The 72,089-nt window shown below is 34.4% G+C and overlaps 2 protein-coding genes across 6 annotated transcripts; one reads left to right on the forward strand and one right to left on the reverse strand.

Annotated features, from left to right (window-relative positions):
* The first annotated feature begins 3,571 nt into the window (after positions 1-3,571).
* CDS4 (cytidinediphosphate diacylglycerol synthase 4) lies at positions 3,572-34,899 on the forward strand. Of its 5 annotated transcripts, none has more exons than XR_002603278.2 (8): positions 3,574-4,078; positions 5,289-5,590; positions 18,122-18,312; positions 23,854-23,978; positions 26,584-26,717; positions 27,355-27,470; positions 28,830-29,113; positions 34,660-34,899. XR_002603278.2 is itself a non-coding variant. In XM_022301764.2 (7 exons), exons 1-7 carry the CDS (start codon positions 3,776-3,778, stop codon positions 28,919-28,921), a joined length of 1,263 nt encoding a protein of 420 aa, XP_022157456.1. In that variant the 5' UTR covers positions 3,574-3,775; the 3' UTR covers positions 28,922-29,356. The 5 variants fall into 5 exon arrangements, 2 of the variants coding, with proteins under 2 accessions (XP_022157458.1, XP_022157456.1); XR_015792253.1 differs by lacking the exon at positions 34,660-34,899 and adding an exon at positions 32,007-33,469; XR_015792252.1 differs by lacking the exon at positions 34,660-34,899 and adding an exon at positions 31,827-31,965.
* Positions 34,900-58,597: 23,698 nt separating this feature from the next.
* Positions 58,598-61,285, reverse strand: LOC111024148 (scarecrow-like protein 6). The gene has a single exon (XM_022301761.2). It carries the CDS (start codon positions 60,942-60,944, stop codon positions 58,845-58,847), a length of 2,100 nt encoding a protein of 699 aa, XP_022157453.2. The 5' UTR covers positions 60,945-61,285; the 3' UTR covers positions 58,598-58,844.
* Positions 61,286-72,089: the final 10,804 nt, after the last annotated feature.

The raw sequence follows: 72,089 nt of genomic DNA on the forward strand, positions 1-72,089 counted from the left end.
AAGCCAACGATGAGCGGAAAAATGCTTTTCCATGTGATTAGTTGAGTGAACGTTCAAGATGGTATCATGATGTGAAAATATAATGAAGCTTGGTCGAGAAAGAAATAACTTCGCCTAAGGTCTAATGAAGCCACAAGGGGTGCGAAAAATAGTATTAAGGCTAAAGTTGCTCGTAAGGACGGCTATGATTGAGCTAAGTTCATGGCACCGCATGATCAAAAAAATACGACCGTGAAATCTAGCACTTTTTTTTTTGGGATTTTAGTAAACACTCATTTCGAGTGGAGGCTAGCAAGAACATTTCCAAAGTCAACATTCCAAGTTAAGTCGACGCTGTTGGAGACAGTATGAGTTTGGTTGAACAAATTCCATGATTTTCGCTCCAAATTCCTCATGTTTTGATGGCAAGTTGGTAACCACACCAGCTCCTATAAATTCAAGGGCTTTCTCAGCAGTGGATCATCTTAGTTCATCACGTTTTTCAGTTTAGAATTACCTTCGTTCCTCATTCTTTTTAGTTCTAGGTTTTATAATTCTTAGTTTATCAAATTAAATTCATTTAAGTCTTATTCTGATTCTTTTTACACTTCATCTCTGTTGTACTTCATTTATTTCATCTCTAAACTAGGGGTGTACACGGGTTGGGTTAAGGGAGTTTTTTGGACCAACCGAATTTTTGGGTTGGTTGATTTTGCTACCCGAGAGATTTGAACAAATTATCCAACCTGACCCAACTCAACCCTTAGATTTTCGGGTTGCTGAAATGAGAAAAACAAAATAGAGAAGTGAAACTGAAAGAGACAAAAACAGACAAGGAAAGGGAAAAAGAGAAGTTTAAAATTTTTTTTCCAGAAATAATCAATTTGTTCTTGCTAGTTCATGAGAGAACAATATCAGAGGGATAATACCTAATAATAGAGTATTCAAAAAGAAGAAAAACTTCATTTTTCCATTAAAACAAATACCAAGGTGGTAAATTAATGGGGCGGCGGAGACGAACTGCGGCCTAATGTGGTGGTGGAAGGAGTGGCTAGATGAAGCAGAAGAGATGAATGGCTAGACTCGACAATAGCGAAGAGAGGTGGTTGCATGCAACAACGATGGAGAGTGGCAGAGACGAGTGGCTAGCTACGGTGGAGAGCGGTGGAGAAGAGTGGTCGGCATGAGAAGAAGGCTAACTGTGGAAGGGGCTGCACCGGGTGAGAAAGACAAGGGGCGGGCGGCGTGAGAATAAGGGGGGAGAGAAAAGAGAGAAAGAAAAGGGACTGGGGGCATGAGAACTCAAAAGAAAGGGGAAGAGAAAAAACCCAAGATTATAAAGTATATATTAATATTACTTTTTTTTAATTTAAGAAATAGTCGGTTCGGTTTGGGTTGAATCGATCAAAAATTTTTTAATCCCGTAAACCGAACCGATTTTTCGGTTAAGCAAAAATTCAACCCAACCCAAACCGCTTCTTTTTAAACCCAACCCAACCCTTACGGTTTGGGTTGGATTTGTTGGGTTGTCGATTTTTTTGAACACCCCTACTTTAAATACTTTCTAGCGAGTTTTATCTCCCTTCAAGCTCGAAAGAGAAAAATGTTAAGCTAGGGCTCATTGTTACTTTTGTTAAGAAATCAATGACAAAAATTTCTTGTATTTCTATGAGTACTTTATACACTTTAATTATGAACTAAATTAATTTTTCAACCTCTCTGTGAAATGCCTTAGGAAAATGAATTAAAATACAACACGAGAGAAAAGTTACAGGTAGTGCCTGACGCTACTGGTTAACTCCTCAACATATTTTCTCAAGTGATTTCTTAAATTGGCCGCAAATAAGTTTGCTAAACTAAAGCCCTAATATTGAACGAGTTAGATTAAGTGTTTAATAGGGAGTTGATATGGGATGTAATTTAGACATAAGCATAAAATATGATCCGAAACATAGCTCCTCTGACCCATAAAAGAAGAGAAGTTGGTAGTAATTTCTAGCTTATAATCACGCATAGACATATGACTAATGGTTGCCCTAGACTCTAAAGTAGCCAAAAGCAATTTGCAATAAGAATAGAATTCAGTTTCCAGTAAAAATCAGAAAAATGTTTGACACATTTTTCATAATTGTGTTGTTTCTTTCAAAACTAAAGCATAAAGCATATAGGTTGTATTTAATCAGTAGCTTGATAGTTTTAAATCCAAACCATGACTTCATCAACTATTTTTACCAATAAACCTAATTGCAATTTGAAACTCTTCACAATATCTTTTTTGAATCAAAGTCTCTATAGATATGAACTCAGAATACAATTTTCTTATATTACTTGTAGCAGTATGCACTTACACACAACCTCTTTTCCAATTAAGGTAGAGATGCAACATCCATACTAGTATGGATCTGTTGCTAGAGAGGGAACTTGCAGATTTTGAGAGTGGGTCTACCCATCGCTAGAGAGAGAACTTGCAGATTTTTAGAGTGGGTCTACCCATCGCTAGAGAGGGCAAAACCGGTCGGTACAAAAGAAAAGGAAACATATTCTTATCCCTCTCATTGTATCTTCATAGAATCACCAAATACCTTACAACATAATACATTGTCATCTCTTTCAATGCAGTGCAACTCATCTCATAAAATTAAAACTGAAAAGAAAAAGCTTCGACAACAAAAGTGCAAAACCGTCACTCATCACCTACGAATTTTGTGAGGAACAAATTTTTTTTGGAAAGATAAAGAAGGAGATAGAGGAAAGAGGGAAGAATCACAAATTTTATGATGAAGAAACTTTTTAGAAAGAGAAGAAGAGAGAGACGAGAAATAGGAGGGAAATTAAAAATTGATTTTCGTAGTTTCCAAGAAAAGAGAAGGGTAGTTGGTGTCTTTTGACATTCTTGCTAACAATAGCAAAATGATATAAATTTTAGGGTCCGTTGGGTATGCAATCTAAATTTTTGTTTTTTGTTTTTAGATTTATACATGTTTCACATATTTATTTTTGAAAATTGTTTTTCGATTACGAGATCTATACAGTTAAAATTCTGAAAACATTATTTTTATATTTTAAGTATTTTCAGATTTTGAATTGAAACTTTCAAATACAGAATTACATCAACAAAGATAAAAACTTTTGATAAATATATTATATAATGTTATAAATTCATTTTATTTTTGTTAAAATAAAAAAATGTAAAATATAAAATATCGGTAACAATTGTACTAAATTTATAATATGATAATAAATCAATTAATATTATTTTAGATTTAACTAAATATTTAGTTCTATAAATTGTTAAAACTTTCATAAAAGCGAGACTAAGCAATAAAATATCTCGTATTTTTTCTTCTGCCTCGGGTTGTCTCACGATCCGCTTGGTCAGCAGCACGGCAAGAGTACCTTGACTAACCTCAAGTCCAACGACTAACAAACAGAAGTAATAGAAATGAGTAGATTCATAATGAATTCCTCGAATTATCAATAGTTTAGAAATATACTATAATTTTTCTACCAAACATATTTGAGAATAAAAAAAGAAAAAAAAACTCTGTTTCGATTTGAATCCCTTATTTCTTACCAAGTTGGGCAGAAGAGCCCCAAAAAACAAAAATCCCAAATTTTCAAGTCAAAATGGAATATTTCCCAAGTATTTTCTAGTTGTTCATTTCAGCTTGGTTCATCCTCACCTTCCAAAACCTGCACCTCCACCGTCGTCCCTTCACAGAATCAACAGCACTGGGAACGGAGAGTCGCAATCGCATGCGTTGTGTTTCTCCTCTCCAAGAAGTTTTCGAACTACATGCAAGAATTTCTCAGCTGTAAGATTCCGCTCATGACTACGAAGGCATCATTTCTGGATTTCGATTTTTCCAAGGTCACTCCGGTGTCTCTGTCTTCTCCCTGCGCCTGTCCTTCCCGTCCTTCGTCTTGTAAGCCATTGCCTCTACCTCGATTCTCTCTCAGACTCAATCCATTGCATCTTGCCTTTCATGGTCCCAAGGGCTTACTAAGAATTAACAAGGGGAGCGGTTCGTTGAGACGCCGCATTGTGGCTGTGGCACATGCCGCGCCCGACCGCCTTGATGGGAACGAGTCTGAAGAGGTACGTTAGAGACAGTAATTTTGGTTATATACATTGCTGCTTTCTGTCTCGGTATGGGGTGGTTGGTGGAAGAGGATGAAAGAAAGGAACTCAGGTTGATTTGTTTGTTTTTTGTTCTTTTGCCAATTTGGAATGGGTCGAAGGGGAGGAGTCAATTGGGTGAATTTTGAAGACTTGGGTGCTAGTTTAACTAGGAGGATGGGGTAGCTTACATGGTGTGGATCAATGTTTTAAAAGGCTAAAGGTGGCCTCGAGGCTTTTTCTCTTGAAAAGGCGAGGCGTAAGCCTCAAGGCGGTATGAGGCGTAAGCCTCAATTTTAATTAAAAGAATTAAACAAATCCTAAATTTGTGTGGTCAAGTATTACCAAACATAATAGTTATATAAAATTATCAAAATATCCACCTGTTACTTGTCACTCAAAAAAAATTCTAAAAAAACATCATAACATCAATATTATTATCACCAATAGAACTTACTTATTCTATAAATTGTTATATAAATTATTGTCTTCAATATTTTTAAAGTCTAGGTAGTAAAAGTAGTAATAGATCGAATTGTTACAACTCCTGCTTAGGATTCCATACAAAAAAAACCTTGATATTTTTTAAGAATTGGAAAAATTAATAGTATTCTTGTAATCATTACAAGAGGCGTATACTTTAAGCCTCAGTGCGTTTTCAAAGAGGCGTAAGCCTCTTCTATGCGAGGCGTAAGTCTCTTATAGTCCAAAGAAGGCATAAGACTTGAGGCTAAAAGTTAGAGCCTTGCCTCGAGGCGGGCCTCAAGGCGTATGCCTCAAAAGCCTTTTAAAACATTGGTGTGGATTAGATGCACACATGGTGGGTAGGGGTTTTGGATTACAAGTTTTTTTGTTTCAATGTGGGAAATTGAAACTTAATTGAAGTTAGAGTTCAGAAATCAATGGTAACAATTCGTGGGTAATCGTTATAGTATTATTCAATTTGGAGAGATTGAAGGATTACTAATAATTTTTCTGCCGCAGCTCAGTTGAAACGGGAATTCATTCTAAGCTGTAAATTACTACACTTGGGGAATAAAAAGGTTTATGAATTTGGCCTTTTTTAAGCTACAGTATTAAACACATACACATAGCCCCCTTAAACTACCGGTTTTGTACTTGGCCAAGTTTATGTTGTGACCATTTCTTGTACTATCAAATTAATTAACTGAAAATGACTATCTTGTAGGAAGTTGAGGGAGGTCAAAAGTTATCATTTCAAGAGGATCCAATCTCAGAACAACAACATAAAAAAAATCAATTGACGAAACGCATTGTTTTTGGGCTTGGAATTGGAATAACTGTTGGCATTGTCGTATTGGCTGGAGGATGGGTGTTCACTGTGGCTGTTGCTGCATGTATTTTTGTTGGAGCACGTGAGTATTTTGAATTGGTCAGGAGCCATGGGATCACTGCAGGAATGACACCCCCACCTCGATATGTTTCACGGATTTGCTCAGTTATTTGTGCTCTCATGCCCATTCTTAGCTTGTACGACCAGTCTCAATCTCAATATTATTACTTTTTTGCAACTATGGTAAATTTTCATAGGAATAGAATTATTAATTGCTTAACGCTTTCATTATGAATCATTAACTCATCTTTTCGGTCTTTTCTTTTGCTTCCATCATTCTATTATTGTAATTTCATATTTGAAGCCAAAAGATAGTTGTATTGAGGAAAATTGCAATAGTAATCACATTGACTTGCCTCTTATAAACTTTACTTTTGGGTAGTCATCATTATTTGATTTTAATATTGTCTAATGGTGCAATTTAGATGATTACGACCTTACTTGAACAAGATTTGTTATGTAGGAAATACTACTATGTCCTTGAGAATAGTAGTCTAGATGATCTTACTAATCTACTACCTCAGCTCCCTTGTGAGTAATCTGAACTGCAAATGTTGTAAATTTGTAGCAGAACTATCCTTATTCGATGATAAAATTAGGTATTATGAATAGTTGCATGTCAAGATGGCTTTAGTTATATGGCTTGCAATTTTTTGAGCTCTTTGGCTGATAGATTTATATTCGCCCTTAATTCCCCGCTCCTATTCGAGGGTAGCTGGTTAATGATTACGATTCTTCATATTAAAGAATAACGAGATTCTTGGTTGATGGATTCATTTGTTGGAATGAGAGTTATAACTTAGGGCTCAGTTTATGCGAAATAATAAGTCAGCTCTTGATTGAGTTAGGCTTCAATGTCAAGTTCTAACCAACTCTTGGTTTCTTTAATGAGAAAACAAAACCAACCTTAGGCTTCAGTTTATGTGAAATAACTGAGTTAGGCTTCTGTTATCAACCTTACAAGAGTTTTAGCCAACTATTATAACAAGAGACATTGTTCATGTATATGCTCTAGCTTGAGAGAGTGTTATGGTATGTCTATTGATGTAAACAGGAGTTTTTTAGTCTCTTGCCCTTTACTGTAATTTTATACTCAATTAGTTTGTGGCTCCCATGTACAAACATTTACTTTTAGTGTATGGCATATTCTCTCATCTCTCATATTATGGAAGAAAGTTCATAGTCTAGTTTAAGCTGTGGGTGGACTTTGGTGGTGAATAGGATAATTTTAGACAAGTGGAAGATAATGCTTAGGATAGTTGGCAGAGGGAATGTTGCTCCCTTTTGGAAGTGAAGAGAGCTTTGGTATTACAGATTAACTGGAAAGTTTAGGCGGCCTTTTGTTGGGTTATTTTTATATGCCCTTGTATTTTATTTCATTTCTCCCAATGAAGCTCGGTTTTTCATAAAAAGAAGGGGAAAGTTAAGGCGGCATGTAGGTCATGTGAAAAGGTACAGGGAATTGTGGTGGCAAGGGCTAGCGGATTACTCGAGGAAGTTAGGGTGTCTCTCTCTATCTCTCTCTCTCTCTCTCTTTTATTAAAAAAGTAAAATACGAACTTTTCATTGAAATGATGAAAAGGAACAAAAGTTGTTCCAAGATACAAACTCCCGAAGGAATGAGAAAGAAAAATAAAGGGAAGAGAAGAACAAAAGGTAGGAAGTTGAAAGATTTAATAGCATGAACTATGATAAAACAAATTAAACATTATAAAGGATTGGTAGGAAAACGACTATGATGGAGTTGATAAAAAAAGTTACATTTAAAGTTTGGTCCTTGAAATTGAGCGTATATGTCGATTTAGCCCTGAACATTAAAAAAGGAATTCAATTTTGTGTGAAATAGGTCAATTAAGGTTTACATGGTGCGCTGCGGCAACTAAAACATGCTAGGTGAGCTAACTTTAGAAGGACGGGCTAATACGGTAAGTTTAGGGCTTAGAGAACTGGGTGAATTATCTAGAAATTTCTAGCCCCTTTATCGTGTGGTGTAGTCTCAAAATGAGAGAAGAGAAGTTTTATTCTAATGCTTGAGAGGATACAAAGAGAGCTTTCTATTTATAGACAAATAGGCTACACTAAAGGCTTGTAAGCTAACAAGGTAAACTAACTAAACAACTAGCCCATAACAAACTTATTGTATAGTTAGTTACATCATCGTGCCTTCTTGAAATTGTTATGGTGTTGTCATGTAATCATTAAATCGATAAAGTTAATGGTAGAGATCTATTAAGCAAAAGAGATTCTAGCATGCTGCAGTTTCCGTGTTGAAGAGTCCTATTAAGCAAAAAGAAGTTTTTTTGTCCCCTTCTTTTATCCAAGTTGCTTTAGATTTCACAATAAGAAGAAGAGACTATGGAGGAGAGGGTTGCTTAAATTTGATTTAGGAAAAATTATGATAAGGTTTGATTCAGAAATTTTGCTGCCTATTCTTGAAAGAAAAAAGTTTTGGCAATAAATGAGTAATTTGGAGCACTGCATTCAACACCATGTTTTTTTTCCGTTTTCTAAATGGAAGACCAAGATGTAAAAAAAAGTTTCAAGAGGATTGAGACATGCTGATTTGCTTTCTCCTTTTCTCTTTGGATTGGTGGGAGATGTTCTTAGTAGATTGATTAAAGGATCTTAATTCTCTCTTTTAAGGAAGGCCAATCTCCCTCTTTAAAGGTTTTTGTTTGCAACAACGAAAAGAAAACAACTGGCAAAGAAGACGCTTGATTGTCAAAGAGGACATTTTGAGCTCTAAAGATCAAGGGGTTCCGCCTTATTTTGAAGCTGTTGGAATTACTTTAGTCCCAATCTTACAAAATCATTGAAGATCGTCTGTTTTTGTGTAGTGGTGCAGTTCGGATTCACTAGATCTTAAGATCTAGTTTTCAGATACTTTTTTAATAAAATTCATTAGAATTGCTTAGCTTTCCCTTGGCCATCGCTGTAAGGTATTTTCGAAGAGCTTCCTGTGAAAATCAAGAGTTCTTGTTCTGGAGAGGAGTTTGTTTGGTGCAATGGTTCTCGAGCTTCGTTGGTATTGGTTTTGAGAGTCTCGGCCATTGGTGTTTATTTTTTCTGTTGGCTTGAAGGTGGAGGCTTCTGTGAAGTTTTTTAATTCGTCATCCAGAGATTCTTGCTCGTTGCTTTTGGTTATGTTCTTTTTAGCTCCTCAGTCTGCGGCTTGGCGGATGTTTTGGTTTCTTTTCAGCAGGCGGTCTTCTTTGTTTTGCATACTTTGTATTTGAAAGCTTAGCAGGCCTCTGTTTTTTTTAGTTTTTTGTTATTTTTTTGGCTTTTGTCTTTTTGGTGTTGTTTGATAGTTTGTAGTTGGTGGTCTTAGTCTTTGGTTTTCGGTTCCTTGGAGGTTAATTTAATTTAATTTTTTCTCAAACATTTGTCTTCCTCTTCATATAACCAATGAAAAACATTTGTCTTCCTTTTCATATAACCAATGAAAAATTTGTTTCTTGTTTAAAAAAAAAAGTAGATTGATTAAAAAGGTGTGGAGGAAGAAGTGTTGGGAAAGTTTTAAAGTTGGAAAGAGAGGGTTCATGTCTCTCATCTTCAATTCATGGACAATACAATTTTTTTTTCTTTGTGAAGATATAAAATTGGAAACATGTTTAAAGCTTTGGGAATGTTTGAAGGTAAACATAGAGAAACAAGTGTTATGTGGTATAAATATGGAGGAAATGTCATCTTTCTAGAACCCCTTTATTGTCCTAATTGTGGTTGGTACAAGTTCCCACGAAGGTCAAATTATTTGCATGGGGGAATTAACACTTTGGACTAGATTCAAAGGCAATTTTCCTCCGTGTTTGGGGCTGCAGTGGTGCATTCTGTATAGGAGAGGAGAGCGTTTGAGGATTTGGTTCATATCCTTTGAAGATTCCAGTTTGCTGCCTTTATTTGTGACCTGTTTTCTGAGATTGTATTCCAGTTTGCTGCCTTTATTTGCGACCTGTTTTCTGAGATCGTTGGAGTATGCTTGGTTCATAACAATGATTGTGGTCTCATCATGGAGGAGGTTCGGCTTCGTCCTCCTTTTCAGGATTAGAGTCGTGCTCTTTGAATCACTAGGTTTTTTGCTGTTTTATGGAGTATTGAATGGAGAGAAAATAGAGAATTACTCGAGGTCTAATGTTTCTCTAGGCATCTGTAACAAAGAATTTTTGTACTTATCCTTTAGGTTTTGTTCATTCTGATTGGAGCCATTTTTCATCTTGTTAGACTTTTTGTTTGGCTCCTTTTATGGGCTGTTGTTTTTGTAAGCCCTTTTTTACTTTCATTTTTTTCTCTAGAAAAAGTAAATAAGGAGGTTAGTTGAATTAAAAAGAATGGTTATTCTTTTTGGGTGTATACTGGAAGAATTACCCATGACCTATTTAGGTATGCCTCTAGGGATAATCCTAGGAGACATGGTTTTTGTAGAATTGTAGAGGAGAGGTTGTAAAGGAAATTTTGATATTGGAAAATTCTCTGTTTATATAAAAGAGGTTGTTTTATTAGACCATATAGTGTTGGGAAGTTTTCCCACGTATTTTGTGACAATTTGGATTATGAGAATGGTGGTAGGGGATTTAGAAAGAAGAAAATGTGATCTTTAACGGGAATATGGGATGGGGATAAGGTGGGTAATGTGAGTCACCTTGTTAGATTGGAGGCATCTATCCAAATTACAAAGGGTGGATTTGCAGTTGCTAATTTAAGAAAAAGGAATATAGCTTTGTTGGTAAAGTTGCTTTGGAGATTCCAAAAGGAACTGTTAGAGTATATATATAATAATATAAAATATACTAATATAAACATGATAGTTTTCCTTTGAGAGTACTTATCGGGATAAGAATGAGTTTTTTTTTTCAAAAATCATAGATGGTCGGCAAGTATGATGGTCTTAATGATGATCCTGCACGTATTTCGACAGCATCATGGTTGTTACAGTCGGCGCTTTGCGTTGATGATACTGGGGTGGGCTTCCTTGATATTAAGGTAGCAAAGTGGTCGGGAATTGGCTGAGGAAGAGGAAGAACCTGAACTTTTATTATCTCTAGCTGTTGGAACAGGGGCGGTTGAAGAAAGTCGTCTGGAGATTCGAATGCCTGCCACAAATCCAATATAACACCTATGGGTACATAAGACATGTATTGAATCGATTCTTTGTCGCGGACCGACCATAGAACCCTGTTCAATAAGTAGAACACATTAGTTGTCCGCTCTCGGGTTGGGCAGTAAGGGTCGGAGAAGGGCAATCACTCATTCTTAAAACCAACTGATGTAATTACCAGCCCATTAGTTTTATTAGTTATTAGTTAAAGGCTGAAGTTAGTTGGTTAGCTGTTATTAGTTAGTTGGTTGGCTGTTTATTAGTTAGTTCTTGTTAAATGCAGTAACCCTTTTCTATAAAAGGGGTTGCTGTCTTCCTTTGTTAGGTGGTTTTTTCAATCAATGAAATCTCTCTCATTTGGTTTACATCAAATTGGTATCAGAGTACCGAAAATCCTTGGGCTTTTCAAGAATGGCAGGGAAAGGGAAAAAGAATGCTCCGATTGGGGGAGATTCTTCGTTGCCGAAAAAGAGGCAGAAACCGCTGTCGTCCCATCCCCACGATCCACAACCACTCGATTAATGATGGTTGAAGGGGCGGTTGAAAACGTCCAAAGGAATGTGGTAGAGATTTGGAAACTTCTACATGACACGATTGGATGACATGATCTTGCATCAAAATTTCGGTAGAATGAATCAAGAAGTGCAGAATAGAGAACAAGCAAACAAAAATGATCAAGATTATATACAACCAGCTCCAAGATTGTTGCAAGAACCGATCCAAGCTCCAAGAATGCTGCAAGAAACGATTCCAGTGCCAAGAAGGCCTCAAGATTTTCATGGTTTCCAAGCTAATCACCCTAGAAACCTCCCTGCCCATCACCAAAGAGAAATTTTGGTAGACTTTTCTCAGATTGAGGGACTTTTCTCAGATTGAGGCAATTGAACAAGAAGACGAATTTTTTCTTAAGTTTGAAAATTATTTTGAGGAGGAAGATGAGGTTGATAAAGAATTGATAGGAAGATATGGTGATTCTACTTTTTCTTTGGCTACATTGTTCTTTGAAGTTGAAATGCAAAATGTCAACGGACACAATTCTTTAATTTCTCAAGAAGGCTTCCAGATAGAACAAGAAAATGAGAAGGAGAAAGATGAGGAATGTAGAGACTAAGGTTGGAGAGAATCTAATGTTATGTATTCTCGTTATTAAATTCTATATATATAGACAAATATAGAAGGTTGACCTAATCCTATAAGGAGAAGGTAAAAGACAAATTAATATTAATACAAGAATGTAAAATATACTAATATATACTCTAACACACCCCCTCAAGTTGGTGCATATATGTTAATCATGCCCAACTTGTTAGACAAATAATCTATTCGTGCTCCATTCAACTTGTGTTCTGTGATTTTTGATATGGATCACCTCAGAAGTTACGATTGATTTCTTCTCAGCCATAACAAACAAACGAACTTATTTGAACAAAACGACAGAACCAGACCAAACCAAATCTGAAGGAGAAAAGAGAATCGAACCAAACCAATTGAACAGAGCCAAGTGAACCAAATCAATTGAATTGAAACAAACAAACTGGACCAGAACCGGTATAAATCAACCAAACCGAACTGGAATGTGATGAACCGGACCGAACCGAACTTGAACTGGATGAACCAAACCACTTGAAACCAAACCGGTTGAATTGGACCGCTTGAACCAGATCGGGTGTTTTCTAGAACCAGAAACCCTAAGTGCTACCCCATGACAACCAGAGGGGCGAAGGCGATTGGCGGTGACGGAAGCTCACGGCAACTGGCGGCGACGAAGGTGCGAAGAACGGCGAGACGAAACCCACGAATAGCAATTGGAAAACAGCAGCGTTGGCAGCAAACGGCGGCGACCAGCGGCAGTGGTCAGCGGCGACCGGCGGTGGCGGTGGTGGTCGTAGTGTTGGATAGCAATAAACAAAACCCTAAGGGACAAAACCCTAATGGGCACAAAACCCTAATGGGCATCAAAACCCTAATGGGCATCAAAACCCTAATGGGCATCAAAACCCTAATGGGTACAAAACCCTAATGGGCAAGAAACCTAGAGCTCTGATACCATGTAGAGACTAAGGTTGGAGAGAATCCAATGTTATGTATTCTCATTATTAAATTCTATATATATAGACAAATATAGAAGGTTGACCTAATCCTATAAGGAGAAGGTAAAAGACAAATTAATATTAATACAAGAATATAAAATATACTAATATATACTCTAACAAGGAACAAACTACAAACTTTTTCTACCATGATAGGCCTCAAGAAAGCAAGAACGAAGGGTTCTTGGTTCAAGATTCTGATTTTGAAGAATTTTTGTGTGGGTTTGTAGATTATTTCGATGATATGAAGAAGATTCTCACAGGAGTGTAGAGATTGAAGGAGATGAAAGAAGCCTTGAAGCAAGAATATACCACAAAGTCTTTCCTTCACAGAAGACTTCAAGAATGTAGATATGAGAAGGAGTATTTTTGTTTGGATGAGTTAAAGAGCGCATTTTCGGTTGGAGTATTTTTGAACCACAAGAAAAGGCAAATTTCCATTTTTAAGATTGTTCACAGCCTTCTAACTCCACTGGATTTAAACTCGAGGACGAGTTTTCTTTTAAGAGGGAAGGAAACTGATGTAATTACCAGCCCATTAGTTTTATTAGTTATTAGTTAAAGGCTGAAGTTAGTTGGTTAGCTGTTATTAGTTAGTTGGTTGGCTGTTTATTAGTTAGTTCTTGTTAAATGCAGTAACCCTTTTCTATGAAAGGGGTTGCTGTCTTCCTTTGTTGGGTAGCTTTTTCAATCAATGAAATTTCTCTCATTTGGTTTACATCTCCAGCATTCTGCCTGAAAGAGTGGGAGATGCGATGAAAGAGGAGATCGAATTATATAGTTTCGAACTACTCTACTCTTTCTGATCAAGACGGCCTGAGTTGAGGCTATTGGATCTTGATCTCTTAACTGACTTAGTTTGGGCATAGTAGGTCGAAAGGTTTGAGTCACAGGAAACCTAAAAGTTCTTTCGCTCTTGACAAGATTTCCTTCTTTAATAGCGGTATCACTACCAATGACAACAATCCCTACATTCTCATTCTCAAGATTTAAGGCTATTCCTTTTACACCGTTGGTAAATTCCACCATTTCCCCAGCTTGATCAGTTGCTGAAATCTCGAGAAAAGCTTGATAAATGAGATGGAGTTCCACAGACTAGAAAGATGCTATTTGGATGAATAAACCACCACTCAACCCAAAAACTTAAGCTAATGGGTTGGGTAAATTTAATTGATTTATAAGTATCTCAACACTCCCTCTAACTTGTGGGCTTGGATAATTGACAAGGCCCAACAGGTGGAAATCAATATAAATGGGGAGGAAACAATAATGCAGGGGTTCAAACACAAGACCTCCCGTTCTGATACCATGTTAAGGATGAATAAACCACCCTCAACCCAAAAGCTTAAGCTAATGGGTTGGGTAAATTTAATTCATTTATAAGTATCTCAACAGGAACCATTGGAGTTGGCCAGTTGGGGAATAATGATTAGACATATTCATGGACAAGAAGAGGGGGGCTGGTTTACAAAATGCCTTTGAAGATGCTGCAGTCTTGGGGTCATGTTTCAACACTTAGACTGTTATTTGAAATATACATCAATTTTATTATTATTATTATTATGTTTTATGAGAAATCGAGCTTTCATTGAGAAAAAATGGAAGATTCAGACACTGCAAAAAGATTCAGAAATATAAATCAAATTTAAGGTGGGTTCAGGTGCAAGGGTAAGGTTTTGGAAAGATATTTGCCTGAAGGATTATATTATTTGGTTGATTAACCAACATTTAATGGCAGAGTTTCTGAATCTTTTTGCTGTGTCTGTAGGGGAGATGTGGAAAAGTGAAACAAAATCCTGGAAAACCTTGACTAGAAGAAACCTACTAGATGTGATGGCCAATGAGTTTGTGGATTTTTTTAGACCTCCTATCAATCAGTTGTACGTGAGAATGAGGGGCAGAAAAAGTGGGGACTAAGTTAGTTCCTATTTTTATGGTTCAATTGTGTTTTTTGAAGGAGGCGGAAGTGGCAGAATTTTCGGAGCTACTTGCACTACTTTCAAATTTCTCTATATCTACCAATTATGACGAAAGATTTTGGTCGCTCAAACCTTCAGGCATGTTTTCAGTAAGCTCTTTGAATTCATCATATCTTTCAAATTGCTCCACCTCAAAAAGGAGCTTTTCAGCTATCTAGAAGTCTAAATGCCCTAGAAAATCAGTGTGTTTGTATGGATTTTGATTAATGGCAAAGTAAATACTGCCAGCATTCTTCAGAAAGCTGGTTTTGCTTTTCAACCATCTTGGTGTGTCCTTTGTATGTACAGTGGAGAAAATCAGGAGCACCTTTTCTTTTGGTGTCCTTTCACAATGACTCGCTGGGGACTATTATTTCAACAATTTTCCATTAGTTGGGAGTTTGACAGGAGTGTTCCTAAGAACATTTTGCAGCTGCTGTAAGGTCCTTTATATTCTTCATAAATTTGGCTCTTAAAACAAATAGTATCCTTATCTTTTGCCAGTATCAAAATTGGTCTACTATGCACTGCCTCTGAACTTGTAGGCCACAAGCCTCACCATTCATTCTGGTGTATTCGTATAATCAAAGAAATTTGAAGAACATTTTTTTCCCCTAGACCATAATTGAGTCTTTCGTGATTTCCTCGTGGAACCTCTATATCGTTTCTAAGCTGGAATGATGCAGCACCTCACAAGGTTTTTTTAAGAAATGATTCAATGCCCTTTCATTAAAAGGCTGAAACCTATTTATAGAGGTTTCAAGCTTAAGAATTACATGAGTAACTATTGTTACTGTGCAGTAAAAGTAAAGCTACTAAAATAAAAGCTATATCAGTAGCTAATAATCGATAAAAGCTATGAAGAGCTACTTAACTACATCAATTTTCCCAACCCCAAAATGAAACTCGTCCTCGAGTTGAAAAGTAGTGGAGTTAGAAGGCAGTGAACAATCCGCAAACTAGAAACTCGCTTCTTCTTGTGGTTCAAAAATACTCCAATCGAAAATGTCTTTTTTAACTCATCAAAAAAACGATAAAGTGACCAAATTGAATTAAATCCCAAGAAATTTTGATGCAATAATTTGTTGAGACAAAAGTGTTCCAAATTATCAACATTCTTTTCCTCGGGATCCTTCGGAAAACTACCCACTTTCTTCTTCTTGTATTTACATTCTTGAAGTCTACTTGGAAGGAAGAGCTTTCTTGCATTTTCTTGTAGCCGATGTTCTTGAAGTTCAATTGGAGAATCTTCATCTCCTTCATCAAAATAATCAGCAAAACTCAAAAGAAATTCATCCTCTATGTTATTTGAACTTATCCAAGGGAGTTTTCTTTGGAAAAAATCAGAAGCCAGTAAAAGATTCTCCCTCTTCATTGGTTCATCTTGACAATTCTTGTGAAATTCTTGACCCAAACATCTCAATAAAGATTCTTGTTGATTCTTTTGCCCGTTAACATATTGCATTTCCACTTCAAAGAACAATGTAACCAAAGAAAAAGTAGAATCATCATCTGTTCCTATCAATTCTTCATCAACCTCTTCTTCCCCATCAAAATAATTGTCAAACTTAAGAAAAAACTCATCCTCTTGTTCAATTGCCACAACCTGAGAAGAGTTTTGGATTCCACAATTTCTGAAATCAACATCGAAGGCAGCAACTTGAGGCAAAATTGAGTTACCTCTTGCATCCTCTGAAATTTTTGTTGGTCTTATGAAATCATTTGAAGTGTCTTCACTCTTTTGGTGGCAAAATCTTCCCATCTTGGTTAAGGTATCACTTGGGGTTTTTTCTCTAGTTGGGAGTTTTGTAAAAGAAAGAAAGAAAAATTCCATGGCTGTTGTTTGGAGTTTGGTGGCAAAATACCTTAGTCTTGTATGAAACTAATTTGTTAAAATTCGTACAAACTCCAACATTGTTGCTTGAACCTTCTTGATACCTTCTTGCTGTACAAACTCCAAGATTTTGGTTGAAGTCTTGCCGGACAGCTCTCGGTTCTTGGAGCATTCTTGGTTCAAGAACATAATCTTGGTACCTTCTAGGCTGCACAAGGTGCTGTTCTTGGAGGTTTCTTGGTCTCCGATTGACTTCTTGGACTCTTCTTGGTGGAGTATGGTACCTCTCTGGTAGGTAATTAGTCCTTTGATCCTCCATCCACATTTCTTGATCCAATCTTGTAGCATTTTGAGGAGGAGTTCTAACCATAGCTTGCTGTACACTCATTGCTTCGAGCTTGTCATGGATGATCTCCAAAATTTGTTTAATCTCGCCGACATCCTGCTGGATGGTTTTCACCTCTCCTTCAACCGATAGCAAGCGTGCGGTTGATGATCGTGGCGAGAGAATGGAGGCTTGCTCCACTTCTTTGTTGACGAGAGAAGAGTCACCAATGTTGATCGACTTCTTTCCCGCCATACAACCCAGAAAATCGGGATGCTCTGATACCAATTTGATGTAGCACCTCACAAGGTTTTTTTAAGAAATGATTCAATGCCCTTTCATTAAAAGGCTGAAACCTATTTATAGAGGTTTCAAGCTTAAGAATTACATGAGTAACTATTGTTACTGTGCGGTAAAAGTAAAGCTACTAAAATAAAAGCTATATCAGTAGCTAATAATCGAGAAAAGCTATGAAGAGCTACTTAACTACATCATGGAATCACTTTTGGCTTATACATTAAATACTGGATTGCTGATCGGGAATCAATCAAGCTTATGCGAAGCTTCCTTGCAGCCAATGCCTGGATCACGTCTGCATGACATAGTGGCAGTGTTGATCACGGTCTCCAATTCCAGATGTAATTGGATATGAATGAAGTGTGCTGCTCAGGCTTTTACTAACATTTTTATAGCTTCAAAGCTAGCTGAAAAAGATGACAACAGTGGCTTTAGCTGTATATTACAGAATTCAGCATAGTCATATCTAATATCAATTTATCTTCACCTTTTTTAATTGGAAAATATATTTTCCTTATTTTCAATTACGTTGTGTTGTAAAGAAATGCTTTAACTAATCCGTGCTGTATAGAAAAATCTGCTGATATTTGAAGATAGAAGAGAAGATTCCCTGCAGTGTGATTGAAAGTTACTTTCTAACATCTCTTAGGGTTGCTTTAACCAAGGAATTACCAATTACTCAAGATCCATAATCTTTTTGTTTGTTAGTTTTTCATTTGCCATTTGTGGACTTCTAGTCCTGTTAATATGCTTATCCATTATTGTTACTAATATTTTTTTTATTTGTTATGCGCATAATTCCATGTTTAGAATTTTCTTCATGCTATTCTTGAGGAAAGAGAGAATAAATTTCTTCATGCTGCTAATTAGCCAATGCTGGTTCATCATGATAATGGGAAGGTTATGACTTTGAACTGGATTGTGTTTTCACAGTTCAAAACAGTTAATGAAGATATTTTAGTAGGAGGTTGATTTGGTGTGTGTTTGAAAATTTGTTACGGGCATAATTTCCATCTGTACAGTTTCAATGTACACTAAATTCTTATCAGTGTTTCTTATCTTCATGCAGGTACTTTGGTCAGCTTGATGTGGCTATCACATTTTCTTCCTTCATTCTTGCAATAACATTACTTCTACAAAGAGGGAGCCCCCGTTTTGCTCAGCTGAGCAGTGCAATATTTGGGCTTTTTTACTGTGGTTATCTTCCTTGTTTCTGGGTCAAACTTCGTTGTGGTTTGGCAGTTCCAGCCGTAAACACAAGTCAGTCATTTTTGCTCATACATTTTTAGGCTTTGAATTATAAAAATGTGTTAGATCACATGCACACCATATTCAATATTAGTTGTTGTCAGCAAGTAATGAGAAAGCACTTTGATGGAGCTAGGCGAAAGAATATGTACTTGTTTGCTTTTTAATGAAAAGATATATGGTTCGTAGATTTTTTTTTTTCTTTTCTTCTTTTTTTTTTTTTGATAAGAAACAAGACACTGCTTTCATTCAAAAAACGTGACGGTGAAGAAACAGCCCAAGGAACCAAGGGACAAGGTGTCCCTAAAAGGAAGAATACAAAAACACCTTCCAATCTAAACCGATGATAGATGTTTAGTTACAGAAAGACTTGTGTTGAGCACTCCAAAAAGAGGCTGTAAACTGTACAAACTCACAAAAGTAATCAAAAGAATTTGCCTTATTGGAGAAAATTCTGTCATTCCTTTCTTTCCAAGTCAGCCAAACTATTGCCTTAGCAACATTTGCCCACAGCACTTTAGCATTGTCTTTGAGAAGAGAGCTTCTTTCAACCAACCTTCAAAGTCATTAGGCATGCACCATTGAAGACCGAATATGTTACCAAAGTGGGACCACACTTTGAAATGAAACTGCAGTGGATAAAGGGGTGGGATAGGGACTCATCGTTCCTGTTGCACATAATGCAGATTTTAGGAGAAATTTGTAAGTGGGGGTTCTTTCTCTGCACATTATCCAAAGTATTAATGTTCCCTGAAACTGTTGTCCACAAGAAAAGTTCACCTTCTTTGGGGCATTTCTTTACAAAGTCAAGTTACAAAATTCAGGGTTCAGCGGGAGCGAAGCTGATTTAACAGTGAAGTGTCCTGAGCTCTCCAAATTCCAAACCAAACAATCTGGACTTTGAATTGGCCTGACATCAAGAAGCAAGGCTGAAAGGCTGTCCCCGTCTGCCATTTCTCTATCAAAATGGCCTCTTCTAAGGTGTAGATCACAACTTAAAAAATCAGAATTCCAAGAATCAGCGATGCAAGAATCCTTGGAATTTGAGATTCTGAACAGGTTTAGATAAAGGTCCTTGAGAGGTTGATGGTAGATCCACTTGTCCTTCCAAAAAAAACTTTTGTTGCCTCTCCCCAACTTGAAACTGACATTTGGCAGAAGAAAAGGGGTCCCTTTTCTTATATCCTTCCAAGGGCTACATCAGTTTGTCCACTGCTTATGACTATGATGGCTTTTCATTTAGTCAGAACCAAACATGCTTTTGATGACCTCCTTCCACAGACCAGCTGCCTCTGTTTCAAATCTCCATGGACATTTTGCTAGGAGTGCCAATTTTTTTTTTATCTGACTCATTACCCTCAGCCCTCAAAGAAACAAGGGGAAGTGACTCTGCCCCAATTAACTAAATGACTCCCTCCTTTGTCTTCACTGCCATTCCACAAAAAATTCCTGAAAAGTTTCTCCATGGTCTTGCTAACTTCATCAGGGATTCTGAAGAGGGAGAGAAAATAAGCTAGAACAAGTCAGAACTGAGTTAATTAGGGTGATTCTCCTCCCTTTGGGATCGGGAAACTCCTCCATTTTGCCAATTTGCTTCTGATTTTGTCGTAACCGGGGTTCCAGAACTTTTCAAACTTTGCCTTGCCCCCTAGTGGAATGCCCAAATAATCAAAAGGAAGGGAAGCATACTTACAACCCAGCAGGTTTGCTAATTTGAAGACCTCGTTGATGTCCACATTGGCACATTTAAGCCAATGATGGCAGATTTTTTTAAGTTAATGGAGAGCCCCAAAGCAACTTAAAAAATGTGCAGATAATTATGACAAACCTCTACTTTTGAAGCGAAACCTTCACCAAACAGACGGGTGTCATCAGCATATTAATGTGGGAGATATGAACCTGATCGTACTTTGAAGCCATTTATGAGCCCCTTATCTCTGAACACGTTAACAAATCTACTAAATGAGTTGGCCACGATTGTGAAAAGGAAAAGAGACAAAAGGATTTCCTTGTCTAATCCCTATAAAGCCCATATTTTACCTCTAGGTCTACTGTTAATCATCACTGGAACACTTGTATTTGAAAGGCATCTGCAAATCCACATTCTCCATCTCTCCCCAAAGCCTCTAAGGTGCGAGAAATCCCAATCTAATTTGTCATAGGCTCTTTGAAGTTTTTGTGATGAAGCCCTTCTTATTCTTCTTTGTTAAATAGTCATCCACAGTTTCTGCTGCTAGGATAATTGCATCTAGAATTTGCCTGCCTACTACAAAGGCCATTGGGAGGAGTCAATAGTATCCGGTTTCGTAGACATTTGAGAGGGTTGGATTTCTCCCAAAGAGGCTTGAAAATCATTATCAGCATTCTATTCATAATATGCCTTTCTTGCCTGTATCATACTGCACCTCTTATCCTCCTCTCTCTATTTTTTTCTTTCCTTTCTTTTTGTTAATAAAAAAATTGAGCTCTCATTGAGAATTATGAAAGAATATACAAGGGCCTACAAGGGCAAGATCCTTGCAATGGCCTTAGGCAAACACGACTCTCTCTCTCTCCTTTTCTTGTCATTCTTGTAGTGGACATCATTAGTCCTCTAGTCTCTGCTGGGTGAAAATGGGGTGTGTGGACTTCCAAAGGATATTTTTAACGTTAAGACTTAATCATTACATTTTTTTTAACAAGATACGAACTTCTCATTGATTAATAAAAAGGAACAAATTGTTCAAAGATTAAATCATTACATTTCTAAAAGTATAATGATTAAATCATTATAAATTAATGATGACCAAATGAATATAAGAGCTAACTACATAAATTAAAAAGTATGTTTCACCTTTAAAAAATGAAAATGTTTTTCGTACATTGAAAAAGTAACATTGTCCAACCATCATGGGATGACCTAATGGTCAAAAAGGGCTTGGAGGGAATGAGTTCGAACCATGGTGGCCACCTACCTAGGATTTAATATCTTACGGATTGTCTTGTCAACCAAATGTAGTAGAGTCGGACGGTTGACCCGTGATTAGTCGAGGTGTGTGCAAGTTGGCCTGAACGCACAGATATCCGCCCGTGATTAGTCGAGGTGCGTGCAAGCTGACCCGAACACACGGATATCAAAAAAAAAAAAAAAGTAACGTTGCCCATCATCACAATCCAATACCATTATACCATTGTATAATCTGAAGAAAAGAAATTCATATGAAGGAAATCAAATACCTTTAAATAATTTGAAGGAAAATAATTCATATGGTGGTTTGAGTTTATTTATATTGCATTTCTAAAAGAAAACTGATGAAGCCTATTTAAGATAAGTAGGACTAGAAGGTAAAATTAAAGGAATAGATTTGCATTTTTTTTTCTTGTATAAAAATTCATTTTCTAAGTTAAAGGAGTAAAACTTCTTGATTTCAAACATTGCCATCTTTAAGCGTGACTTTTTATTGCAGACATGCATGATTTTCCTAATCCTGGACTGGATCATGATGTGCATTTGCTTCTTGATGCAATCTTGCACAAGAGTCTTAAGAATAATGCAATCTGCCTTTTTATTACTAAAGGAGAGCCTATTTGTAGAGGCTTCCAGCTTTAGGAATACAAGATAAACTCAAGTTACTGTGCAGTAACTACTAAACTTAAACAAGCTGAAGATATAACTAGCTAATCCTTATAAGAATAAACCACAACTAAGCCGACTACATCAATTTCCCCTACCCAAAAGATAGAACTCGTCCTCGAGTTTAAAAGCAGTGAAGTTAGATGGTTGTGAACAATCCTCAAAATAGAAACTTGCTTCTTCTTGTGGTTCAAAAATACTCCAATCGAAAATGCCTTTTTTAACTCATCAAAACAATGATAGAGTGACCAAACTTAATTAAATCCAATAAATTTTGGTGCAGTAGTTTGTGGAGACAAAAGTCTTCCAAATTATCAGCTTTCTTTTTCACGGAATCCTTCTCAAAACTACCAACTTTTTCTTCATTCCAGTACTTCTCAAAATTTTCTTGGAATAACTAGAAATTGAATTGGCTGAATGAGTTTGGTTTTCAACTTTCCCACACATTGAATCTTTCTCCTTCTTGGATCTACATTCTTGAAGTCTACTTGGAAGGAAGAGCTTTCTTGCATTCTCTTGTAGCCTATGCTCTTGAAGTTCAATGAAAATTCTGAATTCCTCAACCATTCCACCAGTAATATTACCAATTTTTAAAGAACCCAATTGTTTTCTAGCAAGATCTTGGTTTTCCAAAGAAATTAACTGCAATTCAACCACATCATGACCTTCATGCAGCAAATCAGATTCGAATTCTTGAGGTTGGTAAATTGAACTTTCTCCGGCGTGTCCAACTTCAATAATATTAGCTTCAAGTCTTCAACCAAATCTTTCTCAACTCTAGCCACACGAGTTTCTTTAGGATCATTATCAAATTCTACTGAAAAGTTTCTCCAAACAAAATAGAATTTCATCTCCTTCATCAAAATAATCAGCAAAACTCAAAAGGAATTCATCTTCCTTGTTATTTGAACTTATCTGAGGGAAATTTCCTTGGAAACAATCAGAGGCCAGTAAAAAAATTCTCCCTTTCCATGGGCTCATCTTGAGAATTCTTCTGAAATTCTTGTGATAGTCTGGCTTCTTGTGGCCTATTAGGATTTAGTCGCATACCTGGCCGTCCTCCTTCAAATGCAAAGAAGTCATCTTCCTCTTCACTTGAGGAATCGACTAGCAGCTCATGATGCCGTTGAAACAAAGGATTCCTATTGAATTCTTCATGAAAAGGTTGCTGTCTTGGAGGTTTCTTGGTCTACGATTGACTTTTGGACTCTTCTTGGTGGTGCAGGGTGCCTCTCCTGGTAATTAGTCCTTTGATCCTCCATCTGGGTTTCTCGATCCAATCTTGCAGAATTTTGAGGGGTATCTCTCGTCGGAGTTTGTTGTAGACTTCCAGAATCTGTTTAATCTCAGCCACATCCCTTTGGATAACCTGGAAGTTTCCTTCGACAGACTGCAAGTGTACGGTCGTTGATCGTGGTGAGAGGACGGATACTTGTTCCATCGCTTTGTTGGTCAAGGAAGAATCACCCATAATCAGCTTCTTTCCTGCCATCGATCACCCAGAAATTTGGATGCTCTGATACCAATTGATGCAATCTTGCGCAAGAGTTTTAAGAATAATGCAATCTGCAGTTACTGTGCAGTAACTACTAAACTTAAACAAGCTGAAGATATAACTAGTTAATCCCTTAAAAGAATAAACTGCAACTAAGCCAACTACATCACTTCTTATGAGGCTGGTGACACTGTAATGACAACCTTTTAGGGTCTTACCTTTGCCCCTAAAAAAAAGTGTTTTATGGATGACACATTGAATGATGGGGTAGTCCGAATTATTTCTTGCATGTACAAGTTTTTGAATTGTGTTTACAGTTTTTAGTGTAAAGTAAGAACTTCCACAGATATGTTGGTAATTTCACATTTTTATGCTCTTGTAGCTTCTGTTTTTAGGTGTCTTTATCTAGTTATACTATTACTTACTAGATCATGCTCCTTGGCAGAAATAGGAGCAGCATGGCCATTTCTTCTTGGAGGTCGAGCTCATTGGACTGTTGGCCTTGTTGCAACCCTAATTTCTATGAGTAGTATAATTGCAGCTGATACGTATGCTTTTCTTGGTGGCAAGGTAAGTTTGTTCCTTTTTTATCTTTCATTACGTGTATGGTACTTCTTTGTAATTACGTTTTGGAAGTAAATAGTTGTTACTTCAGGCTAGTAAATGAGTGAGTTATTGTGGAAAGTTGGGCTAGGGAACCCTTGATTGTTTTGGGCGGAGAGATCTTTTGAGATTCACCAATTATGTTATATAGGGAAATTTTTGGTAGTTGTGGTGAGTTTTGATGGAGGGTTTGTCGGTATATAGGTTAGGCATGAACAAGGAGTTTTCATAACATGAGGAGCAATTAATTTGAAATAAAGGAGCCTAAAAATGTTTTTTGGCAAGGGGGGCCGGGGCAGACTATCAAAAGTTATAAACTAGCCGTGCTGAAACCAAATCTTTATGACAAAGTGTCCAAGAGTGTGTTTATAAATAGATTAGTATCAATGACTTGAGTAGATATTCGTTGCTTAAAGCCTAACAATTTAGAGAAGACCATGGAATGGGATCAATAGTGATCTATTTAGCCCAAGATTCCCCGTATGCTCAATTAGGCCAAGCAAATATGCACCCAACTATACAAGCTTGAGAAAGCACTCAAATTCACACTATCACCTCGGGGGAGCACCGGTCAGCCCTATGGAAAAGAAAAGCATTACCTATTAATGACCCATTTGGATCTCGATATAATTTGATGGGTACGAATATTAAATATTGGGGAATTTAACGTCTAGAATTAAAATGTCTGGAATAAATCATTAATTGGCAGTAATAAAAAAGAGCTTAGTAAGTTGATCTCTCCTCTCTCCTCTTGAGGTTCTTTGTCCACGATGGTTTTAGATGTTTCATTGATTTCCTTTTTTTTTTTTTTAACTTTTCATCGATGAAATGAAAAGAAACAATAAAATGTTTAAAGGAGAGTAGTTGCTGTCTTGTCAACAAATCCTTCTTTCTTCGTTCTCCTCATGGTTATTATTTGTTGGAAGAGAAAAAGCAGTATCATTCTTTCTTTGTTAAGTCTCCAAAATAATTCTTGCGGTTGGAGCAATCCTTGGCTCTTCTTTGGAAAATTCCCTTCAATGGAGAGGAAAAAAATAGTATTTTGGTTCTCCATAGTATTTGAAAAGGAGGATTATTTTTGTGGAAATGTTGGATGAATTTATTAAAAAAAAACAAAGAGTTTGATTAATCCAAGCAAGTTTGAGGATAAGAGTTTTGAAGTATCTCAGGTCTGCAAAGGTTGGGGGTTGATAAACCAGTTCTTTCGTCTTCTTTCGCTTTCCCAAGTATGGCCTATACAAACATATTTGGAAAGTAACATATCCAAAAAAAGGTAAAGTTCCTTATATGGGAACTTAGCCACACTGGCCTCAACACTCTCAACAAGCTGCAAAGAAGATGTCCATGGTGGTCTCTCTTCCCATTTTGGAGCTGTTTGTGCAAGACAGACTTTGAATCGCAAGCACACATTTTCATGGATTGCCCTTTCTCATCGGCTATATGGAATCATTTATTCTCTATCTTTGGATGGATGGTGGTCTTACCAAGCAATGTGGGAGATTGGTTTCAAGGGTTTTTTTTTTTCTTTTTTTAATTAAACCCCTGCATCAAGTTCTTTCCCCCAAAACGAATTTGTCCTTGAGTTTTAGGTAGTGAATGAAAATGAATATTATGCACGATAATCATATAGATCTACCACATTGAAGGTAGGGCTGATCTGGAGATAGGAGGGTAGATCAATCTTGTCAAGGGTATTTTCCCCAATCTTGTCAAGGACCTTGAAAGGACTAAACTTCTTATTGGTTAATTTGTTATGTGATCGGTGTAATCTTGATTTTTGCAAATGAATTATAACCAAGTCGCCTATTTCAAAGGCTTTCACATGCCGGTGAGCATCCACATGTTGCTTGTACTCGGCATTTGCTTGTTCCATGTGTTCTTTGACCTCTTTGTGTAGTTCTTGAATACAATCAGCCATCTCTTCATCTCTAACTGGATCTACTACAATATTAGTAAGATCAATCGTTAAACTCCAGGGAGTTTAGTATAAACTATTTCAAATGGTGACTTTCCAGTTGATCAGCTGCGCAGGCGATTGTAGGTGAATTCAGCTTGGTAACACCCAACTAACTCTAATGGCTAGTTTACAAGCCACCAACGGCTAGACTTTTTATAATAGACAAACATAGCTAACACCCAACTAATTAATTAACTAACTCTCAAGCCACCATCGGCTATTAAAGCTCCCGACGGCTATAAAAGAAACAACTAACTCTAATGGTAGTTTACAAGCATTTCAAGGGGTCTTATAAAAACACCTCTACATCACAATCCATGTCCAACTTAAACCTTAGAGTTGAAATCAAATCGACTTGAGGATTCTAGTATTTGAGAATTAAGGTTTCACATACTCATATGGTTCTTAATTCCAATTCGCTAGAATTTTTATATGAGTTCTTATCAGATTTGATGTTATTTAGTATTGTAGCAGCCTTGAGTAACTACTTAGCTTTATTATTATTGCTTTTTTAATGTACCTACAAAACAAGCATAGAAAACTACCGGTAAACTTGGTGAAATATCTTGTGCCCTTGAGTGGAGGTTTTATGCTTTCTCATTACCTTTCTTGCAGGCATTTGGTAAGACCCCACTTACAAATATTAGTCCAAAAAAGACGTGGGAGGGAACTATTATTGGCTTGGGTGGTTGTATAGCTACGTCTGTCATTCTATCAAAAATTCTTTGCTGGCCTACTTCTGTGATTAGGTATGTAATTCTTCAATTGCAACTACTAAGTTTATGGCTTTGGCCCTTTTTAAAATATAAATTATAAAGTAAAATTTAGGAGGTGGGATTTGTTTCTTTGCAATTTAAGCGTGGTCAATTGGTCCGATTGATGAATCTAAAAGGGACATTCTTTAAGATCTTAAGTGAATTTAAGAGGGGCTTCAATTTATTTTGATTATTAAATTTGTAAAATAAGAATTGATAATTAAATTTAAAAGGTGGGAAATTTTGTAAGATTTTAAGCAAGGTTAAAATGAAAATAGGCATAATTTATGAGAGACCAGAAAGGAATTCAAAAGTTTCTCCCTCCAAGCATAATACAGATTCTTCATGCTGCAATAAGACGTGTGCATTTAGGCTCATGCTGAAAATTTTTTGTAAGTTTTTGTTCTATTTGTAAATGCGATATATATATATATGTGTGTGCGTGTGTGTGTGTGTGTTCAGTGAGCATGAGTTTCAATAGACTAGTTAATTTGATCTTATCTGGCTAGTGTTTTTAATCAAGTGGAGTTTTACACTCTAATTGCCCATCATGAACACGTCTTATTCAATTGATGATCTCCATGGTTCTGTAAAATAATTGACTTGGGTTTGGAATGTTTTACTGGAACAGTGCTATAGCTTTTGGGTTTCTGAATTTCTTGGGTTCTGTTTTTGGTGATCTTACTGAATCAATGATAAAACGTGATGCTGGTGTCAAGGATTCTGGATCTTTAATCCCTGGACATGGTAAATTCCATTTTCTTATGGTCAAGATCTATGATGCATTAAATTCTTGTTTCATGGCACATGTATAAATCAAGTCATCTTTGACTGGCTTCCATATAATTTTAAAATAGCATTTTTAGTGAAGTTTTTGACTGCCTCAACTTGGTTGGTGTACTATAGGGGTTTAGTAAAATGGTTAGGTTTGTCATGAGAGTTATTTTCTGGAAGGGTTAGTGGGTGGGTCGCCCAGTGAATTAGATTTTGAAGTTAGGTCCCTTTTGCAGAGAATTGGGAAAAACTATGGACCATCCACTTCCTGTAGAGAGCCTCCACTTTTATTTTTGGCCCAAATTAGTGTCTTGTGACGCGGAGGATCTTATACATAGTGTAGGGTTGCTATGGCATGATTCTGGTACTTTTTTGTTTCAAAGGCCAAGCACTCAAGGATGTTTGGGGGTATTGTTTTGGATCCCCTATTGGGGGGAAGGCTAGGTGCTTTTGCAAGGTAGCTTTTTCTCTATTTTGTGGGAAGAAGTGTTGGGATTGGCACACCTTAATGTTTCCCTTTGAGCTCATACAAGATCTTTTTGGTAATTGTCCTATATTTTTATTTCTCATTACAAGATCTTTAATTTTGCATTTTGTATGCCCCACTTTTGGCTGGCCTTCTTTGTTGTATGGGCTGCTTTTTGTACCATAATTCATTTTCATAAAAGTTGACATTTTCATCAGAGTCTTTTCCTCAGCATATAGTCATTTTGGTTTGGCAGGTTTTGTTGGAAAAAGTTTTTTCAGCCTCCTTTCTTTTAGCTTTCTGATATGTCTTGATCTTGTCTATTACCTTGTATTTTGATTCCTTTGTTTGGTTGTTTTTCTTCTTTTTTTCACTTCCTTTGAGAGCTTGTACCACAAATTTGACAGGAATACCTGCACCCGTAGCTCCCATCATTTCTTCATTTTCATATTATCAATGAAAAGCTTGTTTCTTGTTAAAAATAAAAAATAAAAGTTGATTTTTCATCCCAAAAAAGGCTATCTTTCTTTTTTCTTGCTGCAAAATTGTTTCTTGTGTTCAATATGTTCAGTACGTATGGAGAATATATTGTTCATATTTTCTTTTAGGGACCATTTACCTCTGTTGTGTTAATGCATCGAAATTACTTTCTTTCTGATATATAAATGGGATTTAGTGCTCATATCTTAATTAGAATAAACTATAAACCGCATAAACTCACCCCTGGAAAGTTGAAGGCCTAGGGGTACTTGAATTTACCTGTCTTAATAAGAAAGATTTTTTTCGAAGAGTAATAATACCTGTTAACATTTTCAATTCTAGAAATGTTTTGACTATTATTTGGACCTCCTTGGAGAATTATGCAGGTGGATTACTTGACAGAGTGGACAGCTACATTTTTTCTGGGGCACTAGCATACTCCTTCGTCAAAACATTCCTGCCACTCTATGGCGTTTGAGAGTGGGTCAGGATACTTATTCTCTAGGTTCTTTTCCCTTGTATGGGGAAGAGAGAAGGCAAAACTTGTCTGCTCTCTAAGGCTGGAGGAGCATGTGCATCAGCTAATTGATCGTGGTTGTACCCAAAAGTACTTCAGCTGACTTAGTCCAGTAGATCTTCAAAGTTCCAAGTGAAAGTCTTTGTTTACCAGGTAATTATTGTACATAGGGAATATTAAATAAAACATTGCAGCTATATTTATGATATGCATCCATCTCTTCAAGATGGCTTCTAGTTTTCATGGAGACCAACGTTTGTTTTTCTTTAACGTACCTAGTCCTGTTCATGGGCAGCAATTTGCAGGACATGTGGCCCTGTAAGCCATGTTTATGTACGGAGATAGGAGTTAATGTTGTAGAATGTAGTGTTCCTTGTTCATATGATTTTATTTTCACTTGTCTCGGTTTCTTATCAAAAGAAAAAAAAAAGTAGTGTTCCTTACGTTTACTATCAGAGGCTTGGAGTTTGTTTTATCTCTTTTGTTCAAGTAGTTAGTGAATAGTTATAATTAGTTTTTTGAACTGTTAAATAGTTTATAGTTTAGTTGTTTAACTAGTTTGTTAATAGTTGGTTAGGTGGCTGCCTTTATATATGTAGTAATCAGCTCTCCAATTCCCATATCTTTTTGGTATTGAGTAAAGATTGTTTTAGAAATCTTCAAAGAGTTTCAACACATAGACTCTATTATTTAATATCATAGCAATTTTCTACTATCTAAACAGTTTTTTTTAATAAAAAGTACAAACTTTTCATTGATAGATGAAAAGGAAGAAAAATGTTCAAAGATACAAACCCCAAAGAGAGAGAAAAAGTACTAAACAGATTACAAAAGAATAAACTATTGAAGAGCAAAATGCATAATATCTTGACAAAGCAACGAATCGAAACAACCAAAATTGCTCCGTTCAAGCTCAACCAACTCTTCAGATGGTTAATAGGAAAATCATGAAAATTTCTTCAATCTTCAAAACAACTTCATTCTTTTGTCAACGAAAATTTTTTTACACTTCCTAGAAAAAGAATGTCCGCAAGACTGAACCCTTTTTTTCTTCTTGAATCTTTAGTAACAGACCAATTTCTTGGGGGAATTTGATACTTTAGAACCCCTTGAATTCAAAAGGGCCATGGCTGCCCAATTAAGGAATTCTTCGTGTAAGGAATCCTCTAACAACTCCCGAATTAATGACCTCTTCATGCAAAAAAACTATTAAATGTTCTTCATGCAAAAATTTGCAATAACTTTCTTAACAAAAAACCCATAATGCAGAGGTCTACCTTATTAATACAATTTGAGGCTCAACATGACTCACGACCATCAATAGTTGCCAAAATTGGATCAGTGGTATAAGGCCGACCATGAAAATTTTGTCATAAAAGAGGAACCATTAAAAAAAGATCAGTCATCTTCTCTCACTTCCCTGGTGCCAGAAATATTCAATGTATTGCAACACCAATCCAAATTTATGATAATCAACGATTCAGATCGGGAGGCCTTTGTTTAATCACATTGAGCACAATTCATTCCACCAGAACCTCCTATCTCTAAAACACAAACTTTGTTCTCACCCCACAAGGTAAGAAAGACCTCCATATCTGCCAATGGCTTCAACCCCCCAATATCTTTGAAACTCCATAATGATTTAGACATTCTCTTGTCAGCTTTTGCAAATTTTGACTCTTGAATGAGAAGAACATCAGAACATTGCTGTTCTACTGATTTTTGGAGTTAATTTCATAAACTTGTAATCCACCATATGAATAAACTATGAGAACTTCAGAATGTTTGTAAGGGGAATGGATAAAATTCTGATTGGATTCATTCAGAATAGGAGGCTTCTGAGAAGGAATTAAAGAATCTGCTGCAATGTCATTTGAACATAGGACCCATTCAACTTCTTTAACTTTTTAAAACTCTTCAAAATTTCTTATTTCATCTTCTGCATTTACTTTAGGAGAGAGAAGTCCTAGATCACAGCTGCTGATCTAACTTTCAAGTTGTCTGAAACATCCTCTTCAATAGAAGATGAGTTCTATCTGTTACATGTTCGCTCCAAACTTTCCCCTTTCAATTTCCATATTGTCTGGTCTGAATTATCAAAGGTGATTATGGTTGGACCTAACATCAATTTCCTTTCTTCTCAAAAAAAAGGAAAAAAGCATCAATTTCCTTCTCTTTTCTATTCCTTCTCTTTTCTATTGACTTCAGCAGCAATTTCTCTAATGTTGGGAAGAGGCTTCACACCAAGATTGCACTCTCAAACTTCATCCTAGTTCTTGTCGGGATCCAGTAAGACTGAAAGTCCATTTCTTCTCCACAATCTTCTTGTGATGGGTTGCATCAGTTGAGCATTAACGATCATTATTTTCATAAAGATCAAATTGTTGCGAGTTCATTGTTAGCATACTAAAATATTTTGATACTGCCATTTCACTTTTCTTAGGTCATGCATGAAGCTTTCCCTGGATCTCAAAAGATCAGGAGGTTTCACTTCCAGCATCCCAAATTTTTTCCGCAGTTTGATAAAGAAAATTTTCACCCATCTCGTTTTTCATTGAGTTAATCAACCAGGGCATCGCCATATTATTCCCGGCTTTCCAAATCTGGTAGCTCTCATCCATAACATTGTTGCTTAACTTCTCTAGAAAGATAATCATCCTAAAAATATCCTCATTACTGCAAATATTTTTTTTTTCCATTAGTTTGTGGCCGTTAAATGGAAGTATAGGTCCTTCAATGCCTACTAGGCAGAAGTGCTTCTGTCGAAGGTGTGGGCTACTCACCTTTTTTTCATTTTCTTGTCATCAAGAGGACAGTTATGTTTCAAATTGTGGATTGGTGAGAATTAACCACCTTCTATTTGCAGATGACACTCTCCTCTTCACAAAAAAGGACCCCAAAAACATTGAAAACCTCCACAAAGTGGTCGAGCTTTTTGAGGCAGCATCGGGGCTTAATATAAACTACAAAAAATCTAGTGTTTTTGGGATTTATTCTAAACAACTGACCATTGATCAGATTGCTATTGCTTGGGGTTACTCCTCAGGAACTTGGCCAAACACATATTTGGGTCTTCCATTGAATAGCAATCATATAAAAGAGGCTTTCTGGCTATCAATTATTGAGAAGGTGCAAAATCGTCTGAACAAATGGAGCAATCTTTCCATCTCAAAAGGGGGGAGACACACAATCCTACAGTCAGTACTCACCAATCTACCAACCTATTACCTCTCCATCTTTAAAATCCCTGGTGAGGCTGCGGACAGATTGGGCAAAATATATCGTGATTTTTTATGGGAAGGACCAAACAAAAATGGTAAGCCACATCTTATAAATTGGAAGAGAACACAACTACCTATCACTGAAGGAGGCCTTGGAGTTGGGAGCATCAAACATAGGAATTGTGCCCTCCTCTCAAAATGGATTTGGCGCTACCTTACTGAACCACAACAACTATGGAGGAGATTTATCAATGCTAAATACTCCGGTTCCTCATCTGCCTCATGGCCATCCATTCGCCATAGCTGCTACAGAGGACCATGGATGCGTATTTACCAACAAATCAAGCTCATAAAAGAACATGCCTACTGTCGAGTGGGAGAAGCTAGCCAGATTGTTTTTTGGAAGGATAAATGGCTACTACAGGGGACTTTGGCCAACCTTTTCCCAAATCTCTTTGCTCTTTCCACAGATAAAGAGGCAACCATTGCTGATCTATGGTCAAAAACCACCTCATCATGGGACTATAGATTTCGCAAACATCTAAAAGAGGAGGAAACAATAGAATGGTTAAGCCTTTCACACACCCTTTCAGAGATTGCCCCTACGACCCATGATGATCTATGGATATGGCCACACGAAGCAACCAAAGCATTTTCCACCAGATCTATCTACAGAGTGCTATCTACCACTCCCTCACAACCCGCCCTAACACTGTTCCATAGCATCTGGAAAGGTCTCCATCCAAAGAAAGTAAAGTTTTTTTGTTGGGAGCTCAGTCATGGCACGATAAACACACACGACAGGATTCAAAGGAAACTCCCCACATTATTCTCTCCCCAAATTGTTGCCATCTCTGTTTAGAGGCATCCGAAGACCAGGGCCATATTTTCATTACTATTACTTGTTCTTTTGCTGCTCGTATTTGGGACATTATCCTCACTGCTTTTGGATGGAAAACTGCACTGCAAATTCACCCTGCCATTTTCCTTGATTGCCTACTGTTTGGACACCCTTTTAAAAAGGAAAAGGCTACACTGTGGGTTCAATTTATAAGGGCTTTCTTATGGAGTCTTTTGTTGGAGAGAAACAATAGGGTCCTTAATGATAAAGTTCTTCCCTTTGAGATCTTTTTTGACAGAGTTACTGTCTTAACTCTTGGATTGTTTCTACTCACCTTTTAATAGCTACTCTCTTAACAATCTTATTACAAGCTGGAAGGCTTTCTTGTAATTGTCCATGTGCCCTTTTGTATATTTCATACTATCAATGAAATATTTGTTTCCTTCCCCCCCCCAAAAAAAAAAAAAAAGAAGAGGACAGCTCCTGGATCTCTAGTGTGGTTCCAATGTTTTGTTCCATTTCTCACCGAGTGAGAGGACATAACATATCGATTTCTTAGTGGGTTTTTATATGCTTTTATGAAGGTTGAGATTGAGAGAGCACGGTTGTCTAATGAGAGAGGTGGCAAAGATTGAAGCTAAGAGAGAGGAGGAATAGACCAATCTGTGTAATTTCTCATATATCATACCCATATTATTAGACACTAGGGAAGACAATTTTTTCCCAGGGACAGGCCATGCCAATTTAATCGGCGCTGAGGTAGCAGGTCGGGAATGGGAAAATTATTTTTCCTGATTTTCAACATATAGAACTATTAGTTCATGAAGGATGTATCCTTCCGTAGGGATTTAATTTCAAAGGGGAGCTTATTCTCCACTCATCCGTCAATGTGGAACTTATTGTCAATATATAGGATTATTAGTTGTTGATAAGTAGAGGAGAATGGGGCTGTTACAAACTTCTCTTCAACACAATTTATTTTCAAGTTCAATTAAATTCTAAAATTTGTTTTAGATTTGAACCACAATACCTTGATGCCAAATGCAGAATAACATGTAAATATTATCCGGTCAATGGGAGAAGTTAAAGGACATTTTGTTTTCATAATTTTGATTCTCGAGAAATTGTGCATCAATGTAGGAGAATCTGATTTGTTTGCTAATTCTTATTTTGTAGGGAGAAAACTGTTTTGAAGGTTTATTTATTCTTTAAATTAGTCTGCTTCATCTCTTCCGGTTCCATATATTCATTTAAGCTCATGCTTTCCTTCGTTTCATTTCCTCATCGTGTTTCTGTTATGCATTTTTTCTTCAGATAATACGTGTTTGAATTATTCAATAATAAATTGATAATTAAACACTTCTTTCAAATGATTTAGTTATATTTGCCTTTCTTTAGCTTTTCTTCGTTGCATCTTCATTCATGAGCTGATAATTTGTTATCCTTTTCTGCAAGTTTATTCACCAAAGTTTTAGTAGGTAGGTTCTTCATTTATACACTTGTTGAAGTCGTATCTTTAGTCCTTTTATCTGCTTTTAGCATCTTTGCTCATTCAATGCTGCTTCTCTATTTTCATCCATCATTGCTTCAAGCTCGTATCCATATTTTTATTTGTTCCTCGTGATTTTTTCTTGCAGCTGGTTGAATAAACTTCATGTAATCTCTTCCCCTGTAGACTTTGAATTCTCTACTATCATCATCCTATAATGTAAGAACCATGATGATAGTTTAGAATCAAGTTGAGGATTATTTATAGTAGATGATGAAGTATCAACAACTAGGAATGCAAAATGAAATTCATAGTCATTTGAATGAATACTTTCTCCAATAAGGATTTGGGGCCGAGATTCTGGCACTTGCTTTTATCTTTTCCACAAGGCTTGTGCTGTTTGGTGTCTCTACCTTTTTTGAGTATCCAGTAAGTATTAAGTACTTTCTCAGTCAAAATCTTACCTAGGGTCGTTTGATAACTATTTCGTTTTTTAATTTTCTATTTTAAAAAATTATGCTTGTTTTTTACCATTTCTCTTGAAAACATATTTGAATTTTTAGATGAATTTCTAAAACAAATTTTTTTTCAAAATTTGGCCTAGATTTTCAAAATGTTTATAGAGATGTATATGACAATCAATAATGTTTTTAAGATTAATTTTTACCGAAAATAAAAAACGAATGGTTATCGAACAGAATCTGAGTACTATGGTTTGTTTCTCATAGCATATTGTATATAGCTCCACTCAATAAAGTCAGAAATGTTTAAGATGCCAAGAAAGAGCACATTGAAAAACCTGTCTAGTTGTATCTGCAGGTGCCAGAGCATTCATCTGTACGTAGTAGCTTGGTGAGTCAATTTTAATGAGTGTTATATCTTAAATCCTTGAATAAGTGAATTAATACATCCAATTAGTTGAGCTATTTTCATTTTTTCTAAGATTTCTGAATATGGTCGTCCTCATAGTTAGACGTATATTGGTTTATTCTAATTGTGTTAGATGCTTTTAATTAAAGTGAATTCTGGTATTTTGTTGCTAAGTTTGAACCTTTTTTGTCTGCTTGATTTTGTGACTAGGTTCGAGTATTTTCATGATTAGATTTGGGCATTTCTGTGTCCTTTTAGGTGTTTTTTTAGTTGAATTTCATATGATTTATTGGTTGGTTTAAGGGTAATTTTCAATTTTAATTTTAAAGAGGTTTTAATTACATCACTAATTCAAGTTCAAGGTTTAATTGGATGAAATTAAAAGTTTAAACTTAAAATTGATTCACTGACTTAAGTATAGTATTGAAAATGATTTTTTCTCCTAAAATTTATTGTAACATCATGTACTATCTCGTCATTCGTTCGATCAATCTGGCTAGATCTCGATACCCTAGCCTAGTATTGTATAAAGACTTGAATGCATATAGTTTTGTCATCTCGACATTCTTCGTTTTTTCTGTATAGCCCATCTCACCACAACAGATCTTACCTTATATGTCCTTTAAGTTACTCTTTTGAATGTTTCCCTTGGTATGTTTCCTTGTTCAAGTCTAAATGATTCTCGAGACGTGCAGCAGCTTTTACCTCAGTTATTCCATTTTGCTGTTCCAATGGCTGCTGAATAATGTTCTACAGAATTTGTCTGGGTTCATTAGTCATAAGTCACAAGAAATAAAGTATAATCCAGATGATGTCATTATAAGGCATCAATTCTTCCTCAATTGATCAATGTTTAATCATTTGATAGTTCATTATTAGCTTTGGTGCAAAGACCAATCCACTCCAGAACATATTCCAACAATTTTTTTGAAACTTTTCATCTTTGGTATTTGCAATTGTTAAAAATTAGATGTATGTATGAAATGATATTTCAAATTTACCTACTTGATTTTGATAATTATTGAAGACTATATTGTTTTCTAATTTTGTCTCTAATCTTTTTGAAATTCTAATTTTGTTCTTTATGTATTATGTATTTTCTTCAATCTGAGTCTTTGTTGTTACCAAATGTTGAAAAAGCGATACCTTATTTAGTCGTATACGTTCTTGAGACTACGATGAACAATGTAGTCTTGTAGGGAGAAAAAGACACTTTGTTGATGGGGAGATGAGTTTGATGGTGATATGGAATAGCCTTAATTGGGAAGAAGTGTTCGATAAAAAGACTCAGAATTTCACTTTCAATATTTGTAGTTTTCTAAAATGCATGGATGCTTCATTTGCTATTGTCAATAAATAATTAGGTTTTCAATTACTAGCTTTGCCATAATGATTTCAACTTGGTTTTAATGTAGTTTTTATGATTTTAAAAGTTATAGCTTTATTCTTATGGATTTGAACATTGAGACTTTATTATTGTGAAGTTTCAATTTGGTCAAATATCACATTGTCTCTATTATTACGAAGTCATTAATGTAATGAATGTGTAGCACATTGTTATTTATTTCTTGTTTTTTTCTTAGGAAAAATACATTTTTTATTTACACAATGAGTTAGTATTTTTTGTTTTGATGACTACATAAGTTGTTATTAGGGTTCACATGGGTAAAAAAAACAGAGAGAAAAGGGGTTTAGGGATTATTCTTGGGATTTAATCAAATTATATGGATTAAATTGAAAATTTTGAAATTGTTGGGCCAAATCGAAACTAAATCAAAACTACAAAGAATAAATTAAAATTATTGGAATAGGGGCCAAATTGAAATTAGATCTAAACTATTTGGATTTAATGAAACTTTTAAAATTATAATGATCAAATTGATAATTTAATTTATTATTTAACCTTTCCGTGTTTGGCCTTATAATGACATCATCTGGACCTAAACTCCGTTTCTCGTACTTTCACTCATTGATGCATTCATTGTTAAGATTATATTAGGTAGGTATGTTTCGATGTTACATTAATCCAAGAATTTTGAAATGTGTGGTATAGTGATAGAAACCAACATTTATTGGAAATCATTTTTCTCTCGTCGATTATTTTATGGTTAGGATTAAAAATAAAAAGTATAGTCCATACATGGTTTAAAACCTAGTGTGATTTCTTATGGTATAAAATGATGAAAATGATGCCAAAGCATGATTGTGGACCTATTTCCTAAAATTTTTAGTTGATATTTTGAGACCAACTTTTGTAGAAATGTTGACGGGAAAATGGTGATAGAAATATTAATAAAATATTGATGGATATTTCTAAAAACATTATAAATGTATAAAATTTGAATAAATATTTAAATTAACAATTAAACCTTTCATGTTTTTTAAATAAGTTAAAAATTATTAATATTAATATCATGTTCATATTAATTATATTTTGTTGATATTTTTTATACTTTATATTTTTTTATTTGTGATACTATGAAAATGTCAAGTTTTTTTTTTCTTTTACGTGAAACTCATAAATATATGAAAATGTTAACTCGACCATGAAAATTTACTCTTTGGATTATATACATAGTGATACTTTTCAACACTTTGATAAATTTAGAGGGTGAGAGAATAATATTTTTTGGTTCAATTAATTTTAACAAGTATATGTCACATTAACATATTTTAAAATAAAATTAAATACTATCATTCCCATGTCGTTTTTATGTTCTACTTATGACATTTTGGTTTTATGAGTCAATCTAAACATAATTTATTAGATAAAACATCTAGTACTATTCTAAAAGTTCATAATTTATTATATAAAACATCTAGTACTATTCTAAAAGTTGATGGATTTTTCTTACTGTACAATTGTTCAACTTAGATATCTTGTGCGCCATTAATTTTTTTTAATGATCAAATAAAATTTTAAATCAAACTTTAGAGGTTAAAAGCATAACATGATTTTATTATATATAATACAATTGTGAAATCTATGGTAGAAATTAAACACCATTGATTTTGAATCTCAAATGTCAGCGAATGTAAACATAGTCTCCAAATTCATTCTAATCCTAGATTCTATTATTATTCTTTTACAATTTAAGTTTTAAATTTTAATAAAAATTATAATTCTCAAAAAGAAAACAAAAAAAAGAGGCATATACGTACATTAGTTTGACTATAATGAAAACTTTAGAATCAAATCAAACAATATGGTTTGGTCAATTTCATTTAATTTTCTTCACATCCTACCATAGACAGTTGAAATAAATTCTCATTTTCCTTGTTTATAATTTCAAAATAAGAAATAGATTCTCATTTTCCTTTGCAATAATTTGAGAAAGAAAATTCTTATGCGATGTAGAACTATTGCAACATTTCCGTAGTAGATATCTTCGATATCATGGTTTCAATTGAAGTCGCAACAATTTAATAAGCCATGATCAGAAATTCGAGTCTATAGTTTCATTTTCTAAAATACTTGTAAATATAGCACTTAAAAAGAAATTATAATTTATGGACTCTGACAATGATAACCGATATGTTTTTACTTGAAGTGATAATCGTTGAATTACATCATGAGTTATTGACCCAAATATTAATCAACTATATAATTATTGTTCATTTTTTTTTAATTGACATTAATTTTTCTTGATGATGTTTATTTGCACCCAACATTAGAAGATCATTTTTGTGGCTCCATGATCAATAGTTGGTTTTGACAATGACTTTGATGTTGAATTGGCCATGTTCATGCTTTGTCTTTTTTCTTTTTTTTTTCTTTTTCTATAAACAATTTTTATTCAAACTCTTTAATGAAAACATGCAGCCCTTTTCCTTTTTTTTTCCTTTTTTCTTTTTATCAATTTTCTGTCTGACTCCTACAATTTGTAATATATTATAATTCTCCCATTTCCACCGATTTGATTGCACATTTTGGCTTCACTATGTTGACTTTTTAGAACTAATAATCATCACTTTTCAAGAAAAATAAAACATGTATACCCCATAAGCAAACTTCACCCAATTATCAAATTTGACCACTGCAAGCATGAATCTAACCTAAAATTTAGGTCAAATCGGGTCCATCTATTTCATCGTTATGTCAGTTAAATTTTATCATAGTACTTGTACTAAATCCTATCAGGTATCCTCGTCGTTAATGAATAAAATTATATTTCGATGGAAATTTTAACGTTAATGAGAGAAATTAATAAATCCATGGAAATTAGGTAAATGACACGAAGAGATAGCATAGCTAAAAGAAATTAATAAGTCTATTATGTGTTTAATACATTTTTTTCACTAATAATACGGATTTTTTCATAAAATTTTAATGAAATATAAGGACTTAAAATAAAATTTTTATTTTGAAATGTTCTTGGGAATGAGAGAGACACAAATGATAAAGTTCAAAGGATTAAGACATTATATAATTTAAGGTGTGTCATTTTTTTATTTTATTTCCAACAAACAAAGTTTGGTTTATAAAAATGACATTAGTTAAGAAATGAAGGTGAAGAGGGGAGCACAATTATTAATACAAGCATGTCAACATTTAATTAGAAAAATTTCCTTAACTAATCATAATGATAAGGGGATATAAATATATAATAATATGTTTAGTAGAAAAAAGTGGTAATGATTAGTGATCTAGCAAACTTTTGTAGTATAATTAATTAAAGACACCCAAAATTATAAACAAAGTCAATCTCTTGTCTGATAGCTAAATGAAAACTAAATTAGATTAAATGTCTCCAATCATTTTCCCAAAACCCACCTCCCATTCCTCAACACATGGCCTAACTCAAAGTTTTGGTTGCTAATTAATCTCAAACACATGGTCTTCTATCAAAGTTTAAGAATGATATATAAAACAATATTCTTATTTGTGTTTTGGAGAAAATTAGAAACGGTGAAAAAAATAAAAAATTATTTTTATTAATTATTTCTAAAGTTTGTGTAAAATTTTGAGAATGTTTCCAAACAATGAGAAATAAAAAACATAAATAGTTGTTAAGTGGGTATGTTTCTTATAAAATTACAAACGAGCCAAACGGATCCTAATCACCCGTGAATTCAAGAATGATCAATCAATATTCATACCCGTACATAAGTAAGAGATCATTGTTTGGTCGAACCTTTGGTCTTTATGTCCCTGGATCATTGCTTAGTTTGGAGTTGCGTTCCATATAACAAGTTAGAATGTTACCGAACGGACTCTCCCTCTCTAAGAGTTCCGTTGACCTAAATGAGGTTGTTCATTATTACAAAACAGAGAAAGAAAAACGAGAGAGAGAGATAGAGACAGAGAGAATAAGAAAAGGGAACAGAAGAAGCCTAAAATGGACGCTTGCCAACTCATCCATGCAAAAGTCTTGTGGACCCAAAACTCCACTAACAAAGACACATAAATCAATTGGGCAACTAGTGTTTGTTATTTGAGGGCCTACAATTATTGCCTTTTCACAATCATATGAGTGTTTACTTTTGGGTTTTGGTATATTAAACATTTCATGAAGAGAGAGAAAAAAAAAAGTGCAAACAACGCGTTGTTTCTAAGCTGACTGAGAGAGAGAGAGATAACAAAAACAACGAAGGAAACTTAAAGAAGAGAGTGGGGGAGAGGTATTGGTGGCCATGGCCAAGCATCTATTAAAGTTTTCAAACAAAGTGAGAGATAGAAGAGAGAAAGAGAGATTTTTTACGACTCAAAACCCTAACTTTTTCTTTGCACACGCACGTCCCGCATATATGAACGAGAAAAATACTTGGCTCTTTAATAGTGAAGACCAAGTCTGTCTTTGCCACTATTAAAAAATTGACAGTTCAATCATTTTTATAAAAAATTTATGCTTTTGCATTTCTCCGTTTTAGTTATCAAATGTTTAATGGTGGTAAATACAAGATCGTTCCTTAGTGTTAAGGAGCCAAGTATTTTCTTATGAACAATAGGAGGTGATTACAGGTAAGTACGAACAACGTATAAAATTTGTATGATAATGTTTTTGTTTTTTGAAAAATGGTAAAAATATCTCTTTTTTACTTAATTTCTCGCTCGTACTTCTCAATAATTGTCAAAAGTTTAATAGTGGTTAACAAAAAATGGGCGCGAACCGAAGTATCTAATTATTTTTCCTTTCCCCTAACCCATTTGCCTTGCCTTGGATGCTCATAGGATTTTCCCCTTTTTATCTTCTTTTACACTCTAATTTCTTATATATTAACCCCATTATGAAGATCATCAAATCCCTTTACAAAATCATACCTAATAGTTAGTATTGATTAGTCATCTTTTTTTAATTAATTTAAATAGATCGACACATGAAGCTTCATCTTTCGTGTAGCACACAAAAGTAAGATATATTCTCGTCCCAACACGTCAACAATAAACGCGATTAAAAATGCAGGTTGGAGAGAAAAGGAAAAAAAAACACGACTAAAAGGGAGAAGGAAAAGGAAAAGGAGCGGGGATATGTGTATGTATATTTTCTTGGTTGCTAAGGAAAAACATATGAGTTTGATATGGGTAACTTAAAAAGGGTGGTGAAAATGCCTTTTAAAATGAAATCTCTACCAAAAAAAAAAAAAAAAATTAAAAGACATCCAAAATAACTAAAGGGGGAAGAATATGATTCTTTTTAACCAAACCCCAATGCTTTGTGAATTGGTTTCTCAATTGACTTACTTGGAAATGCAACACTCTCCACTCTACAAGAGTGATGGATGATTTTGGAGATAAAGTTTCACTACTTTTAATATTCTTAAAAGCACAAAAGCAAATCCCTTTTGTCTTTTATGATTTTTTTTTCTTTCTTTATTTATTATTATTTTTTTTTTTTGTTGTAACCCAAGATGTTATTAAGGATTTGACAAGTCATTGTTGTTTTGTTTGGGGAGGAGAAAATGAAAATGGCTGTTCATTAATATTACTCAGTGACCCACATGAGCTTTTTTTTTTCTTCTTTTTTTTGGAAACTCCTAAAGCTGCCAAATGTCTGTCACTCTTTAGCATATCTTTGTGCTTCCAAACCACAGCTGAATCCCTCACTCCTAGGAGGCTTCTCCAATACAAAAGTGCTTCCTTTTTCTTCCTACTTTGATAATTTTCTTGATGGGAAAAATAATTACAAGTTGGTTTTGTTTATGGTTTTTGTGTTTCAATTGAAAGTTTTGCATTTTAACAAAAAGGGAAGGAAGAAAAGAAGAAGAAGAAAAAGAAAACGGTACAACTTTTTTTTATTTTTCGCCTCCATGTCTAGATCGAAGGATGATCATGTGTCTCTCTCCATCTTGGAATCTACTTTTTACAACAATGGCGGATCGCACATCCATGGAGGAGCCATTTTGAATTTGGTTTTTAGAGAAAAGGAGAATAATAAAAAAGAAAAGTTTCTTTCTTCCTTCTTCCCTTTTCTTCGTCGAACCTATTTACAACTCAAATAACAATGAATTTAAATCATATGACGTCGTAACATATTATACTTACATTACAAGCTTCCAACTTTTGATTTTATGATCATATGATCAAACAAATAACACGTACGAAACAGACGTATCGAGCATGCTTAATTCTTTGGTAAGTTTTTTAGGTTTAAATTTGGGGGGGAAGGGAAGAGTCACTATCTTATATACTCAATGAAAGGAACTGAAGCTAAACATTCATGTGGCTTTGCATCAATATCAATGTCATAGAGAGCCAGTGTTCCACCATTTTTTTCAAGCACATATAAAAAGATATTCTTCAAAGCCTTGAAAATGACTTCACCATTCACTTTCTAAGGGCCTATTGGCATTTGGAAAATTAAAGAAATAAAATCCTTTTTGTTTCCTTTGGCTTGATTGATGTGCATTCATGCTTAAATCCAAAAGTCTGAAGCAAAGCTATGATTTCCGAGAAAAAGCCTTGAGCTCGCCTTTTATAATATCAATTGTAAAGATCGATGAAAGGGTATTCTTATTATATCAAAGTCTTTCATTTGAATGGAACTTAAATTGGTTGCTGAAGTATGAATAAAAAATTAAATTTACTATACCCTATCAACTTTGCTTTTGAGTTCGATAGTAGTTGAACATAGTATCAGATCAAGAGATCCTAATTATAAAAATTAAATTAACCTCTTAGATATGCAGACAACATGTGGGGGTGGAGATTCGAACTCACAACCTCTTGGTTGGAGATATATGTCAATTACTAATGAGTTATGCTCACTTTGACCACTTATTATCTAGATATTAATTAACTATAACCGATTATTTTTTGCTATATTTACCATTATTTTTCTAAATATTACTTTGGTAATATTGATCTATTTCAATTTTCTAACAAAGACTAAGCAATTTCATTTGAAATATGGCTAATGTGGCCCATGAATGGGGTACAAAATGGAGACATATACAATTCAAGGCTTTAGAAGAAGCAATTGAAATACAAAATGGAGAAAGTTCCAAAAGGGAAAATCAATTGCATGCTTGGATTTCAAATACTCATCAAAATCCTTCGATTTCCCATTTGCTTTCCAACCTTGGAAATTAGAATCTCTTTCCCCAAGTTAAAAGCAAAGCATTTACATACCCTTTTTCTTTTCTTTTCTTTTCTTTTCTTTTCTTTTGGGAGGATGACAAGAAAAGAGAGGATAAAAAATAAAGCAAAAAGAAAAAAAAAAAGAAAAAAAAAAAAAAGAGCCCCAAAGCTTCCAAACCCCACCAAGGCTATGGAAATGGGGGGTTGACACATAAAGTAGAAAGAAAGTGATTTCAGTTATGAAGAAGAAATTAGAAGAAGATAAAAGAGAAACAGAATCCCAACTATAAAGGCTTCTAAAATTCATTTGCACTCCCAATCATTATTGCAACATTTTCTATGTTTTTTCTTTTGTTGCAAAATTATTTTATATATTAAAAGTTTTTTTTTCCTTTTTCTGAATTCAACAAGGGTGGTATTAATATTAATGGATTTCAAATTAGAGGGGTAGCACATTGTCTATTATGCTAGTTTGAGCTTTTGGGCTCTGATACCATTTTAATATTCATGGAGTTCTATGTCCAAATCAATTGACAATGAGAGAAATAGTTCATATCTATTATAAACCTATGTAAGATCCCTTCTTTATCAATGTGGAATCCACATGTGGAAATAATAAATAGGAAACTAATCAAGATTTTTTTTTTTTTGTAACATTTGATATCTTTAGCCTATGTATATATATAATGATAAGTTACTCGAGATTAAGAAATAAATAGAGTTCAAAACTAAGGTTAAAAAAGTTCTATATTTTTTTATGCCATATTGAATTTTATATAATACAATAATCTTAAATTAACAAAAGAAAAAAAAAACATGTAACCTAATCACAACTCATGGTTAAAGCATTTTGCATGTATATGAAAAGTTAGAGATTCGAACTCACCCTCATATAGTTGATCTTAAAAAATAAAATACATAAAAAGGTCGAATGATATAAAAAGCAAAGGAATTTTTTCCATATATAGTTTTCTAAAAGGATAGTGTGTAGAAATAATTTTATTAAGTTGTAAAACTAAAACATAATTCTTTTTATCGAAAATATTCGATAAAGAACAATAAGTCTCCAAGAACACTTCAAAGAGGCTGCAAAAAGGAGTTAGCACTTTGAAGTCTTAGTTAGTACAAGATCAAGGATAATTCAAATATTTCTCAAATCACACAGTTTGTGTACTTTCTCCATTTAACTTAAGAAAATTGTTGGAGTGCTAACCTTGTTTTGTAGGTTCTTTGAGAATGAGGTAGATTGTCCCACGTTACCGGCCTCAGCGGATTCCGAGCTTAGTCATTTTTTTGGATCAAACATTTGGCGCCATCTGTGGGGAAGACAAATTCAAAGTCATTCCTACCTTTTTAACTGAGGAATGGCACAAACGCGCTCCCAGATGTCCCGTAATCCAACCCATTCTCCAAAAGGGCGAGAAGTTGCGCCTAATAGCTATGCACGCTGCAACTATTCCAATGTGGCTGGCACTTCTGTCACTGGGGGGCGAGGCCAGAAGCTCCCAGCAGGGCACCCCCAAGATCAGTTTCCTACAGGTTAGGTTCCCGAGCTTTAACTCCCGACCGATGTGGCTATTGGGACTGGTCAAACAGTTGAAGGTTAACCCGAGACAGCTGATCCCACATAGGAAAGAAACCCGAACCTGGATTTGGATCAGTTCCCACCGCTCGCAGCTCAGAGGAACCATTTACTCCCGCGGGTGCCCCGTGTCTATGACTAGGGTAACACGGGTGCTCGATCTAAGGCGAGTGTTGACTTTCAGGTTGACCTAACCATCATGGCAAATGCCATTGCAAATTAACAGAGGTGAAGGCGCGAATAGAGGCGGTGGAGAAAGGAGGAGAGATGTTTGAATTCCTCAGTCTCACGCGATCCCGCTAAGGGGAAAGAACTAGCTCATCCTACCAAGAGAGCTGAATATCGCTTTCGACCTGCAAGGGGGATAAGGATTGGTTCCCCCTCTCCTAAATTGCAATGCCTTGAGGTGGGGAGTACTCTAGAGGCACCTAGGCAAGATCCGTAGTTGCGAGAGGAACTGCAGAGGGAGCAACGCCGAAGAATCCGACTTCCACGGATCCCTCAGGCAATGTACAACAACGATTATGGTCAGCAAGCCAGAGGTGGTGATCAGGATCGGCGACCTCGTCGTCAGGTGACAGCTCCAAACGGCCTACGGTACCCCCTTGGTAACATGAGAGAGGGAAGCTACGAAGTCGACGACCTGCAAGGGTCGTCATGACGTGATCACGACATACGCTCTGAGGTGAATCACCTCTAAGACCAGTTTTAGAAGGAGATCGAGGACCTAAAAAACAGTACAGGCCGTGAAATGCGCATCAGGTGGCCAAGCAGGAAGAGCCTCCTTTCTCACAAGTCATCCTTGATGCACCGATCCCTCCGAAGTTTAAAGCTTCGACCTTGAGCTCCTACGACGGGTCATAAGATTCGGTATCTTATATGGAGATCTTTGAGGGAAAGATGGATTTCTTGGCGGTAAGCGATGCGATCAAGTGTTGGGCTTTTCCAGATTGCCTTGGAAGGATTGGCTAGGTTGTAGTATCAACAATTGAAGCCGAAGTCTATCGACAGTTACCAATAGCTCAGTCGTAGGTTCATTAACCAATTCTCCGTCCGACAGTTGCTAAAACTGTCTTCCTCTCACCTCGATACTGTGAAGCAATAGGATAATGAGTTCCTTACCGACTACATGGCTCGGTTTATGGATGAGCATGTGAAGGTGGTCAACTACACTGATGACATCGCAATGATGTATTTTACAACAGAGTTGAATGACCGCAACTTGACGATAAAGTTCGGAAGTCGACCTCCAACTTCATTAAACGAAATGCTGGCTCGGGCTTGGAAGTATATCGACAAATTGGAACTCTGGAAGGCCAACGAGGCCAAGGAAGAGTGTCGATATGACTTGTGCAAACCCATAACGAGAAAGAGTTGGATATTTTTCAAACCCTAGAATGCACTAGTCAGCTCGCAAGAACCTAGTTTCCCAACATAAATAAAAGCCCACTGGAGAAATGAGTAGATTCAGTTCGTAAGGTGCTGGGCTAGGACGGGGTTAAAAAACTTAAGAAAAATTAACTTAAAAAATGAATAACTTGAGTAAGAAAAATCTTAACTACGGAAGCATTAGTTCGAATAATAATATGAAAGAGTTAATTCTATGTTTGTCATTGATAGATTTAGATAAAGAAGAGTCGAGGTCTATACGTCTTTGCTCGATACAAAATGAAATTGAATGTGAAGTAGTTTGAAGCCCTAGTCCTCATGAGCATCATTTTGGTGGTCGTTTAGGTCCTGGTTAGCTGTTGGATCGTCCGTCCCCCCAACTGTAGTAGGAGGAGGGTTGGCTCAAATGGCCTCATACTCTTGCTTGACAGCAGAAATGACTTCCTCTGAGCAATGTGCCTTGAATTAGCCCACTGCATAATAGAAGCCTTTTTTCGCCAGGTCGTGCGCGAGACCATCAAACTCAGTAAATTGCTTCATTCGTTCTTCGAAGAAAATCTAGCTAGTGAGTTTGCCTTGAGTCTCCATCAGGTTCTTATCGGCAGTTTCAGTTCGGAACCTTGCATTTTGAAGCTTTATCCTAGCTTGGGCAACAATGGCCTTTGACCAATCAGCATCAGCTTCCTTCTCAAGCTTGAGTCATTCCGCCTCAGCTTCTAAATCCGCAATCTGCTGCTCAAAAGCCAACCGAGATTATTTCATCCTGTTTCAGATCCCGACCCTCAAGTTCCGAGCTTACCATTGATGCAGATAAGCAAGCATGATAATGAAACTGCCAAACTTCAGGGGTTAGAAAATTTTCCATGTTTGATTAACAATAAAAGAGGATGTTACCTCGGCGGCGAGCGCCATTGTGCGCCTCAGAGCTTCATAGTTTCCCGGCGTCTGAAAGCTTGCTCCACCCTGCAGAATTTGACAACTTGACCTTTTTTGCGACGTCGTGAATGCTCGGGGTGAGAACTCGAGCTTGAAAGGGAACCTAAACCCATCACAAGATTAACGAGCTAAGGGAAACCCCTCTTCTAAGTCCAGAGTTATTGGGGGAGGGGGAGATTTTGAGGTGACTTCCTCAAAGCGGTGTGAGTTGATGACTTTCTTCTTCCTCTTTAAGGCTACAGTTAACCCTCAGTGTCGGACGACAGAGCTTCGACCTTGGCCAGGTTACCCAAGCCAATGGTTGGAACGTCACCACTGCTGGTGCGCTGGCGAGGTTGAGGAGGTGTAAGGACTTATGAGGTCATAGCTGAAGTGCGTTGTCTCTTTCCACTGCAGAGGCTTAGAAACTTTGAAGCCATTTCTTCACAAAAGAAGGAAAAATTCGTCAGTACAGTAATCCCAAATTTAAGAGAGGAAGTTTTACCTTTGGTATCTTTCTGCTGAGCCGAAGCCTTCCTATTCCGATGTGTGGGCAACTTCTTGTACTCATATGATTGGTCGTACAATCTGAGGCCGCAAGAAAATAGATGAGTGTTGATGATGAGAGCTTCACCCTACAAGGCGTACTTGTAATTTCGACACTTTGCATGCTCGATGATCTCCCACGACTTCTCGTTTATCCTCAAAACGGGAGCTGGCAACTGTAGAAAAAATATGGAAGATCAGAACGACATTACCGAGATAATATAATGACCTAACACTTACTAGCCACTCACCTACATCCCTGAACTCTACTGGGGCACGACAGATCGGCCCACCCTCACCATTTTTCACTAACCAGTCCCCTGAAACGAGGAATCAACACTCTTTCCAGTTTTTATTAGACCTATGGTTGGTAATTAGCTGAACTATTTCTATACGAGCTGATAAGTAATACTTACCTTCTCCCTCATTCGAGGCCTTAACTATATGAGTTGCAAGGAGTCGATCCACAGTGAGCCTATCATTCTCCTCGTCCCATATAACCCACTAGAGTACATAGGCCCCGATCACAGTAGCTTATCCATTAGGCAAGAGCTGTGCCGGAGCGAGGTTCACAGTGCTAAGAAATCTCTGTATGAAAGAGTGGAAGGGCAACCTCACCCCTCTACTGAACATCTGGGGGTAGAAGTAGTCAAAACCTGGAAGAGGTCCTCAAGGTGTTCGCAGATTTGGGGTAGCCTAAGTTCTACAGAGTTAGGGATCACGTATTTTTCTCTGTAACAATCGAAAAAATATATTTTTTTTTTAATTATTATTTTTTATTTAGTTGTTTTCTTTATTTTCTCAAAAATATAAATTTTTGTTTTAAAAACTATTTTTAAAAAGATAATTTGTTCTTAGAATTTAAAAAAATAAAAAGAAAGAGTTTTATTAAATCTCTATCTTTTTATTATTCTTTTTAAATAATGATTCATTAGGGTTTGTTATAAAAGCCCTTAAACCCTAGGTTTTATTTTCTTAAACTATTAGACCTAGTTTTCTCTCCAAGAGAAAAAGAAAAGGAAAGAAGAATAATTTTTGTATTTTCTCTCAAAGATCGGTAAGCTTTTTTCTTGCTCATTGTTTTAGTTTTATTCTTCTTGATCTGTAGTTCTTTAATTCAGTTTATTGGGAAAAGTTTTGAGATCTTTGTTTTTATAATAAAAGATTTTAAGGACTTTTTACTCTAAAAAATTTTCAGAATTTTTGGTTTGAATCTTTTTGTTTATGAGACTGTTTTTGGACTATTTTGAGACTCTTTTTGCATAAAAATTTTACTTATTTTTATCCTATAAACTATAGTTTATTGTTATGATTTTTACATGAAAAATTATATGTTTTTACCAAGTGTTAAAGGTTTTCTATACCGTTTTCAGATCTGATTTTTATCAATAAATTGTTAATTGTTTTATGGAAAATTTTTGGAAGTTTTATTTTATTAAACAGAAAATTTTCCAGGTCAATTGTTTAGAAGGTTTTTAAGCTTGTTTTATTGAGAAACTTTTTGTAAATTTAGTTTGTATTTATTTATATCGATTTTTGTAATTTTAAAGTTTGGCATTGTTGATTTTAGAGGCTTTTTGAACACAGTTTTCAGATCTGGTTTTGTAGCCCAAAATCCATACTTTCCTAATTATTTTGCATAAAAAAGTGTTTTGAATGGGAAAATTGGGTAGATAAGATTTGGTTAGTAATTGGTTGAATTTTAAATCTTTCGATATGATTTAAGGATTCATTTTGGATATTGGTTGTTTCTAGGCCTCTAAGTTGACAACTACCAAGGAAAAAATTAATTAGATTCGTAGGATTTCTGGAAGAGGTAAGTGAATTTCCATATCCCTTCGAAAAGTGTTGTAAGTGAATTTCCATATCCCTTCGAAAAGTGTTGTAAGTGATTTACCGTATCCCTTCGAAAAAGTATTGTAAGTGATTTACCATATCCCTTCGAAAACTAAAATTTATTTTGGCTTTGATATATGAAGATTTGAAATTGATATCTTGCATATGAAATTGAAGTTTTATTATGGATTTGAAAACTAATTTGACAATTGATATTATGTTTATTTCCAAAGTATTTTAAGTATTCTTATATATATTATTTGATAAAGTTTTGTTTAGATTTATTTAAAGATTTGAAATTGATATTTTGTTTATTTGTGAAATATTTGAAATCATGTTTTGGATGATTGATAAAGTTTGTTTTAAATTATTTCAATGTTTTGAATTAATTTAATATTGAAAGTAAGTATTTGTTTTGCATTTTATTTGAAAGATATTTTGATTGTTTTGATAGGGCTGTCCGGATATGCCATGATTTTGTTTTGAGGAACGTTTTGCTTATTTGGGGTAGTAGCCTAATTTGGAATTGATGGATTTCTGTTCTGGATTATTTGTGGGAAGACACTTTTGTGGTTTGACATTCCTTGAGAATGAAGATTCATGTATGTGTTATTCACTCACATGGCTTCACACTTAAGTAACCGTTCTGTTTATTCTAGTCGATATTTATTTCTACAACTCTGTTCTGGTCGATATTATTTCGACAACTCTGATAGAAGCTTCTAATTGATTGGTGTTACCGACGGATAACCACATATGTTCTGTAGGCTACCCAAATAATGCAACATTCCACTCTGATTTTGAAAGTATGAATGAATGTAACATTGTTTTAAATGTTTGAATGATTTAGTTATTCGAAAGTTTGAAAGTTGTACAAAATGTTTGAAGGAATTTTGAAAGTCTTGATTGAAAGAAAGTTTGTTTTGAAGGATTTGAAGTTTGATCGAATGAAAGTTTGTTTCGAATGAATGGAAGATTGTTTTGAATCATTAAAAGTTCGTTTTGAATGAATTAAAGTTTGTTTTGGAATAATTAAAGTTTGTTTTAATTGACTGGAAATTTTATTTTATTTGAAGACTTTGTTTCTGAAAATCTAGTTTATTTTGACTTTATAAGTTTTGATCTGTTCGTATTTTTTTTACGAATCTTTGAAAGGAAAATGAATTTCAAAATTTGATATGGAAATTGCTTATTGAGTATTTTTGTACTCATTTTTCTGTTTTCTAAATGTTTTTCAGATGAAGAATTGAATGATCGTTCTAGTAGAATGTGAAGTTTAACGTACTGGCATGAGTTTGAAAGTCATCGCTCTATTTAGTTAAGTTAGTTTAGAAAAATTCTGTAAGGAAATTGCTTCTGCTGAATAATTTTAGTTCTTAAAATTTCTTGAAAGTTACATTTTCGCATTTTGTCAGAATGACCGTATTAGAAAATACGAGTTGTTACACTCGCACATGTCAGTTAGCTTGTCTACAGAGCAAGTCGAAGGTGGGAGCTCAACTAAAGGGGTTCTAGAGGTAGAGGCAATATTAGGATCTCGAGGAGTACCTCTAAGGTTGTCTTCCGAGCTGGAAGAACTACTAGACCCAGACAAAGAACTAGACGTCGAACTACTCATACTTTAGAAAATTTTAACCCTAAAATTATCCGACGAAAAAGGAAAATACCTGACGTAGCTGAAGTTCGAGGTATTCAAAAACTTCAAATGAAAGAGTGATGCGAAGGAAATCTTCCTATTTATAGGACAACCCAGGAACGTAGTTCCCGTCTGATGAAGAGGAGATCAACGGTCCAGATTTCTCCACAATGACAGCCCGTCAATGCGACATTTGAGTTCTCGAGATAACAGGTAGGCTGACGTCCTCAAAGACGTCATGCAACAACACGTGGAACTTATTCTATTACAAGTACCTCGAAATACTTCGTCGAACTGAGTTTCAACCCGTCGAAGTGGGGGCCAATGTTGGAGACTATTTATACCATGTCACGTGTCAGCAAGGAGAATGTGTTGTTGTTCAAGAATATCTACAACATGACAATGCTAACAAGTTCCCTGAGGTTGAAACATTATGCCCGAGCTGAGCTTTTACCTTGCATTTAATCGGCCGACCTTGGAGGTCAGAGCCAACCTATGCAAAGGTATCCGCAGGAGTGTTAAGTAACACATTAATCCGACAACGGATCATGTTTTACAAGCAGTCGGATGACCGTTGAGCCGCTGTTGGGAGCCCAGTCGGAGATCATCCCTATAAATAGAAATGTATGTCCCTTATACAGGGTACGCGAATCCATTTGCATTATGAACGTTAGATCAGATTGTAACTAACTGTTCGTCGAAATGCTAACTTTATTTTGTAGGTTCTTCGAGATTGAGGCAGATCGTCCCACGTTATCCGACCTCAGCAAACTCCGAGCTTGGTTATTTTTTTTGGATCAAACAAGTATTTATAATGTTAAGTGATAACCGTTGGTGTAAAAAAATTGAATTTATGGTTATCAGCACGATTCCGGGTGAATTTTAGCATTAAGGGAGGAATGCAGTTGAGCGGTTATTTTATCCGAACGTTATAATCGAGTTCATATCAATATCGTTTAGTTCCGCAATTTCGTTGCTTGAACATTCCGAACTGGTTACCAGACTTTCGCCTTACGACGTTGGTATACATGGCTTTTAGTCGAACGGTTGATGACATGTTAAAATACTTTTTTATTTGGTTACATTTTCTTAAAAAGTAATTTTAATCGCAAGTTTGTATATTTGGTTGCATTATATCAATAAGTGATTCTATGAAGGATAATAAAATGATTCTCAACCAGATATTTTTTAGATAAACAATTTTAAAGTGATTATTCAAAAAAAAATATTATAAGCTAATTTGATTATTTCAAAAGTGATTTTTATTTTAACCAAACACTCTAGATTTTTCTAAAAAAGAAAAATACTTTTCAAAATCATTTAAGAAGTTAATCCAGACACCTTTAATTAGTAGGTCCCTAAAATTTGAATGATGTATTTAATAGATTTTTAAACTTTAAAAAGTATCTTCTTAAACTTTCAATTTTGTCAATATTTAGAAGTTTCGGAACATGTTGGACACAAAAATTAAAGCTTGAGAATCTATTTGACACCTCTTAAAGTCCAAGACTCTATTACAAACAGATGATCATTTTATTTTCTATTTTTTAAAACTATACTTGATTTCTCAACATTTGGTTTAGATTTTTAAAACATTTTTAAAAGTTAGATAACAAAACAATGAAACGCAAAGTGGAACTAGTGTTTCTAGACTTAGTTTTTTTTTAAAAAAAAAATAATCAAAGAAAACAAAAAAACGAAATTGTTATCAAACAAGATCTGAAAGCTTAGGGCTTATTTGGTAACAATTCGAGTTTTGTTGGGTTATTCATTTAAATAAAATGGATTTAGTGAATATGTATTTGGGCACATTTGTTTTTGTAAAACTGTTTTCGAATTCTTTGATCCAAATTATAGAAATTTTGAAAACAATATATTTATGTTTTTAGTGTTTTTCATATTTTAAATTTAAAATTTTAAAATACAGAATTACGTCAACAAAATAAATACTCGGATAAATATAGGTTATAAACTCATTTTATTTGTGTTAAAATTAAAAACTTTAAAACATAAACTATTATAAATTATATAATATTATAAAATAATATTATTTTAGATTGAATTAAATATATATTTCATTCGCAACTACCGCTAGTTTACAAATATATTATAAACACTTTAGACCATTTTTTAAGTTGATATTCAGTTTTTAAATATGCTACAAAACATATATTTGAGAATATTGAAACACATGGAATACAACTTTATTTTTCATCGTCGATTTCTAGATCACCAACCAAACATACCCCAAAAATGGATCAAATAATATTTTAAACTCTGTGATCCATTAGATACAACTTCACTAAACTTATAATATATACTTGGAAACAACTAAAACTTTTTATATAATTTTAAAAAAAGGAAAAAAAAAAAGCGTGATTGTCAAATCAGTTAATCTAGTTGGATAAAAAGAAATTATTGAGTAAAACCAAAGGACAAGGGGATCAACGTGCTCAATTATTGACAATCCCCAGCGTACTTATTGCATCAATCGGACGGCGGAGGTTCGAGATGGGCATTCCATCGGACGGTGCTGATGGGCCTGATTCAGACGACGGGGACATCTCAATGTGGAGGATTGCGGGGCCCACAAAATGTATTAAATCGACACAGGACTGTCGCCTAAGCTGCGGTCAAAGGCACGAATCCACCATACACGTGGCAGAGGGAAGATGGAAATGTCATTTTCGGAGCGGGAGATGGGCCCACAACCCTAAATGACAATCGGTCACGGTCGTCTGATTGGCTGTTTGGTACTGTGATGGTACGGCCTTTTTTTAAAAAAAATTTAGGTTAAAATATTATTTTGGCATTTCTCCATCTAGTTTTGATTTATTTTGATTATTCAAAATGTTTGTAAATATTCGTTTTGCTTTCTATATTTTTTTAAAATAACTATTTTGACCCTTTAATTTTTTTTTCTATAAAAATTTCTACATCAATGCCCTCTATGTATTTCTTAAAATATAACTATTACTTTATACTAAAAAGTTTGGGCAAAATTTATGTTAAAATTTTCGAATAGTGATTAAAATGATCCCTTTTAAAGGTATAAAAACCAAAATGAACATTTGAAAGTACATAGATTAAAATGAATTAAAATTAAAAGTATACAGACTAAAACGAATATTTTGAAAGTATAGAGATTAAAATAAACCAAAGTTAAACGTATAGGAACCAAAATAATATTTTAATCTTTAATCTATAAAATAAATATTCATGATAAAAAAAAACATAGATTAATGAGTAAAAGTTCATAATCCTGATGGATACAAAATTGAAACTTTAGAGGTTTATTAGACACTTTTAAATTTCATAGGCTTATTAGACACAATCTTCAAAGTTTATAGACTAAACTTGAAGTTTGACTTTGAAAAAAGTTGAAATACAAATTTTGATCTCTAGAGTTTTAATTTAGTTTCAATTTAGTTCTTATAATTTTAAACATTTTAATTTGGTATTTATGCTTCAGTGAAACCTCACATATCATTTTTGTTGTTACGCTTACGAGTGGTTACCATATAGAATATTTGACATATTTTCTATTTACGTGGCAATGAGCTAGTGTTTTTTTATTTGATTAGTTATGTTAGTTGACTGTATTAGGATTTAGAATCATAGAGAAAAAGTGTTTAGATTTGTATGTGGGTAAAAAATAATTTAAGAATGATTTATGATATTAACTTAATTAACTATACGGTCCGGTTGAGACTTGTAAAATTATTAGGGACTAAATCGAAATTACTAAGTATAAATCATAGAGACTAAATTGAAACTTTTATAACTATAAGAGTCAATCGAAACTTAATGCAAGTTATAGGACCATACTGGTGACTAAACCTATTTACTTTAGACCTTGAGTTTCAAAATAATCAATTTTAGTTCATAAAAATCGATTTTAATCTTATTAGGTAATTAAACAAAAGAAAATGTGCCTATGTCATATTAAAAAATTAATAGTAATGATTTTTTTTTTTTAAATAAATGCCTGATAGTTTAGGAAAATAAAATTAGATAAGCAAGAATGTGTAGAGACAAATATAAGATTTGAAACTCTGCTGGTGAAATTAAAACTTAAACTTATAGTATTATTAAATTAATTATAGTCTAAATTTAAAATAAAATAAAGAGGAAAAAAAAAGAAAAAGGACCCATAAACCTTTAAAATATTTAAAATTAATTTATATAAATATTCGAAACGAATCATGAAAATAGTTAAATGACTCGCAAAAAATTGAACAAAATTTGATTTGATTTTGTTTAATACAATATGAGAGAGGCATTCTAATTCACGGTCGAAAATATGTGATTTGAGATATATGTCAATTATCACTCAACTACATTCGTTTTGGTAATATGTATCTTAACATTGAGGCAAGTTCAGTGGGCAAATTTAATTCATTTGTATATCAACAAGTAGAATAGTAATAAATAAAAACATAAAATATGCAAAAAAAAAAAAAATCCCTAATTTTACATTAAATTACATTTTTAATTCATATATTCCTTTTAACTATTATCGTTTCTATCAATAAAATTAAAATTTACCAAATATTTCTATAATATCAAAAATTTTAGCACAAATGGGATTAGTTATTAAAAAATGCTTCAAATTCATGGGTTTCAATCATTGTGAATTGTCAAATCTTCGTGTTATTAAAATAAATTACGATATTATGGAGCTTGTTTGTCACATCCATAAATAATTTGTCAATAATAGTAGAGACATTTGTTTAATTTAACGTATTTTTATTTTAATATATTTAAAAATATGAATTTTAAGCGTTTTGATTTTTCTTTTAGATAAAGCCCTTTGTAATTAAGTAATAAATATTTGCTTGAAAATTTTTTATGAATTTTAAGCGTTTTGATTTTTCTTTTAGATAAAGCCTTTTGTAATTAAGTAATAAATATTTGCTTGAAAAATTTTGTTCTGTTCTTGTAGTTTATCTTTTATTTATTCTAAGTTCAACATTATAACATATTCAAATCAAGTCATATTTAAAAAATAAAAAACTAACAACCAATTATATAAAGATTAAAATAAAGACAGTAAGAAAACACATTAAAAAGGACTAGATTAATACTTTTTTGATGTATCAACATCAAAAAGTTACCATTACACAAAACAAATGACTAGAAAAAATTATAAATTTAACGATAAAATATGTACTTTCGTTGAAGTAACAATTTAGTCCCTTTAGTTTAAATTTTATAACAATTTAGTCCCTACCGTGAACTTCTCATCAAATTTAAGTGTAGATTTGTATTATATAAGAAATCTTATTAAATCTTAACGACACTTTTTACGATAGAGACTAAATCATTACCAACTTAAATTACAATGACTTAATTGTTACATATTGAAGTTTATGGACTAAATTGTTACCAATTTAAAAATACAATGACTAAATCATTACAAATTAAAGTTCGATGACTAAATTATAACTTCAGTGACATTGCAGGGACCAAAAGTATTCTTAAACCTAAATTTAATCAATGAAAATAATTTTTTTCCCCAAATTTGAATGATAAATAAGAAAAAGGTTGATTTAAAAAAAATTGAAATAAAAAAGTAAATTTTAACCTATTACTTGTATTGAATCATTGAATAATATAGAAGCTTGTAGACAAGCTAAAGTGGGATGTTACAAAAGCTTATTCTCTTATTCCCACTATTTCAACTTTGGCCCAAAATTAAAGTAAATTCGGGAAAAGACAACAGAAATTTGTTTTTTCTTTTTTTTTTTTATTTTTATTTTTCCTTTGTGCATTTCAACCATCTCTTTTACATTTTAATTTTTCCCCCTTTTCATTTGATCAATTATTAACTCAAAAACCCAACAAAAGTGAGCAACAAGGTATTTATTCTCTTATTCCCACTATTTCAACTTTGTTTCCAAATGAAAATGTACATATATATATATATATATATATATATATACAAAAAGATAATTAAAATTCAGTTTTTCTAGTTGAATGGAAAAAGAAAAATTAAGAAAAAGTTATAAACACACCCATTTGCAAAAATTTCCACGAGAGGGCGAAGAATGAAAGATTGTCCCCTCATAACTTCGTCTTAATTTCGAAAACTTGTTGAGAAAGAATTAGTCCCCACTAAAGACTATATATATTAAAAAAAAAAGTTGGGTAGTAAGATTTTGTCCCTCCCTGGAAAAATTTTGACGATGCTACACAACCTTCATGGTCTTGAACCACATCTGATCACTACTTCAAGAGAACAACCTTACACGACCAACTAAAACATAACTCATGAATTGTAGATTCGAATCACCTTCCCCTCGATTGATCTTCGAGACCGCCTTGGAAGCCCTAACCAACTAGGGGGGCTAGAAAGACAATTCATAACTTCAACTACCCAAAAAAAAAAAAAAGAGTTTTATTGGCCCCTCATAGTCATGGATGACCCAAATAAAAACACAAAATGATTTGGATTAAATTTGGAAGGATGAGTAAAAGGAGAAAGATTGAATTATGATAGGACCACTTGGAGTGCGCTGTCCCAAACGATCCTCCAAAAAAGAACCAAACATTTTTCCTTTTCAACATCAAACACTACTTTTCAATCTCATCATTATTTTCTTTTAAGGGCCTCAAAATATTCACAAACATCACTCACTGCCATTGTTTCAGTGTCTGAAACCCAAAAAACAGAGCTTCAAATGAATGAAAATGAACACAATAAAGAAACAATTTTTAAGATTATAGCAATGGACAATTAGAATTTGACTGAAACCAAACAATAGAGAGACAGAGAAGTAATGGAGAAACTGTACAGAAAAAGCCATTGAAGTTTTGCTTAAAAAAGATCAGTTTTTTGGCCTATGGCACATAGACAATTAGCATAGTTGAAGAAGCACAAGTAAATGAAAAAAAAAAGACCACAATTTTGATTTGATGATCATCAATCAGACAACTAAAAGCCAGAAGAATGATCAGGTACCTTTGGAATGGGAAATTGATCGGGGCGAGCGAGCACGACGATGACGACACGACGATGGGAGCTAGCTAATCCCTCTCTCAACACCTCCAGGCCGAGATCGAGACGAGCTCTTTCCGTTGCCAGCATAGAACGAGCGTGGAGTGTCTCTTCTCAATGTGGAATCCTTGAACAGGCGTCCGGTGCAGCAGACAGTCGGCCTGCGACTCGGTGAAGTTACTGAATGTCAATGGGGAGAACCCGGATGATAAAAACAGAGATCTCCATGGAGGCAACCTCTCGTTCGAACCATGACGACTCATGACGAGCTTCTCGATCCCGGGTTGCAGCAAGTACCTCTCAATCTTCAGTTGGGTGTCGAGATTCACACTAACAGCATCCATAGATTCAAGCAAACCCGAGTAAGACTGAAGCCCATTGATCACACGGAAGGGGAATGGTGCATCCATTCGATTGCACCCCCGGTCGACAGAAACAACAATTTTCGGGCAAAGATGCTTGACAAAACGAAGAACCATTGGCAACGGAAGCGAGTAATTAAAGAACGAACCAACGGGGAGATTCACTGCAATCGCCTCATTCTCCGAAACATTAAGAGGCAAAGGCCAGGAGCCAGAATTCAAAGACTCCATATTAAGAACTTCAAGCTCGAACCCAATACTAAGATCATGAGCAAAATTCTTGAGATTCTCTTGAGTGAAACCGAGCTCAAAGTCATCATGAGTAGAGGTAGAGGCAAAGGCAGTGATTTTGAGAAACGGCGGCCCGCCCCCGCCCCCGCCTCCACCTCCACCACCGCCATTTCTCAAGGCAAGCTCCTGCATCAGAGAAGCCCATTGGCCGCCATAGCCGATATCGAAGTCGACGATGTGGATTCGGTCGAAGCCGTGGAAGGATTCGAGGAGGGCTTGGTTGGAGGTGAAATTGGCGAACTGCAGAACAGGGGAGAGCTCGGAGAAGGATTTGTAAGCAGAAATCTTGAAGATAATGGAGAAAGGGGAGAAATTGGAGATGGGATTTTGGGGATTTTGAAGGAGCAATTGCAGGGCGTCTTTGAAGTAGAAAGCAGCCCTTTGAAAGGGGTTGCCAATGGGGGAGAGTTGGTGATTGAGCCGCGCCAATATCCCTGCCGCGAGAACAGAGTTGCCTGATTCGATCATCTCTACGGCCTTCAATAGCTGGTCGGAAATCCCCTGTTGCTGCTGGTTCGCCATGTCTTCGTTCACCATTTTCTGTTTCGCCATGGCTGCCATGGACGGCCGCTGCTGGTGAGGAAACAGCTGAACCTGTTGGGGGTTCTGATTCTGCTGTCTGCGGCTGAAAATCTCTGGACCCGAGTACTGGAATTGGGTTTTCGCCGGGTAGCCGGAATTGAACCGCTTGGCCGGCGGCGGAGACAGGAACTGGTTGGGGTGATCCGGAACTGGGGAGGAATATGTCAGAGGGAGAAACAGGGGAGGATTCTGCGCGAACTGGTGCTGGTTCTGGTTCTGGTTCATCACGATTCCGGCGGAATTGAAAACCGGCGACGGCTTCTCGTCCACGGCGGCATCATCCACCATCTGCTGATTCTGAAACACGCCGGAAAACATCGGGTCCACGATGGACTCGCCGGCGAGAGTATTGGGCTCGAAGACGAACCCATGGTCCATGGCGGCAAAGTTGCCGGAGAATTCCAAATCCGGCTGAGAACCAGAAACAGCACCCCCGCCGCCGCCGCCTCCGCCGCTCTGGAGGAGTTTATTCAATCCGAGAGATGGGTCTTCGACATCACCCATGATTAATCCGAGAATGGAGGGTCCTTGGCCGGGGGATTCCGGCAGAACGCTGTCCCAATCATCGATTCCGAGGCCGCATTTCTCCAAGGCCGTGGGTTGGGGGTTATCCGGCGGCGCCGCCAGGGTAGTGTCGGTGGAGGCGGTTCCGCCACCGCCACCGCCGCCGCCGAGAGAGGAAGACAGCGTGGAAGTAGACGTGGGAGGGCTAGGGCTTCTTCTGGTGTCAAGAACAGAGGTGGGTTCAGCAGCACCCACATAGCAATTTCTCCACTTCTCCGGCGGTGGGTCGCGGTGGTGGAGACGGCGGAGTTGCGGCGGCGGAGAAGAATCTGAAAGAGAGGCGAAATTCAACACCCCATTATTCCCTCGAAGCTCTTCAAAGGGTAAGGGCATGGCCTTCATCTAGCAAAACCCAGAAATCATACGAACCCCACAACTTGAAATCCTCCAGTTTTTCCACAGATTTTTCTTCCGAAATTCGAACCCCAAGAAAATGGGTTTAGAGAGAGAGATCTGGAGAAGAAAATTTCAGAAGGGATTTTGGAAAGAGGCTCAAATTTGCAGTTGCAGAGGAGAAATTGTTCATCAGAAAATTTCTTCTTCTTCTTCTTTCTTCTTTCTTCTTTCTTTGTTTCTTGTTTGTGAGTTTTTTTTTCTCTTGGTGGAGTACTTTGGGGTTCCTTCTGTTCTGTGTCTCTGCTATGGATGCGTGCAACATATAAAAGTGGTAAAGTGCTTCTCTCTCTCTCTCTCTCTTTGTTTCTCTCTCTAGTTATTTATATATTTTTTTATTACTGTTTTTTTTTTTTGGGGTTGGGTTAATTTTATATTTGGTTTTTGGGTATTTCTAATAAATGTTTACGTGGATGGAGGGAGTTTGAGCTTGCAAGTTTGCAACTAGCCTCAATCCCTTGTACCATAAATTTATAATTATTTTAATGGGTTGGGTAGTATTAAAAATTTTTTTATGCAAGTACTATTTTACTTCGTTCACTTTTGAAACGTATTTCAATTTTAGTTCATTTTACTTGCAGCAGCTATGGTGGTTGTCCTTATAAAGTTTATTCAAAGGTTCAGGTTAGGTTACGGATTGACAATTACAACTTTATTTTTGCTCAATAGATACAAAACACTCATGCTTTAGTATCCAATATAACGGTCTTTCAATGCAACAACAAGCACCAATTTGACCTGGGGGTGGTGATTTAGTGGCAATGGATGACAAAGTTGCTTTATTACCTATTCTGTTAGGAACCGCATATTGTTTGGTACATCATATTCATGCATTTACAATTCTTGTGACGGTATTGATACTCTTGAAAGATGTTCTATTTTCTCGTAGCTCGCGTTTGATACCGAATCAGCTTTCGTTTTCCTTCTGATGGACGCAGAAGATGATGCGTAGCAAATTTTTTATTAATAATGGGTTTTTAAGGGGCCAACTTATGGGTTAGGCTTCTCTTTGACTTAATAACTACTATTGCCTTCTTGTCTAGCTCTATCAATAAACCTTTTTTTAAAAAAAAAAACTTTAACAGCGTTTGTTTTGGTCACTATACTATTAATATGACCTAGGCTTATTTGCAAAATTGTAACATAAATTGTATACACAATGAAAATCATTTAATACAAATTTATGGCTACAATTTTTTAAGTGGAATGTCATGTTAAAATTGTAATGGAAAGAAATGAGATAAAAATAAAAAATGAAAGGACCAAAATAGTCACTTCTAAAAAACACAGAGACTAAAATGAACGAAATTTGAAAATCTATAAATCAAAATGAACTTTGAAGGTTCAACGACCACAATAAACTAAAGTCAAAAGTACTTCAACCAAAATAGTATTTATACCGATAAATTATGAGTTTGGTGGTCAACTTTTAAAATTGTGTCTATTTGATTCATATGCTCTTTTCTTTTTTATTTCTAAAATAGGTACTTGAATTCAGGCTTTAATCTATTAAAGCTTTGTAATTCTAAAATTTTAATAATTCCTCCATTTTCAATTTTGTGTCATATATATATATATAATATTAATGTCATTAATTGCATAAGTTTAATACTTACGCCATTAAAGCCACCCCAATCATCCTAAACATGATCATGCCTAGTAAGTTATAAAATACATTAAGTTAGTGACCTTGAGCAGATCTCACGTTAGTCATAAGACGAATAAATATTTGAGCTTAAGCCTACCTTGCTAAGAGAAGATCTCAAAGGGAAAAACAGACGGCAGAAAGCAATACCTTCCAACCATCTAGTCGAGAGAATATATCCTTGACCTATCCATGATTGAAGTCAATGCCCAATTTATTTCTACCAATGCAGTGTAGGAGTTCTTTTTGAGCACAAGTTTTTTATATCGAGAAAGCGGGTTTCATTTTTCGAAAAGCCTGTTATACTATTCCACTTTAGCTAAGCTAATGATGAAACATACATACTTGAGATAGAGTCTCGGATATCGCATATCGAAGACACCTGCCCCTGACCTGTCCTGTCTTAGAAATAGGCTCCGAAGGAGTATAGCTTTGTTGGGGGTGAACTTACTGCTCCTGACTTTCCTCATAGGAGTAGACAGGTATCTTTTTTACGTTCTCTCCTTTCTTTCTGATTTGGACTTGGTTGGAAGGGTCAGGGCCTCTCTGCCCTGAACGTGTGCCCATTCAGAACTGTCACTTGCTTAAGATATCAGCAAAAAGATTTCGCAGTCTTAGCACCGTATCAAGGCAAAAGTGTCATCTTCACCGGTGACCACACCCCACTCTCGCCAGATGAAGGAACGAGAAGACCTAGGATGTAGAAGATCATAACATGAGTGATTCGGTAGGTTTGGATTCTTATATATCCACTCATGTGGTACTTCATTGTACGATTATATATAAGATCCATATATATAGATATCATCATCTACATCCAGAAAACCAAACCAACTCGGATCTGCCCTCGAAAGTCTCTCTGCATTTTGGGAGTGGCATACCGGCTGGCTCAGATAAACATTCCAGCTATTCAAAGAAGGCGGTCCTGCTGCGTCTTTTATCTCAGGTCTTGGATCACCTACTAAAAAGTTTTTTTAAAAGTATTAGAACCCGATGGACACATCTTTGAAAGTTCAAAGTGGCGTTAGAAAAATTTTTAAATATAAGGACTAAATAGATAACTTCCTAAAATTCGAGAATCAAACTAATCATTCTATGAAACTAGTAAAAATTACCAATTAATCCTTTGTAAAAAAAATTATTAATTAACTTAAAATTAAAGTAACTAGCAATTAACTTAGACTCATTTCATAACCATTTTGTTTTTTGGTTGGCTGGTTTTAAAAAGTAACCTTATAAACCATACTTGAACTTGTGTGTTACTTTGTTTTGTTATATGCTTTTTTATAGATATATGCTTTTTATAAATATTTTCAAAATCTAGGTCAAATTTTGAAAACTAAAAAAAATTGTTTTTGTTTTTTAGATTTGACTAAAAATTCAAATATGTTGTGAAGAGAAATGAAAAACCTACCAATGAAAATGAAATTGACAAAAACAAGTAGAAAATTTAAAAGTAGAAAATTTATTAAAGATTATCAAAATATTATCAAATGGGCACTTAGTTATTGATTAGCAAGTTTAATTTGACAAACTTATGTATTGGTAATTATAATCTTATTTTGTCAACCTGAGCTAGCTCAACGGGTTAAAATTCACCTATGTTTAATTAGAAGGTAGTGAGTTCGAATAACCCCATATGTTGTACTAAACAATATTATAATCTTATTCTATAAAAAAGATTGACCTTTCTATATTTTAATTGGCAATGGGACGGGTAGTCCATATCTATTAAAGATCGTGATTCTTTTAATCCATAACCATTGTTAGATCTCTTATATTTTCAACGTGGGATCCTTAACGAACATCACATAATTTCTTCAAAAACTTCTTATTTGTATTTCCATCAATTATATTAGCCAATATTTTTATCAACAATTTAACCCTCAAGTGGTGAGGTTGTTTGGGTGTATTTCTAAAAACTGTTGTATAGATTAATTATTTCCAACTGTTTTCTTAATTTTAAAATTTTTATTGAAAGAGACATTTTTATTTCTTTTGTTTTTATTTTATTATTTTTAAAAAATATTTCTTGTGTTTTTATTTCGTTTGCTTTACATAACTTTAAAATATAACATATTTGAATAAGTTATAATTAAAAAAATATTTATATCGTTAATTTACAAAACATGAATTAAGAATTATTAGATAATTAACCCCATTAAAAAAAACGCATATGTCTAATAACCGTAGTTATTTTAGTTTTTAAAAAATAGAAAACTAAATATGTTTGATAATTATTTTTTATTTTTATATTTGTTTAAAAATTAAATAGATAGGATAGACAGAGAAAATTCTATGTAAAATAACCATGACAACGCGACAGGTGGGGTCGAGGCTGCCCGCCCCATCCTCGACCACATAAGGATTTTTTTTTTCCGAGAAAAGAAGAGACTTAACTTAAGAAGAAATAAGATCGTGGTTCACCACAAGGGCCAGCCAATTAGGGATACAAGAAAACAAATATACACTTTCTTCTAATTCGAAAACCTTGCAAGTGAGATATTGGGTACAAAAATTACCATATTTGTTTACTTTATTAAAAGAGAGGACGTCACAAGCATTTTGAAGATGTAAAATTTCTTTAACTACCCACGTTATTTCAGTAAGATCATCGTCTTCCCTTTGCATAAGGATTTTTTAATCCCTATCCTCACCTCATTCCCGATTTGGGGGATTGAGATGAGGGTATTTCAACTGGTGTGGCCACATAAAAAAGTATTAGTTTAGTAATTAATTTTAATTTTTTAAGTACATATAATATATTTGATAAATTTGGTATTTGTATTATAACCAATATAAATAATTAATTTTAAAAAATATTTAATGTTTTATTCATAATTTATAATAAAATATAAATTAATTATTTTTAAAAGAGAATTGGGAATAGGGTCAAGTGAGACGGGAAATATATTGGAAAATTGACTCAAATGACCTTCAAAAGTTTGTGGAAAGCTCAAATGACCGACCCTCAAAATGTACCCAAATGACCCACTTGAATATTTAATTAATTTTATAAGGTAGCGAAATTACAGTACTACCACTATTTGTTCAAAAAACCAAACTGTTCGCGCTATCTTTCCCCCTTCCTTGTTGTTTTCAGCCTCAGTTCGTCTTCTTGGTTTTTCTTCGTAGTCTCTTCGAATTTCTTCTTCATTTTCGTTTATCTTGGCGATTGGCTTCGATTTTATGTGTGTTGAGGAGTTGAATAGTTGTTTATTTGCGTCGATTCAGTTTTTCGATGTTTAGATGAACCAATACATGTATAATACTGCATCGATTTAGGTTTTTTCTATTGATTTTGTTTTCTGGTGTTCTTCTTTGTCTCTTTCCCTGTTTTTTCTTCGATTTCTCGTTTATGTTTAAATTGAGGTTTGTGGCTGCGGGAGTTTGATTTGAAATGTTTGAGGTGGTGGTGGTGGGAGGTTGAAGACGAAGAAGCAGGCGAAGTAGGATGGACCTCGAGCGAGGTTGAAGAGATTTGAAACGTCGCTCAAGGTTTGGTAAGCCTCTATCATTTTTCTCGAGTTCGACCTCGGGCTAGGATGAGTCCGAGGTAATTGAAAGAGGTTCAACCTCGAGAATTGGTGATGGAAAAAGTTGATGCAACCTCGAGGTTTCTAAGCCTCTTTCAATTATCTCGGGCTCAACCTCGCCCGAGGTCGAACCCGAGAAAAATGGCAGAGGCTTAGAAACCTCGAGGTTGCGTCAACTTTTTCTATCACCAACCGTTGACCTCGGGCGAAACCTACGAAACCCAGCCCGAGGTTCATCGTTTCTTATGAAACTCGGTCAGGAAACTATAACTCCCACCCGAGGTTCATAGTCAACCTTCAGAGAATCATACTGAAATACGAAACTAAATTTAAAAATGACAACCTCTTTCAAAATCAAAGCAAACAAAACAGCAAAATTGCTTTCCAAATGTAGTCCAATCTTAAGAAGAAATCAAAAGCAGCAAAATTAAGGGCAATGGTTGTTGTGAATTAAATGATTCACGAGCGAGAATTAATAGGACCCCGACCGAGGTTTTTTCCAATAGTCATGTCTTATAATTAAGGGCATTTTGGTCATTTGAGCATTTCAAAAACTTTTGAAGGTCATTTGAGTCAATTTTCCCAATATATTTCCATTTAAAGAGTAAAAGAGAACGAGAGAAATTTTATAGAGAAAAATATTTAAAGAAAAAATAGTTAGAAAGGGAAAGATATGTTGGAGACAATATTAGTAAGAGAGAAAAAAATATTAAAAGAGAAAAATTAGAGATGAAAAGAGAAGTTTTAGAGAAAGAAGGGAAGTTGAGAGCAAAATATATGTAAGAAAATAAAGATAAAACTTTTTTTTTTAATTTAATAAAACGTATGGTTCTTTTTTCTTCTTCTTTCAAACATAGTTTTAAAATTACTTAACTAGTTGAATGAATGGTGCTCAAATTAGAGTATTGGTATAATTTGAGCATATGTATTAAAAAATGTTTTCTATGTAATCTTGTCTATTTTGAAATCTTTTCATGTTAATTATTATTTTTTTTTAAAATCAAATTAATGGTTGAATTTCATGTCGTCTTGTTTATTTTAAAATTTTAAATATTATTTTGGTCCATATACTTTCAAATTGTCTGTTTTGATTTTTGTACTTTAGTCAATATACTTTCAAAATGTTCATTTGGATTCTTATATTTAAAAAAAAAAATTGTCCTTTATTTTCTTTTTTATCTCATTTTTATCACAATTTCAATTCAACTAATTTTTTAAAATATAGCTATAATTTTGTATAAAGAAATTCTATTGGTTAAGACATATAACCTCGAGCAAAAGGTCGTAGGTTCGAATCCCCACTCCACATATTGTTATACTAAAATTTTTTTTGATATATATATATATATATATATATATATATATATATATAATTTGTCTTAAAATGGAGTGTTTGCATATATAACAAAACAAGATAAATTAGTTATGAATATAGCAACAATATTATAAATTTTCAAATATAGGAAAAAAAAAGCCAAGTCAAAACCCACTCATAGAAAAAGGTTAAAATAGTCCTAAAACATCTACCAGTGATAAAGTCTATCACTATTGATAGGACGCCTATTAGTAATATAGTTATCACTAATAGACATCTGTTAGTAAGGATGTCTATCATTACAATAACTTATGAGTAATATATAAGATTAAATGGAGAATTACAAAAATAATTGTCATATTTGCAAAATCATAATGTTTTTACTATATTTACAGATATAATGTGAATTGTTATATATTCAATTTTCTATATTTTATAGGTCAAATCAAAGCGAATCTTGTATTTAAAATTATTATTCATTCATAATAGCAAATAGAAAGTTGTATATTGTGAAAAAATAAGATTTAAATTCTATGTTGATCATTATTATAAAAAAAAAATCCTATAATGATGTTTCAACTTTTATATTTATTTTATTTTAGTTTCTAAACCTGTTAGTAATAAATTTCAACCCTTAAACTTATTTTATTTTAGTTTATAGACTGAATTTAACCCTTTTTTAGTAATGAATTTCAACCCCTTAAACTTTACATAAAAACATATTCTAATTTCTATCATTAATGGTAAACCTAAATACATTTAACAACTCAACCCCTGAAAACTTGTTTCATAATTTGGTGTTGGTTTTCTAGTTTTGAAAATTAAATTTATGAACACTATTAAATATTTTAAAATTTAAGCTAAAATTTTAAGGTTAATAAAAATAATTTCTAATGATTTATTATTACTTTTAAAATTTAGCAAAAAAATTCAAATATGTTTGTAAAAATATTTCAAAAAAATGGTGAGAGAACAAGAATTATTATAAATTAAATAAAATCATTATAAAACCGAGATATGCCAATTAAGTTGAGCTATAAATCGAGTAACGTGCAACCTAATCAAATAAGCTCAAATCGAGTAATGTGGAACCTAATCAAATAATTATAAAGTATATATTTGTGCAAATATATGATACATACAGAAAAACAAAATTAATGTTTTAAATAAAAAATAAGTTTAAATATTATTTTGATTCCATACTTCCCATTTTAGTTAATTTTGATTTCTATTCTTTCCAACGTCTATTATGATGTTGTACTAAAAAAAAAATAACGTCTATTCTGATTCTTATACTTCTAAATTTTGTCCATTTTAATCCGTGTACTTTCTAAACATCATTTTGATTCATGTACTTTTAAAAAATATCACCTTGCTCCCTTTATTTTCATTTTCATTTTATTACTTTCAATTAAATTTATTTTCATTGTCACTAAATTTATTGACCATAAATTAGGGGTTTGAAAAACCCAACAATCCAACAATTGAGTTGGGTTGGGTTGGAAAATTCCCACTGACCGTCGTCGCCCTGTTTTTGAACTAGGTAAGTTTCAAATCTGATCTCGTTTTTTTATTCTTAGACAATTCGACAACCTAACCTGAATTTTTTGGGTTAGGTTGGGTTGAGTTAACTATCAATTTTCAACCCGTCGGTTCCCACATATGGCCAACCCGACAATTCAGGTTGGTCCCAAAATTATCTCTAATCTGACCCAACTCAACCCGTGAACACCTCTATCATAAAGAAACATTTTAGAAAATAAAAGGGCCAACATAAACCAAAATCAAAAGTACCTTACTAAAACAATATTTAAAATTTAAAAATATGTATTAAGATTTAAAATTAGAAGAAACAAAAAATTAATGAAGTAATTTAATAGGAGAGCAGAGGTGAAATGAAACTTTGTCCGCAGCTAAAGGAAAGCGAAGGTGAGGCACACGCGCAACGTTGGCGCGTGGGGAGTGAGGAGCTCTGCAACCCATCTGGTTTACGATAGTTTCAAAGGGACCAACACTGACAAGGGAAAAGCTAAAACTGGCTCATTTGGTTTTTGTTTTCTTTATTATTATTTGTTAAAAAAATTATTAAAAAAAAAAACCTATGGGGGTATTATGGTAAAAACGTCCAAACGACATCAATTGGCGTCGTTTTCGAGACTAAATCTGGAGGTGGATTGAGTGAGTGATGATGAGAAGCTTTCCGGGAGAAATTGAAAATATCGATACTGATTTTTTTTTAACGGATGGGATATTTTGTCTTTGGATTTGTGGCTGTGATCTTTTCGGGGGAAAAAATCATTATTTACGGTAATTTTTACTCACAATTCAATTTCTGCTAATTAATCTGTTACATTTAAAAAAAAAAGAAGGAAAAAAAATGTAAAAAGCTTCTAAATACTTACCAATTTAATGAAAGTTCAACTATTAAATAACACAAAAAAAAACATACAAATTTCCACCAAAAAAAAATCTCGTTTTGTCTTAATCCAATCAATTTATTGACATATACGAGACTAGGTTTTTCAACAATTTATCAAATAAAAACTTATTAGATGATAATATTTGCAACACTTTTTAAAATTTAAGGTGAACGATGGCAAAACTTCACAACGTGTAAAGTCCAATTTAATGAAATTGAAAGTTTAGGATAAAATTTGATACATCTCGCAAATTTAGGTTTAAAAATGATCTTTTTCCTAACAAACCCGAGCATAGCTTAATTGTTTAAGGAATTCTCTGTCCAAAAAATAGTGAATTCGAATCTCACGTATTGTACTAAAAAAAGTGATGTTTTTCCTATAAAAAAGTATTAAATTTTAAAAATTAGAAAGAAAGTAGTTTATAAAACTTTAGTGTTGTTTATTTAAATTTGACTCAAATTCAAATATATTTTAAAAAAATATAAAAAAACATATCAAAGAAATTTCAAAGCATAAAATTTTCGGTAGGACCTAAAGTATTCAACTTTTGATTCCTATATTTTCGTAAGATTTTTAAAATTAGTCCCTAAAATAGTTTTTCTTTGAAAATAGGTCCGCCTGTAAACTTTGGTAAATGTCTATCTCAATATATTTTTTCTTTCGTTTTTTTTTCTCCTTTAAATATCAATAAAGAATTGATATGAAAGGACTATTTGTAAACTTTGGGGAAAATTAAAAAGAAATTAAAATAAATCAAAATTTAACTTTAACAATAAGGCCGTATTTGATAATAATTTTATTTATGCTTTCTACTGTTTTTTTTCTAGAGAATATTATACAATTTATTTTTAAAATAAATATATAAAAAACAATTAAAGAATAATTTAGTTTAATTACAAACAAAATAAATCTATCATGTTTAAATCTTATATATATTTGCTAACTTTATGAATAAATTTAAGGTATGTTTTATTCACGAGACGCACATTTTCTTGTTCGACAAGTTTCATAGCGATTTTATTTTTGACTTTTTAATTTTTTTAAACTCATCCTTACCAAAAATTTACTTTGTTTTGTAATTAATATTAATAATCTTTTTAAATCCTAACTACGTTTAAAAAATTGGTGACAAATTTATAACCTCCTCAGTTTAATTTCTGGTTTCTGATTTTTATTTTTCGAAAATAATATTGTTTGATAAATGTTGTTAAAATTGTAAGTAAATATTAAAAATAAAATCCCAAAATTTTATGAATGCTTATTTTTATTTTTAAAAAATCAACTCTGTGGTGATTTTTAACCTCACACGTGGCATATTTCGATTAGAGGAACAGCCACACATGGCCTTGGGATGATAAAGCCAAATCTATCTGCCTCGGTATTAAATCTTGATATCGAGCCGACGCCCTCAAGGGTCGATCTGATCAAGATTCTCTTGGTCATGTTCCCATTCTTTGGTCGAACCGATCGGGACCTAGTCGGCTCAATCTTATATTTCGATAAAATCCACGATGGCACGCCGCAACTCACAGCAACCTTAAAGAGCCGCTGAGACTTTGTCGGGACCCTGTCGGAGATCCCGCCTAGATATAGAGAGCATTTGCTCTAATTTCAGGTACGCGAATGCAGTATTTCTCTCTAGAGATACTACTCGGATTCTTCTTGACTTAGGCGGTGGAGTGTTTTCTATCTTGTAGGTCTCCTATTCGGTTCTCTCCAACTCTTCCTCCAAGTCATCTTTCGGTCCGGACGGAGGTCCGCGAACTTAGTCATTTTTGCCATCAAACAAACTCTCCATAATTTTACACATTGTTCACAGGTTGCCCCCTTTCTCTCCAACATCAAGCAAGTAACTGTCTTATCTTTCTTTCTTATTTCTATCTCTAATAAATATCTCTCTAAAAACTTATATCTCTCTAATATCTTATAAATATTAATATAGTAATAAAGTGTAAAAACTATACTTATATAAAACAACATATTATTTATTGAATAAAAGATAAATTAGAAATTGATGATTATTATAGAGTTGATAAAAAAATTCATAATTAAACAAAACTTGGTTCATTTTTTTTATAAAAAGAACACAAAACTCTATCAAACATATATTGATTTTTTCTAATAAAAAAACCCAAAAAAAAAAGTAGTTACCAAAGTTTTGTTTTTAAATGACAGAAA

This window comes from Momordica charantia (assembly GCF_013281855.1).
Source record: "Momordica charantia cultivar OHB3-1 chromosome 7 unlocalized genomic scaffold, Mcharantia_2.0 BLBB01000007.1, whole genome shotgun sequence".
In the NCBI taxonomy this organism is placed as follows: Eukaryota; Viridiplantae; Streptophyta; class Magnoliopsida; order Cucurbitales; family Cucurbitaceae; genus Momordica; species Momordica charantia.

Coding starts and splice junctions, on each gene's coding strand:
- CDS4 (XM_022301764.2), top strand. CDS start 3,776: ATGCAAGAATTTCTCAGCTGTAAGATTCCGCTCATGACTACGAAGGCA. Junction 5,591..18,121: donor CTCATGCCCATTCTTAGCTT/GTACGACCAGTC, acceptor ATCTTCATGCAG/GTACTTTGGTCAGCTTGATG. Junction 26,718..27,354: donor TGGCCTACTTCTGTGATTAG/GTATGTAATTCT, acceptor TTACTGGAACAG/TGCTATAGCTTTTGGGTTTC.
- LOC111024148 (XM_022301761.2), bottom strand. CDS start 60,944: ATGAAGGCCATGCCCTTACCCTTTGAAGAGCTTCGAGGGAATAATGGG.